We start from the raw sequence: 72,089 nt of genomic DNA on the forward strand, positions 1-72,089 counted from the left end.
GGTGATGGTAGCTCCTCCTTTCGTTCTCGAGTGCATTACACCAAATTGTCTAGCACACGGGAACGAAGGAGAAGCTACCCCCACGACAACAGTCGGGATTCTTCGTCCTCTCATATATGGTGGAGACTCGACAGACTTACAGTCAACCCGAAATATCGTTTAATTATCTTTCTAAAAGAGGATTTGGCTGGTCTCACCTCGATGTCGGAGGGGGCGGTGACGGGGACGACGGCGGGGATGATGGAGGGGCCGGGGGGGGGGGGGGGGCTCCTAGATTTCTGCGAAACAAAAACCCTATAGGCTATCAACTAATTAATCATAGTGCTCTCCAATTTTAGCATTCAAAGTAGGATCGGAGTAGTTTTCCACTTTGAGCATTCAATAAGCAAAATCAAATCACAAAATAAAGTAGTATTCAAATTAGGATGCATTCAATTATAAGCAAAACTACATCATCTCCATGCGTCCATACATCGCTGAATATTATCACTAATTAATACACCTCGAATACTATCATACATATAGCATCGCTAGTACAGCTAGAACAGTAGCGCCCGACGGGTATCGGCGCGGGCGGTGGACACCCAAAGGGATGGAACCATCACAGGATCATAGCTCCAGTGAGATCCCTGAAGAACCTGCCAGGTACTGTCGAACCTGCACTCCAACGCAACCATGTAGCGACGGACGTGCTGGTCCTCCTCGCTGACACGGTGACGTACCTCCTCCGCGGTGTCCGGAAGCCTCGGCACCGTCACTGGCCCACGCGAGCGCCACCAAACAAGGATCGGGTCAACGACGGGCTGGTTCCTCACCAACCTACGACCACCGGAAGGTAGCACCTCCCAAAACCAGCCCGGCGGAGCCCAGTCCCGGACATGGCCCCTCTGATCAAGCCGGCCTCCTCCGCTGAGTCGACGACGAGGATGCGGGATAGGCATCGTCGACGTCGATGCGGGAATAATTGCTTTAACTAAAAAAACAAACTAGTTCTATTAATTTCCTTACTATAAATAGAATAAAGTAGTACTTACTACAAATAAACTAGCTAGTTTAACTAGTTCTATTATTTTTCTAACTAATTCTATTAAACACTTTCTAAGTAGTACTTACTAAAAGTTATCGGGGAGGGGGGGTACATATATCGACAACGACATACCCGATAAAAAATAAGAAGAGGAAGAAGACGAAAAAAAGAGGAGAAGAAGAAAGGAATAGAGGAGGAGATCGAAGAAAAAAAAGAAAAAAAGAGGAGAAGAAGAAGGAATAGAGGAGAAGATGAAAAAATAGAATAATATATTATTCTATTTCTTCTTCTTCTCCTCTATTTCTTCTTCTATTATTCTATTTCTTCTTCTTCTCCTCTATTTCTTCTTCTTCTACTCTTTTTCTTCTTCTTTTTCATCTTCTTATTTATTTCTCCTCTACTTCCTCTCCTCTTCTTCTTATTCTTCTTCTTCTTCTCCTTCTTCCTCTTCTTATTTTCCTTTTTTCTCTCCTTCTTTTTCTTCTAAATATGAACATACAAAAATGACTTCTAAATATGAAAAATCTAAACTACACATCTAAATTAATACATCTAAATTAATACATCTAAATTACAACAACTAAATTACAAATTAATACAACTAAATTACAAATCTAACTACACATCCAAATTAATACAACTAAATTACAAATCTAACTACACATCTAAATTAATACATCTAAATTACAACAACTAAATTACAAATTAATACAACTAAATTACAAATCTAACTACTATAGCTAGGGGGCGCGGCGGCAGCGGCGGCGGCCATTACAGGGAGGAGGAGGAGGGGATCGGGGCGGCGCTCACAGGGTGGCGGAGGGCGACGGCGACCGCGGCGGGCCGGGGGCGGAGGGCGGCGACGGTGACGTATACGGGGCGACGGCTCGGGGGCGCGCAGCGGAGGCCGACGGCGACGACGGCGGGGGGCGGAGGACGACGGCGACGGGCGATGGCGTGGGCTCGGGGGCACGGGCGACGGCGACGACGACGGGGCAGCCTGGCGGCGTAGATCGAGCTCGCGGCGTCATCGGGCGGGGGGACTGGCGATGGAAATCAGAAAATTTCCAAAGTGCTACTTATATAGCAAAGGCTTTGGTCCCGGTTGGTGGCTCCAACCGGAACCAATACCCACCCTTTGGTCCCGGTTGGTGCCACCAACCGGGACCAAAGGCCTCTTTTCACCAGCGCAAAGGGCGGGAAGCAGAGGGCTTTGGTCCCGGTTGGTGGCACCAACCGGGACCAAAGGGGAGCATTGGTTCCGGTTGGAGCCACCAACCGGGACTAATGTGCTGGCGCGGTGCGGTGGGAAGTTTAGTCCCACCTCGCTAGCTGAGAGAGCTCAGCACCTGTTTATAAGCTGCGCTGCAGCTCAGGTGCTGAGCTCCTCTCTAATATGCAGGCATTATACATGCCTACCTTTGTCATTGCCATGTTGGGCCTATTGGGCCTGCGGGCCTGCATCCTGGCCCATGTGCAGATGGATTTCTAGTCGTATGTAGGCTGTGTGGCCCATTAGGCGGCATTTTTTTTTATTTTTTCCAGTATTTTTTTTGTTTTTTGAATTATTTATTTTCTTTTGATTTTTGCTTTATTTTTTTTATTCTTTTTGCTTTTAGCTCAGAATAATTATAAACTTTCTGTTAATCCATTAGTTTCCAAATTTGAATAGTTTAAATTTCATCCGGAAACTCGTGTGTTACAAAGGGATTTCATTTTTTAAACCTTATTTGAACTCCTGACTTTTTGTGTGTTCAAAATGCACCATTCAAAGCCACATCATCATTTTTCAATCCGGTCTGACTTCATTTGTTATTTTTCATGCATTTACTAATTATTTTGAGCTATAAGACCCTAAAATTGAAAAGCATTTCAAATGAAATCTGAAAAGGTTGAAAGTTGGCATGATATCATCATTTCATCCACATAGTATGTGCAAGAAAGTTGAGAGGGTTACGGCAAAAACTGGATGCACTTCGTGTACAAAACGGACAATCTCTTTCAAAGTATCAGGAGTTCATCCGGAAACTCGTCTGTTACAAAGGGATTTCATTTTTTAAACCTTATTTGAACTCCTGACTTTTTGTGTGTTCAAAATGCACCATTCAAAGCCACATCATCATTTTTCAATCCGGTCTGACTTCATTTGTTATTTTTCATGCATTTACTAATTATTTTGAGCTATAAGACCCTAAAATTGAAAAGCATTTCAAATGAACTCTGAAAAGGTTGAAAGTTGGCATGATATCATCATTTCATCCACATAGCATGTGCAAGAAAGTTGAGAGGGTTACGGCAAAAACTGGATGCACTTCGTGTACAAAACGGACAATCTCTTTCAAAGTATCAGGATTTCATCCGGAAACTCGTCTGTTACAAAGAGATTTCATTTTTTAAACCTTATTTGAACTCCTGACTTTTTGTGTGTTCAAAATGCACCATTCAAAGCCACATCATAATTTTTCAATGCTTTCTGACTTCATTTGTTATTTCTCATGCATTTACTAATTATTTTGAGCTATAAGACCCTAAAATTGAAAAGCATTTCAAATGAACTCTGAAAAGGTTGAAAGTTGGCATGATATCATCATTTCATCCACATAGCATGTGCAAGAAAGTTGAGAGGGTTACGGCAAAAACTGGATGCACTTCGTGTACAAAACGGACAATCTCTTTCAAAGTATCAGGATTTCATCCGGAAACTCGTCTGTTACAAAGGGATATCATTTTTTAAACCTTATTTGAACTCCTGACTTTTTGTGTGTTCAAAATGCACCATTCAAAGCCACATCATCATTTGTCAATCCTTTCTGACTTCATTTGTTATTTCTCATGCATTTACTAATTATTTTGAGCTATAAGACCCTAAAATTGAAAAGCATTTCAAATGAACTCTGAAAAGGTTGAAAGTTGGCATGATATCATCATTTCATCCACATAGCATGTGCAAGAAAGTTGAGAGGGTTACGGCAAAAAATGGATGCACTTCGTGTACAAAACGGACAATCTCTTTCAAAGTATCAGGATTTCATCCGGAAACTCGTCTGTTACAAAGGGATTTCATTTTTTAAACCTTATTTGAACTCCTGACTTTTTGTGTGTTCAAAATGCACCATTCAAAGCCACATCATCATTTTTCAATCCTTTCTGACTTCATTTGTTATTTCTCATGCATTTACTAATTATTTTGAGCTATAAGACCCTAAAATTGAAAAGCATTTCAAATGAACTCTGAAAAGGTTGAAAGTTGGCATGATATCATCATTTCATCCACATAGCATGTGCAAGAAAGTTGAGAGGGTTACGGCAAAAACTGGATGCACTTCGTGTACAAAACGGACAATCTCTTTCAAAGTATCAGGATTTCATCCGGAAACTCGTCTGTTACAAAGGGATTTCATTTTTTAAAACTTATTTGAACTCCTGACTTTTTGTGTGTTAAAAATGCACCATTCAAAGCCACATCATCATTTGTCAATCCTTTCTGACTTCATTTGTTATTTTTCGTGCATTTACTAATTATTTTGAGCTATAAGACCCTAAAATTGAAAAGCATTTCAAATGAACTCTGAAAAGGTTTTCTTTCTACTTACAACAAAAAACTTATTTATTTTATTTCTAATTACTTATGTCTTTTACTTTAATTATTTTATTTTTATTTATTTTACTGCTGCTATTTTTATTTATTTTACTTGCTGCTATTTTTACTTAATTAATTAAGGTTTATTTATCGTAGTTACTATAGTTTATTTTATTTTATTTTATTAAGGTTTATTTAGTTTTATTTATTTTATTAAGGTTTATTTATTTTATAAATATAAAAAAATGAAAATAGATGCGCTTATAGAGAAAATTCAACCTAAATTCATAATAAATTTCTATGAAATTTACTGTGAATTTAGGTCAAATTTCCTGTATAAGGGCATCTATTTTCACTTTAAAAGGCAGAGAGGGACGGGCTTATAAACTGGTGTGAGCGCCCTTCGTTTGGCGAGGTGGGACTAAACACTGGCCGCAACTAGCCCTTTAGTCCCGGTTTGTGGTATGAACCGGGACTAAGACCAGCCCTTTAGTCCCGGTTTGTGGTATGAACCGGGAATAAAGGGTGGTGGGCCAGGAGCGTGGCCCATTGGTCCCGGTTTGTACCACCAACCGGGACCAAAGGGTCCATACGAACCGGGACCAATGCCCACGAGGCCCTGGCCGGCCCCCTGGGCTCACGAACCGGGACCAATGCTCACATTAGTCCCGGTTCGTGACTGAACCGGGGCTAATGTGAAAACTGCCCTGCGACCTAAGCCCTGTTTTCTACTAGTGGTAGCGCGTGCCGCCGCATCCGCCACCTCTGCTGCTGCCATGTCAGCAGCGAGGCAGGCCTCGCCACCCTCATCGTCTCCTTCCCACGACGGGCACACCGGTCCCGGTAGCTCTCATACTCGCCCCCACCCCCAGAGACGGAAAAGCTAAGGGACCGTGATGATCTAGCCCCAGAGGATCCGAGCACCCGTTGCACCGATGCAATGGATTCACGCCAAGCAGATCCCGCCGCCGGTTGGACACAGTCCTCCTGGGAGTGGCAGAGGCCAATGCGGACGGCCATTGCCTCCTCCAACCGCATGGGGCGACACCCCGAGTTGACAGATCCGATGTTGTCGCAGTCAGATCCGCTTCCCGCCATGCCGGGGAAGGACGGAGATCGTTGGACGGGAGTTTAGGGGGGCAGAGTGGAGCGGAGTGAAGTGGCTAGAGTTTGGTTGGAGAGCGGACGGGGACAAATATATGTGGGTCGGGTGGGCCGTGCCCGGGCTACCCTGTAACCGCCTATATTTGAGCTGGATATGAGGGTGCTGGTTAGTCTGGCCGTTTGAGGTGTCTGTCTAGGTTGGGTTTATTTGATCAGTTAGTGATTAGGTAGTCCGTCCAGCCGTTTGAGGGAGTTTGAGGCGTCCGAATGTAAATGCTCTTAGATGAGAAAAGTACATCTTATAATTTGGAATGGAGGTAGCAGCTTTAATTTACTAATCGATGCCTACTCATTCTGGAGTAGACGAGTAGGACTATTTTTTTCAACACGGGGGGTATATATTTGGATGTGTCTAACTCTCATTTAGATGAAAAATAACTATGTCTTTTCTAGATAAAAAATAATTGTATCTCATCTAGATGTATAGTATCTTGTTGAATTTTATATTGAGATTTGTAGGATTTTTATTGTTTGGTTAAATAAATAGTGTAGGGGTTAGATGAGGCTTTGTCAATTATTATTTAGATGACAATTAGCAAATTCGCATATAGTTTTCCACATGCGTGACTTCTTTGCTTGGAACTTGCTAACGTAACTTTCTAAGGGCATCTTCGATGGTGATCTGTAAATTTTCTACCGCATTCGTCCGCGGACAGTGGACCAGTTTGCACACGGATGTGGGAGGTTGCCACTCAACGATGCCCATATACATCCGGTCTCTCTCATTTTTTTAAAGTCCACACCTTCAAATTGGCGCATACATAGAGTTCAGATGTTCAAATAGCCGCATACCTTGTGTACAGACGTTCAAATAGCCGCATACAACACTAGTTCAAATTTAAAAAAGTTCAAATATTACACCCCAACATTGTTATCCCCTTTAACCGCCCACTGATACTCAATCAGATCTCCCTTCAGCTGCTCATGAGTTGGTCGATGCCAGATTTGTTGATGCATTTGAATGAACTCTTGAAATGTGTTGGATTCTGGTCTAGAAGTTTGATAGGATCACCCATATTCTCAAATACTAGAGCCGCGACAGCATCCTAACCCTCATCCTCGAGGATCATGTTGTGCATGATCACACAACATGTCATCACCTCTCAGAAGGTCTCCGAGTCCCATTGTTTAGCAGACCCACAAACAACTGCAAAACGGGCCTGCAGAACTCCAAATGCCCTATCGACATCCTTTCTAGTTGCTTCTTGTCTTTGGGCAAAGTGAGACTTTTCTGGCCAACTGGGTTAGAGAGGGTGCTGACAAAGGTAGCCCTCTTGCTTCTGAGATTGCCAAGAGCCTCTCGGTGTCTGCCATAGTTGGTTCTCGCAGGTACTGTGGTCAAAACACCTCAACCACGACAGTTGCAAACCTGAGCATGCATGGCATCCTCGCATGTGCTCTTAGATATCCGTAGGTCCTCGTCCCACGAATTGGTGGCCGTGCCATACGCAAGCATCTGGAGTGCGGCCGTGCACTTCTAGTAACCAGAGAAGCCAATCGTTCCCACATCGTTCGTCTTCAAGACGAAGTAGTCATCATATAACAGGACGCTGTGGTAAAACGATCGAAGACAGTCTTGCACATCCGAAAACGCCGGCGAAAATGGTCAACGAAGAGTGCATCGGGGGCAAATTAGTCGGCCATCAGTATCAAATGGCCGCGCGCCCTGTTGCGGTTGAGCACTCGATTACCCTGAATCGATTCCTTGAAATCGGGAACATGCTCCTCCGCACGCTCCGTGTCTTCAAGGACCGTCTGCATCATCGCCGTCTCATCCGTGTAGTCCTCCTCTTCGGACGAGCCATCAGAGGACTCAACATAGTGCTTGTATATGTACTCCAATTCAGAATTCATTGCTTGAAAGAAGAAGGGAAAACATTTTTTATCTCCGGCAAATCACTGAGCACTTGTTGGGCATGGTGATTATAGCAGTAGCGGATGGTACTTGACGGAGCGGTCGGAGGAGAGGGGTTGAACGACGACAGAGGAGAAGCGGGGTGGAGCTCGGCTAAAACACTGGAGGTGACAAAGATGTAGAGTTCCGGCAGGGGTGTGGCGTGACGGCCGTATGGTGGAGCGGTGACGAAGGCAAGAGAAAAAGAAGGAATGAGAGAAAATAAGAAGGATAGAGGCGTGGGGTCCAGGAGGGGGTTTTGGGTGGGTTCGGGATGTCGAAGTTCTACGTGTCTGCTGTCTGGACTTCCGCAAAGCCCCCATAAGTTTGTTTCGGATTTGCTGAAAAAAGTACGTCTAGACAGCTCGATGGACCCAATACAATGCCGCGTTGGATGGCAAATCACGTATGAACCGCTCGATCCGGACGGTTTCAGGCTGGTCCGTCGATGCCCTAAATTTAGTTAGACGTACGTACTATACTGCTACGTGCCGTAGACCATAGTCCACCACGTAGCTCCTCGATCTCTAGCTAGCTAGGTCGACCCATGCGTGCACAGTCACGGTACGTGGCCCACGAGCAAACGCCGACGCACGCGCAATCTAGCCAGCCACCTCCCCAACCAACTCCCATTAATCACCCTCGATCCATCACGTTGCCACGACCGCCGTACGCACCACACCCTGATCTTCTCGATCGATCCGGGGTACATTTCACCACCTGACCAGTGAATGATCACTTGAGATTAGTAGGTACACATGCACACTTGGTTCTCTGGTGCGTAACATCTATATATAGCCAAGCCCAGCCACACCACGTCGTCACACGCAAACCACACGACCGACGACACGACTAAAGCGAAAGAGTCGCCACACGAGTGTGACAGCACCTCGCTCGCGATCAAGCCATGGCTTTCGCGGCTCGCCGTAGCGGTGGTGGTGCACTGTTGATGATGCTGGCCGTGGCGGCGGCGGTTGTGGGGCCGGCGGGCGCGGACTTCGCGGCGGACAAGGCGGAGTGCGCGGACAAGCTGATGGGGCTGGCGACGTGCCTGACGTACGTGCAGCTGACGGCGACGGCGCGGGCGCCCACGCCGGACTGCTGCTCCGGGTTCCGGCAGGTGCTGGGCACCAGCAAGCGGTGCATGTGCATCCTGGTCAAGGACCGCGACGAGCCGGCGCTCGGGATCAAGGTCAACATCACCCGCTCCATGAACCTCCCCTCCGTCTGCAACATCGCCGCCACCTTCTCGGACTGCCCCAGTACGTAACGCACTGCTACTCATAGTCCCATCCCATCGGCCGGTTTGCCGGCGCTGCTGCTGCGCCACCGTGCGTGCATGCATGCATGCTGAGTATTGGAGTGGTTTTGGATGTATGCAGAGATCCTCAACATGGCGCCGGACTCCAAGGAGACGGAGATCTTCAAACAGTATGCGCGTGAGCACGAGGGCAAGAACGCCGCCACCACTTCGCCCACCGCCGCCGCCGCCACCGCCACCGGTACTCCTCTAGCCAGTTAACCAGCACTACTCCTTAACCATGTCCATCATTTTGTTCGGAACATACATGCGCGTAACATACTGCTACATGAGACTGGAAGAACGTGCCGTACGACATGCATGATAGTACACTCTACGCAACGCACATGGGTTGGGGGCATGGGCTTCCTGGGTTCCCGCTGCTTGCTTGCACGAGCGCGACATGAACGGGTGACGGGCCGACGTGGACGAGCGTGACCGGGAGCGACCACACTTATTATGTCCAGAAAGATACGGGCAACAGTACGCATTCATTTCACAAGCCGTGCATTGCATGCATGTATGGCCCACCCAACTGTGCACGTGTCGTGTACCCGCCACCCGGTATTTGGACTGTCTTAACTGATAAACTGAACTTGTTGGCCTGGGTACGTAGTACTCCCTCCGTAAAGAAATATACGAGCGTTTAAATCACTATAAGAATGGAGGGAGTATGTACGTGTAGCTGCAACGACTTGCAGAGCACGTCGTCATATGCGCCTGCTAATTACTCCCTCTGTTTTTTAAGTATTAAAATGTGTTTAGATATATACAGATCAAGAAAAAACTAAAAAGGCCTTATATTAGGGAATGAAGGGAGTAAGTAACTTGGCACGCTGCAGATTGTTGTTGGGTTGCACCGGCAGTAACGACTTTACGCAATTGCACCGGCATCATGCATGATTCCGCACGGAAAAGCGTGTGCTCTTTTCTGGACACCTGATCAGTTCTGGTGCTTTAGTTTGCAATGAAACTTAGGCTTTATACAATGTAAGGTGCTTAAAAATATGTTTAGAAAAATAAATTAATTTTTTAAGCATTGGTGTTTATTTGTGTGAGATAGACGCTTAATTAAGTACTCCTTCTATAGAAATAAACACCGGTGTTAGAGAAGAATTCGGTTTATTTTACTAAGCATTTTCCTTAAGCACCTTGCATTGAATCACGTTTATATCCAGTTCAAAACTGTACATAAATCTTCCTTCTGCAGAATAAATTAGCATATCAGCCCACAACTGTGGAAGAATTTCTTTATAACTTTCTTGTCCGCCTTGGCCGTGGCTGGTTGCAGGTACTGCCGCCGGGAAGAGCGTGGACGCGACGTCCGGTGCAGGGAGGCACACGGTGGTCTTCGCCACCGTCGTCTCGGCGCTGCTCGCCTCCGCCTTTGTTCTCGCGTGATGATAGGCTTGTCTGCGGCTGTAGGAAAGAGACCAAGACACTTTCATGATTGTGCTGGGCTGGGCTGTGTAGTTTCCAGCCTTCGGCCTTCAGTTCGGCTTTGTGTTTGCTGTGTGTAGCGAGTGAATCCTCATCACAGAAAAAATAAATTGTTGTGTAGTGCGTGAGTTGCAAGTCTTTCTTTTCCCCCTCCCCAACCACTCCTCTCCCTCTCTTTCTCTCTTTGTTGCGAATAGTGAGTTGCCTCCCTGATTAATTAGTTCATGTTGCAACTTGCAACTACCCTACCAAAATTTCATGTCCCGGTTTGATTATGATATCAAGAGTTTCTCCCTTCGTTTTCTTTTCTAGAAAAAGATGGTGTGCAATTAATATGGGTGATTGATTTCTTAGATGATATGGGTATTGCCTTGATGTTCTTTTTAGAGTGCGCATAAGAATTGTGGGTCTTCTCATTAAGACTAGCCACAATGGGTAGTAACTTAGACTAGTAACATGCATATGTTACTAGTCTATGTTATGCATCACTTCATTTATTATATTGTAGACTCATCTTTTCTTGATATGTGTGATGTTACAGTAACTAGCTATGTTACCACATGCCTCTCTTTCTTCATTAATTACATGCCACATCATCTATTTTGCCTAGATAAGTGTGATGTTACCACCTATGTTACTCCCACTGTGGGTAGTCTAAACGGGAGAAAAAACCGGCACAAAAAAAAAGTGCCCCATTGAGCTCCGCATGCCTTTGTCATTCTCTAGAGAGCTAGCTCCGCCCAAATAGGGTCAATGACGACTCCAGGAGTGAAAGAATATTGCTAAGACTTTGGTAGTTGAGGTGTCAACTCAACTACACCTCCATCAAATACTTGCGCCAAAAAATAGTAGGGACGACAACTGAGTGATTTAGTTGTTGCGGGTTGCAAAAAAGTAAATAAGACTAGAAAATACCCAACGGTTCTCAAGTATCATCTATTAAAGGGTGTAAACCATTATGGAGAACATATGCATGGGGATGGACAATGCGACGTTACATGGATGACATGAATCATAACATAGTGCAAATAACAAGGGACATGATTCCTAGCTCATCTTCTCTTACTTTGTAGTAGCATGTAGTCCGTGCATAGTTAAACATGTTTATTGCCCATCACGTATTTCCCTACTATCCCATGTCAGGGGGGGGGGGGTCACAATTGAAACTAAAGGTAGTTAATATGACTTTTTCACAAGACAAATACCTCAACACATTTTTTTGGGTGTGAATACACCGAATTCTCAAATTAAAGCCCCTCTATGATATCATGACCAGTCACTCTCAGGGTCGCCAACTGAGACAATAATAGGTGCATACAACTTGCAACTAAAAACACATAGGTATTATAAAAAAAAGCATGGTTCAAATATGAGATCATACTAGTCAAACCCTAATAATAGGCATTAAGCTTAACAAGATCATAACACTAGTAGTTTAGTAACAATAATCATGACAAGGATCAAAACCCTAAAGATTCTAGCACTATTACATGATTGGCATCACACAATCCCCATCCATCATATGTGCCCACATTCGATTATTCACACATGGATGGGGAATACATGATGGGGATGTGGGAAGAATGAGTTGATGGAGTCGATGGCGAAGAATCCCACTCTCAGGAGGTGGAATCAGTCTCCAGATAGCCTTCTTGAACAAAGAGCATCAACAACAGCGTTCATCAGGGCTCGGGGGAATATGTGGGAAATCATCTATGGTTCAAGACGCCAATGGCCACTTATAGTCAGAAGGATATGCGTGGGGTGGGGGGTCCCACTCTAATGTGCCATCCACCCCAACCTGCATGGCAAGGGTGTGTGGCCCCCCCTTGGGAGGTGCCCTCCTCTAGCTGGTGGCCTTCTCCTTCTGATATCTTGCATGTAACTATCTTTGTTGGAATTTTCCTGGACTTTCGTACATGCACACTCACATATCATATTTGCATTTACATTGAAAACAACATTAGCCTTGAAAGTTTTCATTCACCTAAGTAATATTAGAGTGCAAAACCTAAGCAGAAGTGTTGGAAAAAGTAAAATACATTTAGGATGTTCCAAAGAAGAGATGATTTTTTGAGTTGGATTGTTGCCGCTTTATTCAATGACCACGGAAATATCCAAGTTCAGTACATGAAAAATGCAACCTAGAGGTAAACTAAATAAGTTCATGCCAGCAACCTTCCTTCTCTAGACCACGTGCCACCTTGTTGGTAGACCATCTAACCCATTTTACCTTGGTCTCCTCAATGGAGGGAGCAACGTCTTGATCTCCTCAACCAAAGGACCATATTAGGACATGTCCTTCTAACCCTTTTTTGGGGAAAACAAGAGATGATTATTTGTTTCTTCTTCTGCTGCACAAAACTGATAGGTGGTATTACACTCCCAATTCCACGTCTTCATGTTGTCTTTGGTAGCAATGATGTTGTGTTATATAACCAAGAGTCAAAATTAGATTTTAAGGCGTATTTTCACTTCCCATATATTTCTAAATGACCTATCAGGTTCTTTCTTGGTTAGCAGCTGATAAAGTGACTTGACTAACTGTGAGCCAAATTCATCCTGCTTCCACTTCAAGCTAACATGTTTATCATTTGAGGACAAGCTCACTAGCTTGCTTCTCTGGACACTCAACTATTGAAGATGATATCACCCAATCACTCCGCAAAAACTAGCTTTTAGCTCCACATTCAACTATTGAAGAGAATTGATGGTGATATTTCCATAGCTGTCGTGGAATTGTCACGGCAGATGTCCTCGTGTAAGGACTTAGTCGTGGAGCCATCGCAGCTAGGAAGCTTAAAGGGGTTAAACGGGACAAAGGACACGAGGATTATACTGGTTCGGCCCCTTACGTTGAAGGTAAAGCCTACTCCAGTTGAGGTGGTATTGCTTAGGGTTTCGATGACCAGGAGCTAAACCGCTCTGCTTGGCTATCGATCTGATCTTACTTGTCTTGAACCGCCGCCGGGTCGTCCCTTTATATAGAAAGGTTAACGCCCAGCGGCTCTCAGAGTTCCGGCCGGCTCATAAACTGTGTCCGGCTTGGACTCTTAACTATTCTTGCCTTACACTACAAGTCATGCCACAACGGCGGTTTACCACTACGGGCCCTAAGTCGCCTCTGGGCCTTAGGCCTATTACTAAACCGCCATCCTTAACCTGTCCTTGGGCTTCTGAACGAAGAGCCGTTGCAACGTAACCCGGCCCATCTTGGGCGGGTTACACCGGTAGCTATATCCTCAACATTAGGCCCCAGATTGATTTGAACCGGTTCATGTCAATCTTCAATATATTAAGAAAAAATCTTCCGGCTTCTGTTTGCGCGAAGGTTATAACCCGCCATGATGTCATCCTCTGGATTCTTGGTAACCCGCCGTGACGTCATCCGCCATTAATGCACGTTCTGCCCAACGTATCTCAACGGATCCTTATCTTTAATAATTATCCCGAAAATCGAGGCGCCTCAGCAGCTGGATAATCATGTCTTCATCCTCCTCGTTTCTCGCGCCTACTTAACAGCCATCCCTTATAAATAGGCCCGACCGGGTCCTCTCTCACTCTTCCCTTTCCATCGTCTTCCTCCTCTCAACGCCTCAGAGCCCGAGCTCCGCCGCCGCCGCCGCGCCTCTCGTCTTCCTCAGCCTCGGCCGCTGCATCAACCTGAGCTAGTCCAGAGAACGGCGGCGACTCTCCGCAGTGAACCTGCAACTGTAAGTCCTCTTCTTCTCAAACGTCATATCCGCATTAGGGTTCCGCGTTCCTCCCTGTTCTTCGTAGTTCATCTCAGTTCTTTTATAGTTCTTCCACCGCGACTTCTTTTGATTCGAAAAACAGTACAGGACTCCTGCGGTAGTGGTTTCGCACCCATTTCCAATACTAGCAGATCCCTTTTGCTTGCAAAAAGACCTCATTAGAACTTATGAACTTCTCTGTGCCAGTTTTTAGGTCTAGAAAATTTTCCTTTCTGGACGACCGTTTGATCCAAAATAATTACCGCAACCTGTGAAACTTGTTTGTGCAACACTTAGGCAAAAATTGCATCTGTTAGCTATGGCGGCTCATATCACCGGCTTAAAAAAGGCGATGCTTCATGAATATTCCGGGTCATCCATAACGGAGTCAAATGACTTAATTGCTCACGATATCCATAGCGGCTTAAATAACCTGACACAATTGGCCATATATCATTAGGCCCCTTCATAAGCCGCCACCTTAAATACTGAACCAAAATTTTCCTCCGGCTTAAATTTGAACCGGAAATTTTATTTTGTTATAGGCTTCCATCCTTCACAATGCCGCCCAAGGCTCCCAAGGCGCCCATTACATGCAACTGGGTTAGATCCAATGTTACTAATAGCACCTTAGCTGACTTCGTGAAAACGGGTTACCTGCCCAAGAAAGAGGTCATGTCCTATCGTGCTTCTGACCCGTCCAAAGAGAGACCTCAACCGAAGGACGGAGAGGTTGTCATATTTGCTGATCACATGAGCCGGGGCTTTGCTCCTCCCGGCTCAAAATTCTTCAGAGATGTTCTGCACTTTTTCAACCTGCGACCTCAAGACATTGGACCCAATTCCGTGTCAAACATTTGTAACTTCCAAGTGTTCTGTGAGGTGTACCTTGGAGAAGAGCCCAGCTTACTACTCTTTAGAGAGTTATTCTATCTGAACCGCCAAAATGAATGTGCCAATGGGCCCAGCCTGGAGCTCGGTGGAATCTCAATCCAACGACGGAGAGATTGTCTCTTTCCTTATGCTGAGCCGCCAAGCCACCCGAAGGACTGGAACCAGACATGGTTCTACTGCCAAGACACTTCTCCGGCTGATGAGAATCCACTGCCCGGTTTTCGCGCCCTGCGTCTGGAATCAAATCACCCCTTGCCAGATAAACTATCTCAAGCTGAACGTCAGCCACTTACTCCCACCATTAACAAGATCAGAGCTCTTCTGGGGAACGGCCTGAATGGCATTGATCTGGTCCGGGTCTGGATTGCCTGGCGGGTGATTCCTTTAAGCTGCCGCCCCGGCTTAATGTGCGGTTATACGGGCCGGAAGGATGATCCTCTTCGGCACAGTCCCAACGACTTACCTGAGGACGTCATTGATGACATGACCAAGTCTCTTCTGAACGAGAGCCTGGCAGATTGTGGGAGAACAGGCTTAAGTCCTTTCTGCAAGGCTAACCCGGCCCAGCGGTAAACTATTGACCTGAACACCTCACCTTCTATTTTAACGATTTCGTCTTAACTTCAAAAACCTTTGTTGTATTTTACAGGCTAATGATAAATTCTGGAAGGTCAAGTATGACCATGAAGCTGCTAAGAAAGCCAGAAAGGTTAAAAAAGCCGCCAGGAAAGCCGCTCCCCGCAAGAAGGGGAGTAAACCTAGCGCCTCTGACCTGCTTCACCTGGAAGACACCTCCGAGTCAGAGGTAGCCCTTGACTCTTTAGGCTCCTTTTTTAACCATTTTATTGACATGGATTATTAGCAGGAGGACACCGGAATGAGTCATGAAGTGATTGAAGAGGTAACTATAATTTCCTCCGACTCGGAGCCCTTGCCAAGACTGAAAGTCCGAAGAGTAACCCGGAAAGTAAGATTTTCACATCCTTTAGCTTATCAAGATCCTCAATTTCTTTTGAAGCGACAGATTTATGAGAGTCGGAGGCAGACCCGGACCAGCAAGGATGCAGACCTCTCCTCCGGCTTACCCGAAGCATCAAGGAAGCGCCGGACTGAGGTTATCTCCGACTTATATCCTTTTCATCCTTTGGCGGGCGTCACTCGTCAACCACTCAATTCTTCTGATTCAAACTATCAGGGAACTTCACCTTCCTCCGGCGACTCCATGCAGTCTAGCTTGCCGGCTTTCAAAACTGCACCCGGGTAATGATGATCAGCTTATTTTGTGCTTATCTTACTCATGTTTTTGCACTAACCCTTTGACTTTCAGTGTACAAGTAAAGCCCAGCAAGAGGGCGAAGAAAAATAAGCCGGCCGAAGAGCCGGTCCTGACTGAACCTGATGCTTTTGCTCATGAGCCGCCGTCTGCACCAGCTCCTAAAACCGCCACTGCTCCATTTGATGAACAAGTTATGGAAGGTTCTGATAACCCGGAGATCCCCAGCCCGGCTCATCCAGATGATCCGGACGTTGTAATTACCCGGACCGAGTTTGTTGAACCGGGAAGACCCACCGTGTTGGCTAGGTGCTCTGCTAAGGAAGAACTTCTGGAACACCGCAGGGCCAGGCTGGACATCACTGATTATGCTCATCTGAGCCTTGGAGATACTGTCTCTGGCTATATTAATCAAGTGCACAACAGCCGGGACCTGGAAATTGATATGGTGAAGCAAATACAGCAAAAGTCTGAGGTATAACTCTCTTGCTTACTCCATAATTATCCTTACCATGCCAGCCCCCAAGTCTATTACTTATGATGAAATATGTTGTAGACTTAATGCCGGCTTAGTAATCACTGCAAGAAAACCGGCTTACCTGGTAACACTCGAGGGCCGGTTTAAACAGCATACTTGAACCGGTCCTTACCTTGTTTTAATCAAGTATTTGAGCAGCTTTACGCATTAGCCCCCAAGTGCCAAGTACCTTTGCCTGCAAAGTGCTTGGGACTTATTTTCATGATCCGGCACTGTAAACAGAGCTCTTCAGCATACATTAGCCCCCAAGTGTCAAGTGTCTTTGCTTGCAAAGTGCTTGGGACTTAATGTTGCATTATAATCACCCTAACCGTAACCCTGAACTTGTACAGGCCGTCTGTAAGAAATTTGAATCGGAAATCTCTGATCTGAAGAACCGTCTGAAGACTAAGGAAAGTGAAACCCAAAAGGCCAACTCCAAATTTGAATTCAGTGTATCTGCACAAGAGAAACTGAAGAAAAAGTTTGAAGCAGAAAGAAAAGCCTGGGCAGATGAAAAAACTGCTTTGCTCAGTCGGGCCGAACAAGCGGAGGCCACTCTTACTGAAAGAACCGCCGAGTTATCCGGCTTAAAACGCCATGTATCTCAGATGGTCTCCGCAATCTTTGGTAAGTTACTCTATAAGTTTCTAACTAGTTTACATCGTTCATTTCCCATAAGTATCTCAATTGCCATCAGCTCACCTGACTTTGTAATGCAGGTCCCAGGAGTTCCAATCTCAACCAGAACGTGCTGACCAAGCTGAAGGCGGTTTATACCTTGGTAGAACAACTTTACACCGGGTCACAACGTGCCTTAGCCGTTGTGGCTCTGTCAAACGAAGTTCCCACTCATCTGGCAGATGTACTCAGGCGGCTTGCCGTGCTTCCTCAACGCTTCCAAGAGTTAAGACGAGCTTCTGCAAGAGCCGGAGCCATAGCCGCTCTAAGCCGGGCCAAGGCGTTTCTACCGGAGCTAGACCCGGCCGACATCGCCCTTGGGTATCCTAGCTTGAAGGAAGATGGCACTCCCTTTGACCAGAAAGACTTCGCCGCTTGTGTGAAGAGTGTACGCCCGGTGGCCACTTTGATTGGTAATGATACAGACCTTACCAAATATCAACCGGGCTATGACGCGGAGAATCAGAGGATCCCAACACCTCATTATGAAGCAGTCAGCCTGATTCCTCCGACTCGTAAGCATACCTTCGCCCCTGAAGTTGACCCGGCCGGGTTAATTGATGATGAAGCTCAATTTGAAGCCTTTAGTAGCATTGACTGGAAATCATCAACCTTCTAGGACATGGAAACAGCCGGAGGAGCGGAGAGGGATGAGCCGGAAGCTTCAACCCAACAAGCACCTTTGATTTCTTAGGCGACTCATGGTTATGTCTCAAAAACAATGCCTCACCTTTTGGACTCGGGGAGTCCTGTAATAGAGTAGGACGAACACTTAATTTTGTCGTGCCATCGTGCACGTGTGTAGCGCTTAACTCTATTTAAACTGCCCTTTTATATTCTTCAGGGTTATGTTTGATCCTCTGCTTTCCTTAAGTTTAAAGAGCTGTCTTTAATTGTCCTGCATAGAAAACAAATCACAAGTCTCTAGGCGGCTTACCGCATGGAGAGTCATATATTTTACATATAACCCGGAATATGAATCAAAGTCATAATAAACCGGCTCTCAATTATATCTTCGAGATAATCATAACGGCATACCTGCGAGCCTTCAAGTACACTTCCGGTTTATGTAACCCGAATAATGAGGTTGAGAACTCAACTCCGGTTCACCAGCACATATAATGCTTATTATGTGCTATCAACATCATTAATCAAGGTTAAGCCGGTGGAATAAGAACCACCCTTGAATACTTTTGATATCATCAAAAGAACTGGTTTGCAAACCAAGAGATCTCAAAAATTTAGGGCTTCTGATTTGAATACGACCAGAGAACCGTCCCAAAGGGGTTAAGCTAAGATTCGAATGCGATCATATAGCCCCCAGTGGATTTGGCGTTGCCGATCAAGAGGGTACCGACAACTATGTTCTCTTTGGTTCGAATACGACCTATGTTTGAACAGGAAGCCCCCAAATGACCTTGAGAGTTGTTTAACGACGCTGATTCGAATACGATCCACGTCGGCTCTCAAAGGGGGTTGAGCTATGATTCAAATATGATCAAGAAAAACTGCCCAATGAGCTCGGCAATATGCCAATCAAGTGGGTATCGACAGCCATGTTCTCTTTGGTTCGAATACGACCTATGTTTGAATAGGAAGCCCCCAAGTGATCATATTTTTAACGGCTAGATTCGAATACGAACATAAGCCGGACCAACCTCCAAGTGACCATGTAACATTACAATGAAAATAACAATGATACATTTACCTTTGGAGGAAAAAAGGACAGAGGTCCTGCTTTATTATTTATCACAATATATACATGGCTATAGAAATATGTACATTATGAGAGCCGGTGGCTCAAGTGTAATAAGGCCGAAGCTGAGCTATGTTCCACGGCCGGCGGGTCTCCTCCTCCGACTTACGTGAATCTTTGTGCTCCCGAACATCGATAAGGTAGTATGACCCGTTGTGCAAGTTCTTGCTGACCACAAAGGGCCCTTCCCAAGGTGGGGATAGCTTGTGTGCATCTGTTTGATCCTGGATGAGCCGGAGCACCAAATCACCTTCCTGAAAGACCCTGGACTTAACCCGGCGGCTGTGATAGCGGCGCAGGTCTTGTTGGTAAATCGCCGAGCGAGCTGCTGCTACATCACGTTGTTCGTCCAACAAGTCAAGAGCATCTTGATGCGCCTGCTCATTATCCGCCTCGACATAAGCCGCCACTCGAGGCGAGTCATGACGGATGTCGCTAGGGAGGACCGCCTCAGCTCCGTAAACCATGAAGAAAGGTGTGTAACCCGTAGACCTGTTAGGAGTAGTATTGACGCTCCATAATACAGAAGGTAATTCCTCCACACAACAACCCGGCGTCCGTTCCAAAGGGACCAAAAGCCGGGGCTTGATGCCCTTCAAGATTTCCTGATTGGCTCTCTCAGCTTGACCATTGGATTGAGGGTGAGCCACTGATGAAACATCAAGCCGAATATGCTCTCGTTGACAAAAATCCGCCATGGCGCCTTTAGATAGATTGGTACCATTGTCAGTTATAATGCTGTGTGGAAAACCAAAGCGAAATATCACCTTTTTCATGAACTGAACCGCCATGGCTGCGTCACACTTACTAACTGGCTCTGCCTCAACCCACTTCGTGAACTTGTCAACCGGCACCAAAAGGTGGGTCTTCTTATCTTTGGACCTTTTGAAAGGCCCAACCATATCAAGCCCCCAGACTGCAAACGGCCAAGTGATTGGAATCATCCTCAACTCTTGAGCCGGCACGTGAGCCCGTCTTGAGAACTTCTGACAACCGTCACATTTACTGACCAAGTCCTCTGCATCAGCATGAGCCGTCAGCCAATAAAAACCATGACGAAAAGCCTTGGCCACAAGGGATTTTGAGCCGGCATGATGGCCACAATCCCCCTTGTGAATCTCACGTAAAATTTCTTGACCTTCCTCAGAGGAAACACAACGCTGAAAAGCTCCAGTGACACTGCGATGATGCAGCTCGCCATTGACAATTATCATTGACTTAGACCGCCGGGTTATTTGTCAGGCCAAAGTTTCATCCTCAGGCAGTTCTCCCCGGGTCATGTAAGCCAAGTATGGCACTGTCCAATCTGGGATAACGTGGAGAGCCGCCACCAACTGTGCCTCTGGGTCAGGAACAGCCAAGTCTTCCTCTGTAGGTAACTTGACAGAAGGGTTATGCAGAGTATCCAAGAAAGTATTAGGCGGCACCGGCTTTCGCTGAGAGCCTAACCGGCTTAATGCATCAGCCGCCTCGTTCTTTCTGCGATCGATGTGCTCTACTTGGTAACCCTGAAAATGTCCAGCAATGGCATCAACTTCGCGACGATAAGCCGCCATGAGGGGGTCCTTGGAATCCCACTTGCCTGATACTTGTTGGGCCACCAAATCTGAGTCACCAAAGCACCTTACCCGGCTTAAGCTCATCTCCTTAGCCATCCAAAGACCATGGAGCAAGGCCTCGTACTCAGCTGCGTTGTTAGTACAGGGAAACATTAACCGTAGTACATAACAAAACTTGTCACCTCGAGGGGAAGCTAACACAACTCCAGCCCCCGAGCCCTCCAATTGCCTGGACCCGTCGAAGTCAATAGTCCAGTATGTATTATCCGGTTTCTCTTCAGGCACATGCAGCTCTGTCCAATCGTTGATGAAATCCACCAATGCTTGAGATTTGATAGCAGTGCGTGGCACGTACTTTAGACCATGAGGCCCAAGTTCTATAGCCCACTTAGCAACTCTTCCTGTGGCTTCTCTGTTTTGGATGATATCTCCTAGGGGAGCAGAACTAACCACAGTGATAGGGTGGCCCTGGAAATAATGCTTAAGCTTCCGGCTTGCCATGAACACCCCATAAACAAGCTTCTGCCAATGCGGATACCGTTGTTTGGACTCAATGAGTACTTCGCTGACGTAGTAAACCGGTCGCTGAACCGGGTGTTCCTTACCCGCTTCCTTACGCTCCACCACCACAGCCACACTGATGGCTCGTGTGTTAGCGGCTACATACAACAATAAAGGCTCCTTATCGACAAGAGCAGCAAGGACTGGCGGCTCAGCCAGCTATCTTTTCAAATCCTCAAAAGCAGCATTAGCAGCATCATTCCAGACAAAGTCATTTGTTTTCTTCATCATCTGATATAGTGGCATGGCCTTTTCACCTAACCAGCTTATAAACCGACTCAAAGCAGCGATGCGACCCGCCAGACGCTAGACGTCATTTATGCACGCCGGCTTAGCCAGAGAGGTGATTTCCTTGATCTTCTCCGGGTTAGCTTCAATGCCTCTGTGAGAAACTAGAAAACCCAAGAGCTTGCCTGCAGGAACACCAAAAACACACTTGACCGGGTTAAGCATCATCTTGTAGACCCGGAGATTATCAAAGGTCTCTCTCAGATCATCTATCAAGGTCTCCTTCTCTCTGGATTTGACCACGATATCATCCACATAGGCATGAACGTTGCGCCCAATCTGATTATGAAGACAATTCTGCACGCAACGCTGGTAAGTCGCCTGTGCACTCTTGAGCCCAAAAGGCATAGACACATAACAGAAGGCTCTAAAGGGAGTAATGAACGCCGTCTTCTCTTGGTCCTTAACAGCCATTTTGATCTGATGGTAACCAGAATACGCATCCAAAAAACTCAAACGCTCACAACCTTCCGTACCATCAATAATTTGATCAATACGGGGGAGAGCAAAAGGATCAGCCGGACAAGCCTTGTTTAAATCCGTATAGTCCACACACATACGCCAGGTGCCATTCTTCTTGAGCACGAGCACCGGGTTAGCTAACCATTCTGGATGAAAGACTTCAACGATAAACCCGGCCGCCAAGAGCCGGGCTACTTCCTCACCAATGGCTTTCCGCCTCTCCTCATTAAACCGCCGGAGGAATTGCCTGACTGGCTTAAATTTCGGATCAATATTGAGAGTGTGCTCAGCGAGTTCTCTTGGTACACCCGGCATGTCCGAAGGTTTCCATGCAAAGATGTCCCTGTTCTCACGGATAAACTCGATGAGCGCGCCTTCCTATTTCGGATCCAGATTGGCACTGATGCTGAACTGCTTAGATGAGTCACCTGGAACAAAGTCAACAAGTTTAGTCTCATCGGCCGACTTAAATTTCATTACCGGCTCATGCTCCGTGGTTGGCTTTTTCAAAGACGTCATATCTGCCGGGTCAACATTATCCTTGTAAAACTTCAACTCCTCTGTTGCACAAACAGATTCAGCGTAAGCAGCGTCACCTTCCTCGCACTCCAAAGCTATCTTTCGGCTGCCGTGAACCGTAATGGTCCCATTGTGACCCGGCATCTTGAGCTGCAAGTATACGTAACACGGCCGTGCCATGAACTTGGCGTAATCCGGCCGCCCAAATAGAGCATGGTACGGGCTTCTTATTTTAACCACCTCGAAAGTCAGTTTTTCCGCCCTGTAGTTGTACTCATCTCCAAAGGCCACTTCCAGTTCGATCTTACCAACTGGATACGCCGACTTACCGGGCACCACACCATGGAAAACAGTGTTGGACTGGTTGAGGTTTTTATCAGTCAACCCCATACGACGGAAGGTCTCATAATAGAGGATGTTGATGCTACTGCCTCCGTCCATGAGCACCTTAGTGAACTTATACCCCCCAACCTGAGGAGCCACCACCAAGGCCAGGTGACCCGGATTATCAACCTGGGGAGGGTGATTTTCCCTACTCCATACAATAGGCTGCTCAGACCATCTCAAATAATGTGGAACCGCCGGCTCAACAGCATTCGCAGCCCTCTTATGAAGCTTCTGGTCTCGCTTGCACAGACTAGTAGTAAACACATGATACTGTCCACTATTGAGCTGCTTTGGATTGGTCTGGTATCCCCCTGCTGCTGCTGTTGATTACCCTGGCCAGATTACTGATTAAAACCCCCTTGAAAATTCTGAGAATTGGAATTAGAGCCGCCACCCGGGCCATCAAAACCGTCGGCGCCTGAGCCGCCGCCCTGCCCATTGTTGCCATTAAAAGCGTTGGAATTTTTGAAGGCTTTCATGATTGCGCAGTCTTTCCATAGATGAGTGGCCGGCTTCTCCCTAGAGCCATGCCTTGGACAGGGCTCATTCAACAATTGCTCAAGCGTCAGGCCTGACCCGCCGGCTCGGGGAGGTGGTCTCCCCTTACGTCGGTGGTTGTTACCCTGCGCATTGGTGTTGGCCACAAACTCCATACTGCCATCAGCCTTACGTTTGTTACCTCCCTGGTTCACCGGGTTATGCTGAGGGCCCTTGCCGTTGCCATTCTTCTTTCCCTTCCCTGTCCTTTCATCATCAGACGCGGGATCCTTGGTACTATCAGAGTCGGCGTACTTGACCAGAGCCGCCATCAGCGTACCCATATCATTGCAATCGCGCTTGAGCCGCCCGAGCTTCATCTTCAGGGGCGCAAAACGACAATTTTGCTCCAACACTAAGACTGCAGAGCCGGCATCCATCTTATCAGACGAATGTATTATCTCTTTGACCCGGCGAACCCAATGGGTTGTAGACTCGCCCTCTTGCTGCTTGCAGTTAGTCAAATCCACAATTGACATAGATTGCCTACATGTATCTTTGAAGTTTTGGATTAACCGGGCTTTTAGCTCTGCCCATGACCCGATAGAATTAGGCGGCAGTCCTTTCAACCAAGTGCGGGCAGTCCCATCCAACATCATAGTGAAGTATTTGTCCATTGCCGCTTCGCTGACCTCCAGCAACTCCATAGCCATCTCGTAGCTCTCGATCCATGCTCCGGGTTGTAAATCAGCCGTGTAATTAGGTACCTTCCTAGGCCCTTTGAAATCCTTGGGCAGACGTTCATTACGGAGAGCCGACACCAGACAAGGGACACCTCCGGTCCTCGTAGGTACACCCGCCTCGATAGAAGCCGTCGGATAAACCGGGAGGGGCTGGTATGCTGTCAGCTGAGCCGCCTGCTCCGCCTCTGGTCGTGCTCTGTCTTGGTCTACCGCGTTAAAGGCTCCATTATGTGCCGGGCCATGGCCAGCTGGCAAGTCACGGCGCCGGACGTTGCTTGAGCCGGTCGCTGAAACCATGTGTCTGCTATAACTTGGGCTCCGGTTTGGACGAGGGGTTGAATGAATCCTGTCCCGGCTATATGAATATGCCTCCTGTTGCGCCAGAGCCGTCTGAAGAAGTTCTCTGACCCAGTGGGTTTCGACCGCCGTCGGAGAGTCGCCCTCGACTGGGAGAGCCGCCAGTCGCGCCGCTGCGGCGATCATGTTTTCCAACGGGTTGGCATAATGACCCGGTGGTATAGGCACGTATTGAGGCGGGGCAGTGTTCACACGGGGAGGCCCCATCACTTGCGGTTGAATCGGCGTTCCAGCCCCGGGTGCCGTGATTTCTGGCGGGTTACCGGGCCCTGCACCAGGCGTGTTGAAGAGGTTTCGAGGATCGTAAACCGGAGGGAGTCGAGATTGAGCCTTCTGATGCCTCCTTCTCATGATCTCATTGGATGCGTTCTGATACATTGTGAGCCGGAAAGACTGCGCCTGAATCAGCTGAGTCTGGGCGTCGAGAGCCGCCCGCTCTGCAGCCATCCTGATCCCTTCCGCTGCCAGATCTTCCTTGGCTCTTGCTACATCCAGCTTTAACTGTGCCACCTCCGCATCATGTTGAGCTTGATCCGCTGGGGCGACCGTAGCGGTTAACAGGGCCGTCATCTTGTCCGTGAGATCCATCAGCACCTGAGCCGGCGAGTGCACAGGGCCTCCTGCCCCAGCGGCGGAGTTTTGGACAGGTTGTGTGCCGGCCATGAAGATTCCAACCCGGCTCGGCGGCTCAAAGGGGTCCGGAATACTGTCGCCATCGGAACAACCCCTGAGCCTGCCATCTTGAAGTTGATATAACGAGCCGGTCTCACCTGTGGACGACTCACCATCAGAGCGGGTGGCCGTCTCCTCGCCAGATCCAGATCCTTCAGAGAGTTCTCCATGGACACATCCCACGAAAGCACGCTTCAAGGCCGGCAGAGTCCGGGCGGGTCTTGCACGCTGAGCCGTCTCGACGGGGTCGGTGCAGATGTCCGGCTCAGGGCCCGGCTCACCAATCTTGCCAATGAAAACGTGGATTCCGCCGAAGGGGACCCGGTACCCGTACTCAGTTGAGCCGGCGTCGGGGCCCCAGCCTGTGTCGTCGATGTAGAGCTTGCCGCGACGACTCTTGGTCATCCGGCCCACAACGTATCCCTTGAGCCCTTCGAAGCTGCCCTTCAAGAACTCAAATCCACCGTGCGCTGGCCCCACGGTGGGCGCCAACTGTCGTGGAATTGTCATGGCAGATGTCCTCGTGTAAGGACTTAGTCGTGGAGCCATCGCAGCTAGGAAGCTTAAAGGGGTTAAACGGGACAAAGGACACGAGGATTATACTGGTTCGGCCCCTTACGTTGAAGGTAAAGCCTACTCCAGTTGAGGTGGTATTGCTTATGGTTTCGATGACCAGGAGCTAAACCGCTCTGCTTGGCTATCGATCTGATCTTACTTGTCTTGAACCGCCGCCGGGTCGTCCCTTTATATAGAAAGGTTAACGCCCAGCGGCTCTCAGAGTTCCGGCCGGCTCATAAACTGTGTCCGGCTTGGACTCTTAACTATTCTTGCCTTACACTACAAGTCATGCCACAACGGCGGTTTACCACTACGGGCCCTAAGTCGCCTCCGGGCCTTAGACCTATTACTAAACCGCCATCCTTAACCTGTCCTTGGGCTTCTGAACGAAGAGCCGTTGCAACGTAAACCGGCCCATCTTGGGCGGGTTACACCGGTAGCTATATCCTCAACAATAGCTCTATTTTAATTCGTGTTCTTGTGTTGTGTCTCGCATGCTTAAGTTACTGTAATTTGTGTTTTCCCCATTGTAGGATGCCACCAAATCAATTACCACGGAAGACTAAGGGTGTTGTTCCAAGCTCAAGCATTCAACTCAACAAATCTTCTATGTTGTAATATGTCAGATTGCTATCTTACTTGCATGCATCAGTTGTTGATTTGTAATAAGAAACTTGTCCCACGTGAGACGTTTTATTTGTTTCACAAGTTTGCAATTTTGTATTGTGACCACTAAGTATTGGCTATATTGTGTTGTGTTGATTGCTTATGATACGTGCAAAACTAAATATTTCGTACTGCCTATTGTGTTATGTGACCTTGTGCTCGGCAAGTTCGAGACCGCCCACGAGGCCGCCCGCGCGTACGATGCAGCGGCATGGCTCCTGCAGAGGCCACGATCGCAGATGAACTTCTTCGACATGTGGACGCGCCAGCAGGCGCAGGACCTCGCGCCTCCCCCGCGACTAATAACCGCAGAGGACCGCCGCATCCAGCAGAGGCGGGAGAGCCGCCTCCTCATCGCCGAGGCGGATGAGCACGCCATGGCGGTGTGGCGCGAGCGCTTCCCGCAGGATGTCGCCCTTGAGAACGAGTTCTGGGCGCAGAGGAGGGCGGAGCGAGCCGCGGAACAGGCAGACAGGCGTGAGCGGAAGGCACTGGCGGAAGCCCAGTGCGAATTGGGACCTGTGTCGTCCTGGGACGACAATGATCCTCGGCGGGAGGACACGTTTCTGTCGTCGGACTACACCACCGAGAAGAACGACAACGAGGAGTAGTTTTATCTAGTTTATCGTCGACGCTTTTTATCTACTATATTTGCATTGTAGTATCGTTTTTATCTAGGTTTATTTGTATCCTATGGACTAGCTTGTGGTGTTGACCTTGAACTGTAATAAAAATCTATGTGTTGTTTCATATTTTTCGTATGTGTTGCATTGTGCGCGCGCTGGATTTTGCAGCGCCTGCTGGAGCTATAGTGCTGCGCCTTATTTTGCAGCGCCTGCTGGAGCAAGCGCCCACCTGCGCGCTAAAAAAGGCTATTTTGGTGTTGTAAAAATAATTTAGCACGCCGCGCGGTGGTGCGCCTATTGGAGATGCTTTTAGGCATGAATAACACACATCGGTAGTGGTGTACTCTTGCATTAGGCCTTGGTCGGTTCCGTGTGAATCCGAGTGGATTGAAGGGGTTTGAGAGGAATTTAAACCTCTTAAGTCAAAATACGAATCAATCCTTGCCAATTCCCTTCAATCCTCTTGAGGAGAGGATTAATCGAACAAGCCTTTACAGAGTTCACATACATACAGTTCGTTAATATAGAAAAGTACTCCTCGTTGCACGGAGTAGTGCTGAATTCCACTCTCTCCGTTCCAAAATATAAGTTTTTTTAGAGATTTCAATAAGTGACTACATACGAAGAAAAAATAAGCGAATGTACATTCTAAAATATGTCTATATACATCTGTATGTAGTCCATAGTGGAATCTCTAAAAAGACTTATATTTAGGAACGGAGGGAGTAAAAGTCATGCATGCTGCATGGATGACTTTTCAACATATCTGACCCGAAAAAAAGAAAAGACTTTTCAACATATCTGACCAGCAAAAAAGAAAAGACTTTTCAACATATCTGCTTATCGCTTGTCCTGTAAAGCATGCTTACAGTTAAGTTCCTGCAGAAACCGCTGGCTGGGCCTATGCTGTACTGTCCCATTACTGCAGGCTCGACAACCTTACAATTCCAGCTCCGGCGTGTACGCAGCGCAGGCATGGCGAGTTTAACCAAACGATAATTGAACAGGGCTCCGTTTGGAAGAAAAAGAAAAAAGAAGAGGGCTCCGTTTGGAAGAAAAAGAAAAAAGAAGAGGGCTCCGTTTTGCTTTAATTAATGCGTACCTGCACATGCTTTGTGTGCACTATGGTTATGCATGCTCACCCACGTCTACGTGCATATGAAACACTACAGCAGCTCCTGCTTAGCATACGCACGCACGCACATACGTACATCATGCATACTCTTGCATGTGTCAACCAGATGTGTACTAGCCAACGGCCACAGATGCTTATAGTATACATACAGAGGCACATACGTATATATCATGTTAACAAATACGCACCGGCCCACCACCCATGCATGTACAGCTCCATGGTGCGTACGTGCCCCATTATTTCATGGAGCTAGCAAACCAAAACGCGCACGCACGCAATCTCGCCAGCCAAGCCACCTCCCCAACCAACTCCATTATTCCAATCAATCACCCTAGCTCTACTAATCACGTTGCCACAGCATCGTACCACACACCACTCATCACTTCTCGATCGATCCACACTGATCCAACACACATTTCACCGGCGGACAGTAGCTCGACTTCTCCCTGCGTACGTATCTTCTTCTATATATACCCAAGAACCCAGCCACATCACACCACGTCGTCACACGCAAACCACACGATCGCTTAGCTCGAGTAGCCGCCGTCGGCGTCGCACGCACGCAAGTGAACCACACAAAATTCGGTCGCGATCGATCGGCAAGCTAGCTAGTAGTTAGCAGGTTGTGCCATGGCAGCTCGGCGTAGTGGTGCGGTGGTGGCAGCGTTGATGGTGGTGGCGGCGGCGCTGGTCGGGCTCGCTGGCGCCGACTTCGCGGCGGACAGGGCGGAGTGCGCGGACAAGCTGATGGGGCTGGCGACGTGCCTGACGTACGTGCAGCTGGCGGCGACGGCGCGGTCGCCCACGCCGGACTGCTGCTCCGGGTTCCGGCAGGTGCTGGCCGCAAGCAAGAAGTGCCTGTGCGTGCTGGTCAAGGACCGCGACGAGCCCACCCTGGGGATCAAGTTCAACGTCACCCGCGCCATGAACCTCCCCTCCGCCTGCAACATCCCCGCCACCTTCTCCGACTGCCCCAGTACGTAGAGTACCAGTCATATCCCGTCCGGTCGGCCGGTGCTGCCGTGCACACTAAACAAGTTGCTTTTTGGCGCAGAGATCCTCAACATGTCGCCGGACTCCAAGGAGGCCGAGATCTTCAAGCAGTACGGGATCGAGCACGAGGGCAAGAACGCCACCGCCGGCGGCGCCGCCACCGGTAAATTATACATGCTCCTCTGGCCACTTAACTAGCATATATATATATTCTCGGATCGATCGAGCTACATTCTTGGTCATCGTTTCTTCGGATGAAATACTAGCTAATTCATCATGTTAATTAGGGAACGCCTAATCTACCTCTCCCTTGTCAAATAAATAACCACATCCTTCCCCCTTTGTCTTCATCTCGCCACCGCTGTCGTCGTCATCTACCCACGCCTCCGACGCTGGCCTAATACTCATCTGCCACGGCGGCACCGCCGCCACCCCTCCCCGTCCGCCGTGTCGCCTCCTTGGCCGAGCTGCCGCTTAGACCACCCTGCACGCGTACCCGAACCTGTCAGTCTCTGCCTCGCCTCCGTCAACGACACGCGCCGCCGTCTCTGACTCGGGACTGTGCTTGCTCACTAAAATCGACTGAAGTGAACTTTTCCAGTCGCCTAAGAAATAGCAAACGCGTGTCAATTATACACGCGCATGCGTAGCATGAGGCCGGAAGAACGTACACCACACGGCACACTCTACACACTGCACACAGCACATGGCATGAGCAGGAGCAGGCGAGCAGCTAGCTTCCCGCTGCTCGGTTGCACGATTGCGACGTGAACGAGCGTGACCGCGAGCGACCACGCGACTCTGCAGTTATGCCGAGAAAGATACTGGCCACAGTGCGCATTCATTTCTAGCCGGAGGTTAGTGGTGGCGGGATCAGTCAATGCCCTGCATGGTATGCATGGCCCGCCTAACACCGGACGTGTCCTGACAGTCGTGTACCCTCCGGCCGGTGTTCGGTGCCTGGTCTTAACTGAACTTGGTGGGTAACCATAACTGTACCTAAATCTCCGTTTGAAAGAAAAAGGAAACTGTACCTAAATCTGTGGTGCTTTTGCAGTGCTAAAACTAGTATCCAGTTCAAAACTGCACCTAAATCTGTGGTGCTTTTGCATGGTTAGTTAAACAAACACTAATGGTGTATATCAGTTCAGCACTGTACAAAACAAGCACTTGTGAATAACTTAACATTGTCGTACGCCTTGGCCGTGGCTGGTTGCAGGTACCTCCGGCGCGAAGAGCGCCGACGCGGCGGCCGGTGCAGGGAGGCACGCGGTGGTCTTCGCCGTCGTCGTCTCGGCGCTGCTCGCCTCCCTCTTTGTTCTCGCGTGATGATAGGCTGCAGTGGCAGCAGGGAGGGAGATCAGAAGTCGGGACACCCGGCGGTGTCCGTATGATTGGGCTGGACTGGGCTGTGCAATTTTCAGCCTGGGCCTTAAGTTTGGTCAAGCAGAGGGCCCATTGATTGCTGTGTAGTGAGCGAGTGAGTGAGTGAATTCTAAGAGAAGGAAAAGTGTACTGTAGTGAGTGAGTTGCTTGCCTCTCCGGTTCCTGTTTAGTCCCTTTCTTGTTCTCTTTTATTTTTCCGAATAGTGAGTTGACCGTCGGATCAGTTGATGTTGGAAGCTTACAATTGTCCTACCGAAATTTCTCTTCCTTTTCCTTCCATTTTCTGGAGCAAGAGTGTGTGTAATTAATATGGGTACTTCATATATTTTTAAATGACATGTGTATTTTACAGTGATGTGCTGTTACATGCTCGAATCTGGAAGAATGTCAACTCTTTTATTTCTACACATTACAAGAAATACCCGTTAATGACTAAAATTTAATGACCGCAGTCAAATTGGTCGTGGATCTATGACCAAAGTTTGGAAAATGATCATTGAGTGTGTGTAGGGTCCAAACCATCGTTCCATCAAAGACTAAATTATGTCATCATAATAAGCTATAACTCATTAATAAGATCGTAGATTCTTATGGTGGAGGTAACTAGACGACACCTAATCATATTTGCCTACCCTCGTGTTTATATGACACTTTCCACTTTAGTTGTATGTAAGTTGTATGTTTTTTAAATTTTTGAAAGTCAATTTTGTGACCGTTGATTCATTTAGCAAGATTTGTATTGTCCTCTTTCCCCTTGTGTTCCTTAGTAAATTTTTGGGCTTAATTTTTCACTTGCCGCTGATCTTCTTATCGGGCTTGGAGCCTGTTACCCATTGCCTATTTTTTATGCATTTTTCTTCTGTATTTTCTTTTCTTTTTAGTCATTTTTTCATTTTCTTTATTGGTATTTTTGGGATGTTTGATGAGTGTAAATGTATACATGTTAGTACTATATAAAATATATGTGTAAAGTATGAGCGCGATAATTGCACTATTATACACTTATTCTTTGCATATTACAAAGAGTGAAATTTCAGTGCGAAGTTGCGTTCAACTTTATATATATATCTTCTAAAAGGGTAAATAACAATCCCACTAATTCATTATTTCTTAGATTTTTTATATTAATTTAGTTTTTATTTATTTTCCTTCCTTCTTTAAGGCTAATACTAATGCCACTAATTCTTTTATTTTCTTACTAAACTTTTTAGGCGAAAAGTACACTATTATATGTTTATTCTTGCATATAATTTAAAATTCAATTTATGTGTAAATTATGTGCAAATTCTTTATTTATTTTTAATATATTTTTGATTTTATTTTGTCTTTTTAAAGCATATACCAATGCCATTAATTCATTGTTCCTTTGGGAAAAAATATTTTCTATATTTTTGTCTCGAAGTATACATGCAAGTACTTGAAAAATATGTGTAAGTTATACTAGTGTGAAAATTGCACTATTATATGATTATACTTTGCATATTGGAAAGAGTGCAATTTCACTGCAAAGTTGTGTGCAAGTTTTTTTGTCCATTATTTTGCTTAAAGGATAATGCCAATGCCAGTAATTCATTATTCCTTGGAAAACTTTATTATTTTGATTTTATTTATTTTCTCTCATTTTAAAGGTAATACCAACATCACTAATTCATTCCTTCTTAGAGAATTTCGTTTTTTGCGAAAATTCCAATATTATATGCCTATTCTTTAATATTATACAAAAAACACAATTTCTGTATAAACTGTGTGGAAATTTGTCATTATTTGTTTTATTTTATTTCTTCTTGATGAGAAATACCAATTCCAGTAATTAATTCTTCTTTACAAAGCTTAATTTTTATTTATTTATTTATTTATCTTGAGTCTTACGAGGTCAGTTTTTGATACGTTCTGGACCAAGCAATGTGGGCATTTGGTGGGCTTTTGTTTTGTGTGCAAAGGGCTGAGTGGATGTGTAAAAGTATCTAATAAGACAGATTTTGGTGCAAGTAGATTCTAATTCTGCTCCACATTCGTTTGTCACAAATTCAACTTACATGAAATCAGAATTCAGGCGACTTACATATAGTCGATACCATATTTTGTCCTCATTCTTTTTTTGGGACATTCACATTTGTGCCCCTAACTCGAGCCCACTTCTCAAATTTACGCCTAACTTTTTGATGTGCTCAAATTTCCCCTAAAAAGCATTTTAGGTCGCAAGAATGCCCTTCCATGGACGGGGCCCAACTTTTCCAAACACGGGAGACCCTCCTCTCTCCCACGCCCTCGCCGCCAGCCCTCGGGCCACGGCGGATCCAACCACCGCTGCTGCGACGTGATCCACTCCGGACACGTCGGCCACCACATCCGTCGCCATGGCCCTCTCTGATCTGAACTTCGGCGTCGGCCAAGCTTTTGAACAAGAGGTTTGGAGGAAATGGGGTGTTCCCATTAACTTTGAAGAGGACAAGGATCTGCAAGAGTTCTTCCTAGTGGCCGAATTCACCCGATCACGCATTCGCCTCACTGAAGAGTCTGTGGCTACGATTCTTTTATCTTGCTTCGGTGGCAGAGCCTCTATGTTCAAGGTGAAACTACTTCAAAATTGGTCTTTTAAGTTCTCAGTATCTTCTAAAGAAGTGGGTTTCTCCATCATCAAAGGAGGTAACATTTCACTCCCAATCCTCAATATCAATTTTCTGCAATGGGGTTCGGGGGGCCCTAATTCATCCTGGGAACTAGACCAATATCTGCAAGAGAAAGAGGATGAGTGGACCCATATCTTTCGTAAACATCCTAGAATGTCGTACGTGCAAGCCCTTAGATCTCCTGCAAGATTCTCTGCTTCTCAGAATCAAGATGATAGATCATCTCAGAATCCTCCTCATCATTTGAACACACCGCATTCACTGTCTCGCGACAATTACGCTCCTGATGCAACAATTACTTCTGGTCGGGCGGGAAATCTGGGCATTCAAACCTCCAATCAAGACCACCAAGCCCGTACAGACCCATTCTATGTTCGTTGTTTACTACCGGGCCATTTTCGTCCGGCCTGCACTAACCGTATTAAGTGTCGGGCCTGCAAGCACTGGGGTCACATTGCGCGGGACTGTTTCAACAGGCCCAATCCTCAGAACCAGACAACCCATCCTCCGCGCGCTAGCCTCCCATCCTCGGCCCAACTCTCGGCCCAACCAGTCATTGCTAGGCAACCGACCACTACTCCGGTGATTGTGACTAATCAGCCCGTCGCAAGAATCCCTTCTTTTGGCATAGACGCCTCGATTCTGCCACCTTTGGTAGGTGCCTCTCATTACGCTGCCGCTCCAAATTCCATTGCACAATGCCTCCGCTCTGCTGTGATTCAGGGTAATCCACTACCCCTCCCCCATCTGCAGTCTCCTCCACCACCGCCTCCTGCCCACACACCATCCGCCGCCACCATGGCTGCTTTCCCTTTTGATCCGACGCCATTCCTCCCCCCAACCATCAACGCATTGACGTTCCAGGCAGACCAGCAAGGATCAAGGTGCTCTCCGGCACTGCGCCTCCCACTCATGAGGAGTGGGCCATTGCGACGATTGTTCCAATGCCCAATCTACCCGTGCAGTTCAACACAATTCGTGAGGTACTTTCTGAGTTCCTCACAGATAAGCAGCTGGGTTTCTCTGAGATTTCTCCCTGCCCTTTTGGACAAGCATACATCAAGCTCGCTAGTGTGTTTGGTAGAGATTCGCTGGTTAATAATAGTCCCCATCAGTTTACGGATGTTCACGTCATCTTTGAGAAACATAATAAAGGAATGAACTGGAGAAGGCTTACCTTAAACAGAGAGGTTTGGATTCTGCTGTGTGGTTTCCCCTTTGATAAACGCAGTATTGGAGAGGTTAATGAAGCCGTTTCTAAATTCGGCAAGTTCATTATGTGGGATCGAGTCCGGAGTACCAGAGCGAATTTGATGGTCCAAGTTAGAGTTGAGGAATTAAGTGACATTCCAGCTAGTATCGTGTTCGGAGAAGGGGATGATTTTCAGACTGGCTCACTGACGGTTCCTGTGGTTATCCTTCAGCAGGCCATCTTGGGGGTATTTCCACCCGACGAAGACCCCATTCCCCCTTATGGCAACCCACATCCTATCCCAAATCAGGCTAACCACCACCCGAATCAACATAATCATTTTCTCGGACCCCTCCAACAACATGAGCAGGAAGTGCATAATCAAGTGCACCATCATGAGCCCAACCACAACCAAAATCTGAACCTTCAGTTAGCTCTGCATAATGGTCAGGACTTCCAAGAGATGGAGATTGAGGAGGAGGAGGCTGAAATGCCTGGCTGGGGACACTGGGCTCTGCCTCAAGATAACATGCAGATTGATCAAGAATTGCACGATGGTGAGTTTCTGGCACATCAGGATATAGTGGCACCACTTGATGAGAATGCACAGCAAGTCGTTGAAAACCTGCAACTGGGAGATAACAATAGTAATATTACAACTTCTTCAGCACCTCCCCTCCAGAGTGCAGACACAGCTGCTTCTGCTAATGGGCCATTGGGGCCTCCGAATGAAATCCCAGATTTAAATCTGCTGGCTGGGCCTCAGGGAGAAGAACCACTTGCTCCCCCAGGCCCACTCATCAGGCCTACTGTTCCTGCCATAGGATGGGAAGACTTCCACCTCTCTGCTGTGATTATGGATTCTGTTGTAGCTGCTGAAAACAGTCTTGATCCCATGTTTCTGGAAGCTTCAGCAGTTTTTGTAGGACAGAACACTTCTGCCACTTTACCTCTGATGCTGGAAGAGCTGCAGGTTATCCCTTTACCTGAAAAAAGTGACAGAGGTGTTATCTTTCAGGCTACAGAGCAGAGCCCATCTCTGCTAGACAAACCTAGTGGTGCTCCTGAGACTGAATGCTGCAACTTCATTCAGCAGACTGCAATGTCAGAACATACAGACTCTGAGATAAAGAAAATAAACCCGGACACTCAGGATATCACTCCTATTGAGATTCAGCAGTCACTTAACCCTGTAGAGCAGAGAGAATCTGAAACACATGGTGAGTGTACATCAGACACCACTGCCCCACCTGGATTTCCTGATCCTGTTTATTTACCTCATGGTGAACCTCAATCTCATGCATACAAGGAGGTAGAGGATCTGCTGGGAAAAGAAGGAACCCTCATTTGGAAGAAACATTTTGCTCCAACCATGGACAGTACAAACATCATCCAGGTACCTTCAGATTGGGTTAATTTCTTATCTATCACATTATTCTCAGTTGATAAATATGATTGGCCAAGCAATTCTTGACATCTAAGGTTTGGGGGATCATTACTCAAGGAGCAGATAAAACAGTTTTCCTTCCTTTTGTGGTACCAGACTCATGTCCTTCATCTGACCTCAGTACAGTTAACTCTACCCAGCAGGACAAGTCTGAGCAGGAGAATACACCCTCAGATAAGGCAAGCTTGCATGAGGAAACTCTGCTTCATCAACCTCTGCCCTGCATCAAAACAGGAAAAGGAAGGAGAAAATGCCACTACTTGAGACAGAGGTAAGGAGGAGTTGTAGACTTCAAAAAGCCAATAAAGGATTTAAGAATGCAGTATGTAAAGATAAAAACTGCCTTGCCTGTAATGCCAAACCTCCTATTATTCCTCCCAAAGTGGTTAAAAATCTCAACTCTGCTCTTTGCAAGGTCAACATCCAAGACACTAATGAGGAGAAACTGAACAATAGAAACAAGAAGTCTAGAGGAACACAGGCTACATCCAAGGTGGGGACCCAGGCTGCGACCAAGGAGGGAACCACAACCACCATTTGACTAGTCTGCAGTCAGGATCCGTTTACTGTCAGCACAGCTGCTAGAGTTACAGTTTAGTGACTTTGTCTTCTTTTGGGTCTGTAATAAACCAGTTTGTACCACAGGCTGGCTTTATGTGCTGTCGTGCTTGTATGACTGTTTGTACCTCTGGGGAGTCTAGAGAGGACCAGGAAAGTATCTGTTTGAAAGTGTTTTGCAGTTTATGTACACTGGAATATGGCTAGAACCTGGAATATCCTGAACTAGAATGTGAGAGGATTGAATGATCCTAAGAAATGGACTGCTATTGCTAATAAAATTGAAGAATCTGCCTGCTCTATTATCTGTTTACAGGAAACCAAACGAGAAAACATTGACAGTCTATACCTCAAAAATTTCTGTCCTAGAAGGCTTTCCAAATTTGCCTATCTTCCATCTGTTGGGGCTGCAGGTGGTTTGTTAATTGCTTGGTCTGAGCACCTCTTCCAGGGTCAACTCTTCCATGAAAATGATTTCTCTATCACTATTCATTTCACATCTACTCACACAGGGGAATCATGGTATCTCACCAATGTTTATGGTCCTTGTCAACCTGATATCAGACCAGATTTCATTAATTGGTTCCATAATTTTCAAATGGTTGACAATGCAAACTGGATGATCCTTGGAGATTTTAATTATGTGAGATATCCTCATAACAGAAGTAGAGAAGGAGGTTGCATTAATGATATGCTACTGTTTAATGAGGCCATCAACCATCAAGCTCTCATTGAGATCCCTTTGAGAGGGAGGAATTTCACCTGGAGCAATATGCAGGATGCTCCACTTTTGGAAAAACTTGATTGGTGTTTTACATCAGAATCTTGGGCTCTCTCCTACCCTGCCACATCTGCTTCTCCACTTGCCAAAACTACCTCTGATCATATTCCCATTAGCATTAAAATTGGTACCTCCATCCCCATAGCACAAATATTCAGATTTGAGAATTTCTGGATGGAACACAGGCAATTTAAAGAAGTGGTCAAAAACATTTGGGAGCAGCATGTAGATGAAACTGATAGTGCTAAGATCATTGCTGCTAAGTTAAAGAGATTGAGAAAGGGACTCAAGATTTGGGCCAGATCTCTATCTGAACTGAAACAGATTATTGCAGACTCCAATTATTTGATCTTATTCTATGATACCATAGAGGAGTTCAGACCTCTTTCTGTTGCAGAACACAATGGCAGGGCAATTCTCAAAGATCATTTGTCTCAGACATTGAATAACCAAAGGATCTATTGGAAGCAAAGAGCCACTTTCAAGAAAATCAAAGTTGGGGAGGCTAATACTAAATTCTTCCAAGCTAGAGCAACCATCAAGCACAGGAACAACCAGATTGCTTTGTTAAGAGATGAGATGGGTCAGGAACACACTGATCACCAGACAAAAGCAGCCATTCTGCACAGAGCTTTTAAAGAGAGACTGGGTACTAGTGCTATTAATCAAAACCCCTTACTCTTGCATACCTTGATTCAGCCTATGGGGATCTCAGTGAACTGGAACTACCCTTCACCAAAGAGGAAATTGACAAAGTTGTTAAGCATATGCCTGTGAATAAGTCACCTGGTCCTGATGGTTTTAATGTAACATTTTTGAAAAGATGTTGGGACATAATAGCCCCAGATTTCTACAATCTAATTGAGGATTTCTACAAGGGCTCTGTAAACCTGCAGTGCATTAATTACTCTTTTATCACTCTGATCCCCAAGACTGATGCAGCTGCCACTCCAGGAGAGTTCAGGCCTATTTCCCTGCTTAACTGCACATTGAAGATTATTACTAAGCTTCTGGCCAATCGACTCCAAAAAGTGATTCTAAAGCTTCTTCATAAAAACCAATATGGTTTCCTCAGTAATAGATGCATTCAAGACTGTCTAGCTTGGACTTATGAGTACATCCACCAATGCAAGATATCTAAGAAGGAGATTATTCTGCTCAAACTAGATTTTGAGAAGGCTTTTGACATGTTAAACCATAAGGCTTTAATGGAAATTCTCAGAGCTAAAGGTTTTGGAGAAAGGTGGCTTCACTGGATAAACTTAATTTATAGCACTGGTTTCTCTTCGGTTCTTCTTAATGGGGTACCAGGAAAACAGTTTCTATGCAAGAAGGGTGTCAGGCAAGGTGACCCTTTCTCACCTTTGATCTTTGTCCTGGCAGCTGATCTCCTCCAGTCCATGATGAATGAAGCAATGAGAAACTCTATGATCTTCTCACCATTGACTCATCACTCCCAGAATTCCCCATTATCCAATATGCAGACGACACAATTTTGGTTACCCAAGCTGATGCTAGCCAACTCAACCATATTAAAAATCTGCTGCTACACTTTGAAGCTTACACGGGTCTGAAGGTCAATTACAACAAATCCACCATGATTCCTGTCAGCACCCCTGAACAGAAGATGCAAGAACTGTCCACCGTTTTTGGCTGCAAGATTGGATCTTTTCCTCATACTTACTTGGGTTTACCACTTAGCCTAAGCAAGCCCGGGATTGAAGATTTCATGCCACTTATCCAAAGAATTGCAAAGAGGCTTGAAGGATGCTCTACTCTACTCTCCTTTGGAGATAAATTGACACTGATCAAATTTGTTTTCACTAGCATGCCCACCTTTGTCATGAGCACTTTAGCCCTACCTACCACTGTGATCCAACAGATTAATACCTATCTTAAAAACTGTTTCTGGAGAAAATATGGTTCTCAGGATTCTGGGGTAGCACTCATTGCTTGGGAGCAGATTAGTAAGCCCAAAAAACAGGGAGGTTTAGGAGTCTTGAATATCGAAGCTCATAACAAGGCCTTGCTCATGAAATTTCTATTCAAATTCCTCAACAAGCATGATCTTCCATGGGTCCAAATGATTTGGCAGACTCATTATTCACATTCTCTTCCTGGCACTCGGATGGTGGGCTCTTTTTGGTGGAAAGCAATTCTCAGGCTGTTGCCTTGTTTCAAGCAGTGGATCATTTGCCAAGCTGGAGTTGGAAACACTATTCTCTTCTGGTCTGATGGATGGTGGAACCAAGGATTATGTAACCAGTTTCCTGAATTATATTCATTTGCCATCAACAAAGATATCACATTGAGTCAGGTCCTATCAACTCCGGACATAAGCAACTTATTCCACCAACCTCTCTCCATTCAAGCACATCAACAATTCCTCACTCTACAACAACATCTCCAACAACGCGCCTCAGTGGATACAAGGGACTGTTGGAAGATAACAGCAAACAGCTCAGCATACGCTTCTATGAAGATGTATAGACACATTATGGACAAAGGATCAGCACACAACATCTTCATTGCCCTCTGGTCTACGACATGCAGGCTCAGACATAAGATTTTCTTTTGGCTTTTGCTACATGACAGAAACAACACTAGAAACATGCTCCAACGACGTTCGATGCAACTCCCCAGTTTTGAATGTGCCCTCTGTCTAGATCACATAGATGAAACCTCCGAACATCTTTTCTGGAACTGTCCCTTCACACTTTCCTGTTGGGATAGCATAATTCCAAACAGGCAGAGAGGTATCTCAAGTTATGATGAAATCCTTCTTGCTATGTCTCAGCTTCCTCCAACCTTTGCATTAGAGATTATTGTCATGGGATGCTGGGCTACTTGGAGTATCAGGAATGACAAAATCTTCAGGATGGCAGCCATCAGCATTGATAACTGGAAATTCTACCTACAAGAAGGGTTATGGGCATGCCAGCTGAGGGCCAAGCAAGGGAAAGCGGACAGGATTCGAGCTTGGACTGAATTAAATTTGTAAACTCTTATGATGATGTTTCCTAGAGCTGGTATTGGTTGAAGGACTGTATGGCTATGTTTTGTAATCTGTAAATATTTATTAATGAAAACAAATACCGTAGAACAATTGTTCTACGGTCTCAGGGTAAAAAAAAAGAATGCCCTTCCATCTGGTTAAAGTTGGTTGACCAAACTTTAAAAATTCATAACAAATTCATATAAACTCAGAATAATCCAGAATAAGATATCAAAATGTTCATAAAAAACATCGCCTATATGCACATGTCATTTACATTCATGACAAAAGCACTCTTTAAAGCTTTTTAAGGTTTATAACATTAAAAAACTATTTAGGTGAATTCAAATAAATGCACGTGTAGGTGATGAACGTAAATGGCATGCGCGTATAGGTGATATTTTATGAACATTTTGATATCTTATTTGCATTCGTCCGAGTTCATATGAATTTGTTATGAATTTTCAAAGTTTTGGTCAAACAACTTTGACCAGCTGGAAGGGCATTCTCGTGACCTAAAATGCTTTTTAGGGGAAAATTTGAGCACATCAAAAAGTTAGGAGTAAATATGAGAGTGTGCGCAAATTAGGGGCATAAATGTAAATGCCCCTTCTTTTTTCTATTACGCAACAATATTTTTAGAATTATTTCCTCCATCTTTTCTTTCAGAGAGTTTATAGAAATAAAATTTTCATCACTAGCAATTGGTTTAGCATAATTAGGATATTCCAAAAGTCCAGCTAGTGGAGAAGGATCCATGTATCTTTTATTTTTATTTCTGTTTTAGTGAGTCAAAGATAAGGATATCATATATAACTAGGCAAGAAATAAAACAAACAAATAAGAATTTTGTGTGCAGGCACCTGATTTGGTAGTTGTTGACTCTCTGGCAATGACGTCAAAAATTCTTGTGCTACTCACGTAGGAGTTGTTAGATTCCCCGAAGAGGAATGGTGATGTAGCACAACAGCAGAAAGTATTTCTCTCAGTTAAGAATCAAGGTTTATTGAACCAGTAGGAGTCACGAAGCTAACAATGTAAACAACACCTGCACACAAACACAAACAAATTATTGCACCCAGCTTGGCAAGTGGGTTGTCAGTCCCCTTGTGTTGCCAATTACAAGATTAAAAGCAAATTTACAGTGATAATGGTGAACAACAAAAAGGAAAATAAAAGAGTAAATTGCAAGGGCTTTGTATTAATGGAGAATGGACATGGGAGCCATAGGTTCACTAGTGGTATCTCTCTCAAAAGCAGTTAGTGGCTTGGTAGACAAATTACTGTTGGGCAATTTATTGAATAGCGCATATTATAACTATGATCATTGATGGCATAATATCCTATATGCATTACGTCCGTGATAAGTAGACCATTCAACTTACTGATGTCTACTAGTATTTATCCATCCCAAGAACGCTATCCATCATGCATCTCAAAGTATTAATTTTACAAGAAATAGAGTAATGTAATAAGCAAGATGACATAATGTAGACAAGATAAAATCTATTAATAAGATTGAACCCCATCATTTTATCCTTAGTGGAAATAATACAAAGACGTGTCTTGTCCCTTTTTGTCACCGGGACATAGAAATCACCGCCACATTGAACCCACTACAAAGCACCTCTCCCACTAAAGATAAATAAATCATACCTGGCCAAAGTAGACGGATAGATCAGAGAGAAATACAAAGCTATTTAATTATGCAGCAAAGAAACTTCAAGGGATTCAGTATAAATCAATGAAAAATGTGATCATAAATCCTCAATTCATTGGATCCTAACAAACACACCACATGAACTACATCAGATTGATTTCAAACGAGAAAAGATACTGAAGATCCAGAAAAGATAGAGAAAGCCATTTAACTACTACTATGGTCCCGTAGGTCCTGAAGGAACTACTCAAACATCATCATGGGGTTAGCAAGGTTGTTGAAGATGGCCACCCTAATGGCTTCCCCTCCGCAGAGCTCCAAAACAGGGCTCTAGATGGGATCACTTTAGAATAGAGGCTTGCGGCAGTGATAAAATTGTTACTGGTCTCACTCTGAGGGCTTGGGAATATATGTGAATTTATAGGCTAGGAATTAGGGAAAACAGAGGAGCCAAGGCCCCACAAGCCTGTAGGGTATGACCTACTGACGGTGTCCTGGACTAGGTGGTACTCACCACGTCGTCTCCCGACCTGTGGGTCGGGCCGAGGACCCCCATGGCGGTTCACTATTGGGCCAGTTCGGATAGCCCATACCGCATACAAGGGATATTCCACAAGATTTGGTGCCCAAGACAAGGACTCTCCTAAACCCTAGGCCTCTGGTGTGTTATATAAACCGGGGCCAGGCTAGTCAATAGATCATCTAATATTCATTAGAACAATCTCGTGGTAGACATGTACTCTATACTACACCCATATGAATACAATCAAAAGCAGGATGTAGGGTATTATCTCTTCGAGAGAGCCCGAACTTGGGTAAAACCATGTGTCCATGTTACCATCGCTCCAAGATGCCTAGCTTAGGACCCCTACTACGAGATACGCCGGATATAGAACCGACATTGGTGCTTTCATTGAGAGCCTGCTGGCAGTCGCCACGGTGCGATGGGAATTTGGATCGTCTCCGGCGTGATCTACGCATCGGAGCCGAGCTTTATTGTCGATGCCGGCTTCTTCGTCGCCGGCTCGACTGGTCAGCTCGGCTGGACCAAGGACCGCTCTCCAAGTCAAATCATCAAGATTGGACGGATACTTTCATCATCATCAACTCAAATCTCGACCGAGACCATGGAAAAGTCGTCCATGGAGCTCGGGGGCTCAACGTCAACATTGCCCTCGTGCGATCGCACAATTTTTTCTGTATAGCGGACTTGTTTTCGCTGCCACCGCCTCCTCGGAAGTCGATCTGACGGACCCTTTGGTGGAATTGTGCGGAACCGAGTATACAACAACCCTATAAAATTTCTCCGCCTTCCGATGGAGGGTCTCCGGCGATCTATGATATACTGGAGACCTGTCGAGTCTGGACGGGAATCTGAACGAGTTTAGGGCGTGGCCTCCAGAGCCTAGCTCGGAGGTCATTTGGAAGATCCAACCGTTCATCTTCTGCATAATTTCCATATCTACCACCTCTCAAAATTTCCGCTCGATCCGACCGTTCAAACTCCGGGAACCTTCCGATTAGTGCATCACTTTTCGGATATGTTTTCTGCGCGAATACAAATCCGACCCGAGTTCATCTTTCTTCATGAATGGGATATTGGACAACCTTTTTCGAAAATTCTCTTTGTAGGGTATTGTGTTTTGTTTCCGAAAACATGCTCACAAATTTTCTCCTTTTCGGAGGTAATCTTCACCGTCGCGCCGGTGTCAAACCAGCCCTTGCTCCACGTCTGCCAACCTGCACTAGACAGATCGTCGCTTCATCGAGCCGAGCCCAACCTTATCGGATCATCATCTCGGCAAGCTGAACAAGAGTTCGGCATCGCGACGACTAAATTATCACCAACACCATCGCCCCACGGATTGCACGGATCAGGTGCGCCGATATCGCCGCTCGGTCACTTCATCAATCCGGCATTGACCGCGTCACAAGTTATGACCAGTGTCGGCATGGCCGAGCCGTAGCTTCTTCAAACCGATGTCTGCCACACCGAACCGCTTCAACACCTCGGCTGGCACGACGGCTGCAACGTCACCTTACCGACCTGTTCCATCACCTCGTCTGGATCGGGGGCTTCACCATCTCTTCGTCAACCTACTCCGGAGACTTTAGCGTTAACAGCCGGCCAGCTTTGTCACGTTAGCTGGACCAGGGGGCTTTGCCTCGGTGAGCCAACCTTTTCCAGCATCGCCATGCCATCGCTTCATCGCCCATCAGGCAATGGGTGTGCAGATCGAGTCCCAATTTTGGGAGTAACCTTTCTTCAGATTGCTACAACAGATAAACCAGGTGCTATTAATCCTAGTATTTTTTTCTTGCTTGGGTTTATTTTTTCCAAGGAATTATTACTCTGGTTTGTTCCATCATCTATACACAGGTCTGTCAAATGATGGCCGCATTAACGATGGTTGCGTGATGGTTCGGTCAGTTTCCCGTCCGCAGTTCGGCGAACGCCTCATCGTGGACTTGGACCGCCCTGTGAATACAGGCTTTGTCACGGCGGCGCCCTGCACCGACATTGGCTTCGACGCCAGGCCACATCTCTTTAAAAAAATTGCGTAATCGACTTCGACTATGTCACGCGGTCACTTCGGCAAGCCGACGTCGTCGTCCCAATCGACGTAAATCGGCTCGCGGGATCACCTTGTTGGTCGAATTGCCATACCGACATGTTCGGTTGCCTCGGGGACTTCAGCATCGCTGAGAGAGCTCTACCTCATCAAGCGTTCGACACACGGGCCATATTTCTTTTATTGCTCACTTTGCATAAATTATTTATTATGCTATGAATTTGTTTTTTATTTTATTATTACTATTATCTGCGGCTTGCACTATTTTCTGTGCACAGGTAAATGATCCGGGTTGGGTAGCGCTGTCACCTCGGCGTACCGACATACCACGTCACCTCGGCTGGACCGAGGGCTTCGTCGTCACTTCTTTAACCCAAGCCAGGAACTTCGGCGTCATACTGCTGGCCTGCTCCGTCACCTTGGACGGACTGGGGGTTCCACCTCGCGATATTGGCCGTGCTATGTCGCTACTTCGGAGTGCCGAGCTGTTTGCTCTGCCACCTCGGGACCGGCTTGGGGGCTGGGACCTCGTCCCGCCGTAAGCTCGGGCCGCGCATCGACACCGAGCACATTAACCAGCTAAGTCGCTTCCATGCTCAGTTTTTTTAATTCTTGTTCGGTTCGACCAAACATTATATTTGTGTTGAAAACTTAGTTTGTCAACAAACGTTGTTTGTCAAAAACACTTCCTTTACCCAAGTTAACTGGGGGGCTCTTAAATTTGTATGAGCCATTCTATATAATTGTTTTCTTCCTAGTCGTTGCAAAATCTTTTTCTATCACTCCTTTTTCGACGCGAGTGTGTGGTCAATAGCCGGGGAGCCTAGTTTCTCTCTCAAAGCCGCTCGAGTTTAGTTTGCTAAACTGGCCTAACGAGCAGTATTCCGCCTTCGGGATAGGAGGTTGCAGCCGTAGGCTGACCCGCTTGAAGTCTTGAAATCAGATGTGTCATATTAATGCACGACAGAAGCACAAAAATTTTAAGACCAATTTTCGGATTGGCACCAAATGACTTGATTTAGTTCGGACGTCAAGCTTTTACATATTTTTTTTGCCTTTTCGAGCTTATGGCATTTTAAACCTATTTGTGTGTCTCTAGCATAAGTCTCGCAGTACAACGCCGGACACCTTTAAAGCTTCGGCAATATCAAAGAGGGGCTGCGGCTAGAGCCGAACCCACCAAAGGCCAAGGTATTCCATGGACTCCTCAGCAAAACATTCTCGGATACTGCTTTGTATGCATTGGTTTCAAATTGTGTCTTCGGTCAATAGTTGGGTTGCCCGACTTCCGTGCTTACCCTTATGTTCCCGATTATTCGGCTAAGGGTAAATGGAGAACCACTGCGATTGTGCTTCTGGTTCAACTGGTCAAGTGCCTCAATGGAGAAAGCCGAAAACTGACTGTCACAATAAGCGTAAACTGGTCAGCGATCCGATGACTGTGTTAAACTATAGATCAATGGAGGTCACCCCATGTTAAACGACAGGCCGTTCATAACATTGGCCGAAGTGTTTACGGCTTGACCTCGACTGTCGCCGAACACTAACCGGGGGCTAGTAACTGGCCTCCAAACTTTAAGCTCCTATGACTAAGTGAAAGTTATAAAGCTTGCATATCTGATTGCCTCGTTTCCGCTAACACAACCGCCTTCGGGCACCGAGACGTCGGCTAAGGGTTGTTTTGTTAATGCGGAAACACCCTGCGTAGTATCTACAAGGGGGTGGAAGCCGACGATGGGCCACTTTCAACTGATAAACGGTCGCAACGGAGTCAAAATAAACATATCATCAGCGTTTGTATTTAATATACGAGGGCTGCCTTCCGTAATCATCGTTATAAAGCCATAAATATGCATCAATTTGACTTAAGATTTTGGCCAAGCTGGGTTGCCTGGCTCTTGTGTTTACACCCTATGTTCCCGATTGTTCGGCTAGGGGGTAAAGGGAGCACCTCTGTGATTGTTACTTCCGGGTCATCCGGGTTAGTACCTCAGACTGGGTGAAGCCGAAAGCTAGCTATCTTAAAGAATATAATTGGTTGGGAACGACGGAAGTGAAAATTTTGGTTCATTAAGACCATAGAGTTCGGGAACTTCCCCTGAACTAAATCCTCAATATTTTTCTCCCGCATTGATCGGGGGTGAGGTTTCATGATCATGGTCGACATGACAACCCAAAGAAAGGAACCGATAGCGGGTCTATTTTATTTGGAAGATGTTTCTTACATTAAATAGTAATATAACATTCTCTTCGCATACCTTTGTTTATAAAACCGTATGGCCGGATTGCCTTGTTTGTCATAAAACTTTGCCCTCATAAAGGCTTTATACAGTGGGACAAACACTCCCCGTCTACTGGCTGAGGAGGTTGAAGCCGATGGTCGGTCCACAAAGTTTTATACAATGCGGATCCGAACATTAATGATGTGAAGTACTTGGATACATAAAGTCATTTGATACGTCTCCAACGTATCTAAATTTTTTGATTGTTCCATGCTATTATATTATCTGTTTTGGATGTTTAATGGGCTTTAATATGCTCTTTAATATTACTTTTGGGACTAACCTATTAACCGAAGGCCCAGTGCCCGTTTCTGTTTTTTTTGCCTATTTCAGTGTTTTGCAGAAAAGGAATACCAAACAGAAACCAAATGGAATGAAACCTTCGCGATGATCTTTCTTGGAACAAACGCAATCTAGAAGACTTGGAGTTGAAGTCGGGAACTCCGCGAGGCAGCCACGAGGCAGGAGGGCGCGCCCAGGGGGGTAGGCGCGCCACCCACCCTCATGGGCCCCATGGAGCTCCACCGACGTACTTCTTTCGCCTATATATACTCTTATACCCTAGAAACATCAGGGGGAGCCACGAAACCACTTTTCCACCACCGCAACCTTCTGTACCTGTCAGATCCCATCTTGGGGCCTTTTCCGGCGACCTGTCAGAGGGGGAATCAATCACGGAGGGCTTCTACATCAACACCATAGCCTCTCCGATGAAGCGTGAGTAGTTTACCACACACCTTCGGGTCCATAGTTATTAGCTAGACAGCTTCTTCTCTGTCTTTGATTCTTCATACAAAGTTCTCCTTGATGTTCTTGGAGATCTATTCGATGTAATACTTTTTGCGTTGTGTTTGTCAAGATCCGATGAATTGTGGATTTATGATCAAGATTATCTATGAATATTATTTGGTTCTTCTCTGAATTCTTATATGCATGATTTGATATCTTTGCAAGTCCGTTCGAATTATCGGTTTAGTTTGGCCTACTAGATTGATCTTTCTTGCAATGGGAGAAGTGCTTAGCTTTGGGTTCAATCTTGTGGTGTCCTTTCCCAGTGACAGTAGGGGTAGCAAGGCACGTATTGTATTGTTTCCATCGAGGATAAAAAGATGGGGTTTATATCATATTGCTTGAGTTTATCCCTCTACATTGATACGTCTCCAACGTATCTATAATTTTTGATTGCTCCATGCTATATTATCTTCTGTTTTGGACATTATTGGGCTTTATTATTCACTTTTATATTATTTTTGGGACTAACCTATTAACCGGAGGCCCAGCCCAGAATTGCTGTTTTTTTGCCTATTTCAGAGTTTCGCAGAAAAAGAATATCAAACGGAGTCCAAACGGAATGAAACCTTCGGGAACGTGATTTTTGGAACGAACATGATCCAGGAGACTTGGAACCTACGTCAAGGAAGCTTCCAGGAAGCCACGAGGTAGGGGGCGCGCCTACCCCCCCAGCCACGCCCTCCACCCTCGTGAGCCCCACGTTGCTCCACCGACATACTCCTTCGTCCTATATATACCTACGTACCCCCAAACGATCAGATACGGAGCCAAAAACCTAATTCCACCGCCCCAACCTTCTGTACCCATGAGATCCCATCTTGGGGCCTGTTCCGAAGCTCCGCCGGAGGGGGTACCCATCACGGAGGGCTTCTACATCAACACGATAGCCTCTCCGATGAAGTGTGAGTAGTTTACCTCAGACCTTCGGGTCCATAGTTATTAGCTAGATGGCTTCCTCTCTCTTTTTGGATCTCAACACAATGTCCCCCCCTCTCTCGTGGAGATCTATTCGATGTAATCTTCTTTTGCGGTGCGTTTGTTGAGACCGATGGATTGTGGGTTTATGATCAAGTTTATCTATGAACAATATTTGAATCTTCTGAATTCTTTTATGTATGATTGGTTATCTTTGCAAGTCTCTTCGAATTATTAGTTTGGTTTGGCTTTCTTGCAATGGGAGAAGTGCTTAGCTTTGGGTTCAATCTTGCAGTGTCCTTCCCCAGTGACAGTAGGGGCAGCAAGGCATGTATTGTATTGTTGCCATCGAGGATAACAAGATGGTTTTTTAATATCATATTGCATGAATTTATCCCTCTACATCATGTCATCTTGCTTAAGGCGTTACTCTGTTCTTATGAACTTAATACTCTAGATGCATGCTGGATAGCGGTCGATGTGTGGAGTAATAGTAGTAGATGCAGGCAGGAGTCGGTCTACTTGTCTCAGACGTGATGCCTATATACATGATCATACCTAGATATTCTCATAACTATACTCAATTCTGTCAATTGCTCAACAGTAATTTGTTCACCCATCGTAAAATACTTATGCTCTTGAGAGAAGCCACCAGTGAAACCTATGGCCCCCAGGTCTATCTTCATCATATTAATCTTCCAACACTTAGTTATTTCCGTTGCTTTTATTTTACTTTTCATCTTTATCATAAAAATACCAAAAATATTATCCTATCATATCTATCAGATCTCACTCTCGTAAGTGACCGTGTAGGGATTGACAACCCCTTATCGCGTTGGTTGCGAGGATTTATTTGTTTGTGTAGGTGCGAGGGACTCGCGCGTAGCCTCCTACTGGATTGATACCTTGGTTCTCAAAAACTGAGGGAAATACTTACGCTACTTTGCTGCATCACCCTTTCCTCTTCAAGGGAAAACCAACGCAGTGCTCAAGAGGTAGCAAGAAGGATTTCTGGCGCCGTTGCCGGGGAGGTCTACGCAAAAGTCAACATACCAAGTACCCATCACAAACCCTTATCTCCCGCATTACATTATTTGCCATTTGCCTCTCGTTTTCCTCTCCCCCACTTCACCCTTGCCGTTTTATTCGCCCTCTCTTTTTCGTTCGTCTTTTCGTTTGCCTTGATGTCTTACTTGGCTCGTTTGTACGTTTGGTTGAAATAGTTGAGTATTTATTCCTAAACAGAGAAGCTAAGATCTATGGATCCTCATCCGCTTGCTAATCTTTTTAAGAGATCCAATTATGATGAACCAATTGCTAGTGAGTTTTGTGCACTAGATTATCTTTATGAAGTTTTGCTTGAAATTTGTGAATCTGAAAATTGTGATGAAGAAATTTATGAAGAGATTCACGATAGCTCCTTGAATAAAAAGCATGATTGCAATAATTTTATTATAAATTCTCTTGATGTCAATTGTGCTAATATTATGCAAAACCGTAAGCTTGGGGATGCTAGTTTTGCTATGTCTACTACTTGTTGCAATGATCATGATTGGGGTGATAGTTCTTCTTATAATCTTGAAAATTTATTTAAGCCCCATGATGAATATGAGATTGATATAATGTTCGCAATAATATTGAAAGTGGGTTTGGAAGAGTGTCGACTTTAGATCCCACATATTTGGAGAATGTTCAATCTTATGATATTTTTGATAAAAGTGGGTTTGGAGAGGTCATGACTTTAGTTAATGTTAATCCCACTATTTTGGAAGAGTGTCAACTTTGCATGCATGTGGATCATGTTGAGAATATTGTATGTGATAGTTATATGATTGAGTTTGATAACGATCCTACATGTAATTATTATGAGAGAGGAAAATATTGTTATAGAAATTTTCATGTTACTAAATTACCTCTCGTTATGTTGAGATTGCTATTGTTCCTTTCTGCTTCCTTGCATATGCTAGTTTTTGCTTGCTATGATAATTTGTTTTTCTATAAGATGCCTATGCATAGGAAGTATGTTAGACTTAGATGTGTCTGTCATGTATTTCATTATGCTCTCTTCGCGCTTCAATTCTTGTCTTTTATGCGAGCATCATTAAAATTATCAATGCCTAGCTAAAAGGCTTTAAAGAAAAGCGCTTGTTGGGAGACAACCCAATATATTTCCTTTCTGTCGTTGAATAAATATTTGATCTAGCCTCTGGTTAGATGTGTTTTTATGTTTTAATTAGTGTTTGTGCCAAGTTAAACCTATAGGATCTTCTTGGATGATAGTTATTTGATCTTGCAGAAAATTCCAGAAACTTTCTGTTCACGAAAACAATTGTTAAAAATCACCAGAACGTGATAAAATATTGATTCCAATTGCTGCTGATCAATAAACAAATTTTCTAAGTCTTCCTATTTTGGCTGATTTTTTGGAGTTCCAGAAGTTTGCGTTAGTTACAGATTACTACAGACTGTTCTGTTTTTGACAGATTCTGTTTTTCGTGTGTTGTTTGCTTATTTTGATGAATCTATGGCTAGTAAAAAAGTTTATAAACCATAGAGAAGTTGGGATACAGTAGGTTTAACACCAATATAAATAAATAATGAGTTCATTACAGTACCTTGAAGTGGTCTTTTGGTTTCTTTCGCTAACGGAGCTCACGAGATTTTCTGTTAAGTTTTGTGTTGTGAAGTTTTCAAGTTTTGGGTGAAAGATTTGATGGATTATGGAACAAGGAGTGGCAAGAGCCTAAGCTTGGGGATGCCCATGGAACCGCCAAGATAATCTAAGGACACCAAAAAGCCAAAGCTTGGGGATGCCCCGGAAGGCATCCCCTCTTTCGTCTACTTCCATCGGTAACTTTACTTGGAGCTATATTTTTATTCACCACATGATATGTGTTTTGCTTGGAGCGTCTTGTATGATTTGAGTCTTTGCTTTTTAGTTTACCACAATCATCCTTTCTGTACACACCTTTTGAGAGAGACACACATGATTCGGAAATTATTAGAATACTCTATGTGCTTCACTTATATCTTTTGAGTTATATAGTTTTTGCTCTAGTACTTCACTTATATCTTTTAGAGCACGGTGGTGGATTTGTTTTATAGAAACTATTGATCTCTCATGCTTCACTTAGATTATTTTGAGAGTCTTAAATAGCTTGGTATTTTGCTTAAAAAATCCTAATATGCTAGGTATTCAAGATTAGTAAAAACTTTCTTATGAGTGTTTTGAATACTAAGAGAAGTTTGATGCTTGATGATTGTTTTGAGATATGGAGGTAGTGATATTAAAGTTGTGCTAGTTGAGTAGTTGTGAATTTGAGAAATACTTGTGTTGAAGTTTGCAAGTCCCGTAGCATGCACGTATGGTAAACGTTATGTAACAAATTTGAAACATGAGGTGTTCTTTGATTGTCCTCCTTATGAGTGGCGGTCGGGGACGAGCGATGGTCTTTTCCTACCAATCTATCCCCCTAGGAGCATGCACGCAGTGCTTGGTTTTTGATTACTTGTAGATTTTTGCAATAAGTATGTGAGTTCTTTATGACTAATGTTGAGTCCATGGATTATACGCACTCTCACCTTTCCATCATTGCTAGCCTCTTCGGTACCGTGCTTTGCCCTTTCTCACATTGAGAGTTGGTGCAAACTTCGCCGGTGCATCCAAACCCCGTGATATGATACTCTCTTTCACACATAAACCTCCTTATATCTTCCTCAAAACAGCCACCATACCTACCTATTATGGCATTTCCATAGCCATTCCGAGATATATTGCCATGCAACTTTCCACCATTCCGTTTATCATGACACGTTCATCATTTTCATATTGCTTTGCATGATCATGTAGTTGACATAGTATTTGTGGCAAAGCCACCGTTCATAATTCTTTCATACATGTCACTCTTGGTTCATTGCATATCCCAGTACACCGCCGGAGGCATTCATATAGAGTCATACTTTGTTCTAGTATCGAGTTGTAATCATTGAGTTGTAAATAAATCGAAATGTGATGATCATCATTTTCTAGAGCATTGTCCCAAGTGAGGAATAAAAAAAAAGAGAGAGAAAGGCCATAAAAAAAGGAGAAGGCCCAAAAAAATGAGAGAAAATGAGAGAAGTGACAATGTTACTATCCTTTACCACACTTGTGCTTCAAAGTAGCACCATAATCTTCATGATAGAGAGTCTCTTGTTTTGTCACTTTCATATACTAGTGGGAATTTTTCATTATAGAACTTGGCTTGTATATTCCAACAATGGGCCTCCTCAAGTGCCCTAGGTCTCCGTGAGCAAGCAAGTTGGATGCACACCCACTTAGTTTCTTTTGTTGAGCTTTCATATATTTATAGCTCTAGTGCATCCGTTGCATGGCAATCCCTACTCCTTCCATTAACATCAATCGATGGGCATCTCCATAGCTCATTGATTAGCCTCGTTGATGTGAGACTTTCTCCTTTTTTTTCTTCTCCACATAACCCCCATCATCATATTCTATTCCACCCATAGTGCTATATCCATGGCTCACGCTCATGTATTGCGTGAAGGTTGAAAAGTTTGAGGTTACTAAAGTATGAAACAATTGCTTGGCTTGTCATCGGGGTTGTGCATGATGAGAGCATTCTTGTGTGACGAAAATGGAGCATGGCTAAACTATATGATTTTGTAGGGATGAACTTTTTTGGCCATGTTATTTTGAGAGGACATAATTTCTTAGTTAGTATGCTTGAAGTATTATTATTTTTACGTCAATATGAACTTTTATCTTGAATCTTTCGGATCTGAATATTCATACCACAATTAAGAAGAATTACATTGAAATTATGCCAAGTAGCATTCCACATCAAAAATTCTGTTTTTATCATTTACCTACTCGAGGACGAGCAGGAATTAAGCTTGGGGATGCTTGATACGTCTCCAACGTATCTATAATTTTCGATTGCTCCATGCTATATTATCTTCTGTTTTGGACATTATTGGGCTTTATTATTCACTTTTATATTATTTTTTGGACTAACCTATTAACCGGAGGCCCAGCCCAGAATTGCTGTTTTTTTGCCTATTTCAGAGTTTCGCAGAAAAAGAATATCAAACGGAGTCCATACCAAGGGAAAGCCAACGCATGCTTAAGAGGTAGCAAGAAGGATTTCTGGCGCCATTGCCGGGGAGATCTACGCTCAAGTCAAGACATACCAAGTACCCATCATAAACTGTTCTCCCTCGCATTACATTATTTGCCATTCGCCTCTCGTTTTCCTCTCCCCCACTTCTAAAACGATTTTCAAAAAGATTTGCCTTTTCTTCGCCTTCTTTCCTTATGTCTTTTTGTTTGTGTTTCCATGTGCCTTCTATTTGCTTGCATCTTTGCTTGCTAAAAATCTGTTGATATGGATCCACTTAAAGTGTTCTACTTGGATCATCTTCGATCTATATGTGCTCGTGCTGAAACCCCAATTAGTTTAGTTGAGGGAAAATCTTTAGATGAGCATGCTCATTTTGTGCATCACCGTTTGTCTGAAAAAGGGAGACTCTTATGGTATCAAATAAACTATTTGCTGTGTTATGCTTGGAATCTTTGTGAAATTTATGATTTTACTTGTTGCTCTAAGAACCCTAAAAAACACCTTCCCTACCTATGTGAGTTTAATGATAATGAAATCTTATCTTCTTATGAAAAGGGTGTTTATAGTTACTATGATATCGAACAAATTGAAGAATTTGTCATTTTTAAGGGTGCTCATGAAGTTGCTTCTTTGATTGAAAAGTATGATATTACTCTCTACAAATCTGAAAATTCCGACATACTTAAATATTGCTATGAAAACTATGCTCACAATGCCTATGTTAAGGAATTTATTGAGAGAATTACCGCTGCTTTGGAAGAAAATAACGATATGCATGAATCTATAGATGATTATGATTCCGATGATTTGATTGAAATATCCCTTGATGAACATGATGCTTGCTATTCTTATGGCGATGCCAATATTTATGGAGATGAATTTTCTATAGTTCCTTATGTTAAACATGAGATTATTGCTATTGCACCCATACTTGATAGTCCCTTAAATCAAGAGCATGATTGCAATGATTTTATTATAAATTCTATTAATGTCAATTGTGTTAATGATATGCAAAACCCTAAGCTTGGGGATGCTAGTTTTGCTATGTCCACTACTTGTTGCAATGATCATGATTGGGGTGATTCTTCTTATGATCTTGAAAATTTATTTAAGCCCCATGATGAATATGAGATTGATAATAGTGTTTGCAATAATATTGAAAGTGGGTTTGGAAGAGTTTCAACTTTAGATCCCACATATTCGGAGAATGTTCAATCTTATGAATTTTTTGATAAAATTGGGTTTGGAGAGGTCATGATTTTAGTTAATGTTAATCCCACTATTTTGGAAGAGTGTCAACTTTGCATGCATGTGGATTGTGTTGAAAATATTTTATGTGATAACTATTTTGTTGAATTTGCTTATGATCCCACATGTAATTATTATGACAGAGGAAAATATGGTTGTAGAAATTTTCATGATAATAAATTACCTCTCGTTATGTTGAGATTGCTATCGTTTCTTTCCGCTTCCTTGCATATGCTAGTTTTTGCTTGCTATGATAACTTGTTTGCCTATAAGATGCCTATGCATAGGAAGTATGTTAGACTTAGATGCGTTTGTCACATGTTTCATGATGCTCTCTTTGCGCTTCAATTTTTGTCTTTCATGTGAGCATCATCGAAATCTCAATGCCTAGCTAGGGGCGTTAAACAATAGCCTTATTGGGAGGCAACCCAATTTTATTTTTGTTCTTTGCTTTTTTCTCCTGTTTAGTAATAAACAATTCATCGAGCCTCTGGTTAGATGTGGTTTTGTGTTTTAATTAGTGTTTGTGCCAAGTAATACCTTTAGGATAGCCTACGGTGATAGTTAATTTGATCTTGCTGAAAAAACATAAACTTTTGCACGCACGAAAATAATTTTCATAAATCACAGGAACGCGCTTTTTAGTTGATTCTTTTTGTAGGAGATTAATAAACCAATTGCTTAGGACTTCCTAATTTCTCAGGATTTTTGGAGTTACAGAAGTATTCGAAAGTTACAGATTGTTATAGACTGTTCTGTTTTTGACAGATTCTGTTTATCGTGTGTTGTTTGCTTATTTTGATGAATCTATGAGTAGTATCGGGGGGTATGAACCATAGAGAAGTTGGAATACAGTAGGTTTAACACCAATATAAATAAATAATGAGTTCATTACAGTACCTTAAAGTGGTGGTTTATTTTCTTATACTAATGGAACTCATGAGATTTTCTGTTAAGTTTTGTGTTGTGAAGTATTCAAGTTTTTGGGTAAAGATTTGATGGATTTTGGAATAAGGAGTGGCAAGAGCCTAAGCTTGGGGATGCCCAAGGCACCCAAAGGTAAAATTCAAGGACAACCAAAAGCCTAAGCTTGGGGATGCCCCGGAAGGCATCCCCTCTTTCGTCTTCATCTATCGGTAACTTTACTTGAGGCTATATTTTTATTCACCACATGATATGTGTTTTGCTTGGAGCGTCTTGTATGATTTGAGTCTTTGATTTTTAGTTTACCACAATCATACTTGCTGTACACACCTTTGGGGAGAGACACGCATGAATCGGAATTTATTAGAATACTCTATGTGCTTCACTTATATCTTTTGAGCTAGATAATTTTGCTCTAGTGCTTCACTTATATATTTTTAGAGCACGGTGGTGGTTTTATTTTATAGAAATTATTGATCTCTCATGTTCACTTATATTATTTTGAGAGTCCTTTAACAAGCATGGTAATTTGCTTTGGTTATAAAACTAGTCCTAATATGATGGGCATCCAAGATGGGTATAATAAAAACTTTCATATAAAGTGCATTGAATACTATGAGAAGTTTGATGCTTGATGATTGTTTTAAGATATGAGGATGGTGATATTAGAGTCATGCTAGTAGAATAATTGTGAATTTGAGAAATACCTGTGTTGAGGTTTGCAAGTCCCGTAGCATGCACGTATGGTAACTGTTGTGTAACAAATTTGAAGCATGATTTATTCTTTGATTGTCTTCCTTATGTGTGGAGGTCGGGATCGCGCGATGGTTAACTCCTACCAACCCTTACCCTAGGAGAATGCGTGCAGTAATTTGTTTTGATGACTTGTATATTTTTGCAATAAGTATGTGAGTTCTTTATGACTAATGTTGAGTCCATGGATTATACGCACTCTCACCCTTCCACCATTGCTAGCCTCTCTAGTACCGCGCAACTTTCGCCGATACCATACACCCACCATATACCTTCCTCAAAACAGCCACCATACCTACCTATTATGGCATTTCCATAGCCATTCCGAGATATATTGCCATGCAACTTTCCACCATTCCGTTTATTATGACACGTTCCATCATTGTCATATTGCTTTGCATGATCATGTAGTTGACATCGTATTTGTGGCAAAGCCACCATTCATAATTTATTCATACATGTCACTCTTGATTCATTGCACATCCCGGTACACCGCCGGAGGCATTCATATAGAGTCATATTTTGTTCTAAGTATTGAGTTGTAATTCTTGAGTTGTAAATAAATAGAAGTGTGATGATCTTCATTATTAGAGCATTGTCCCGTGTGAGGAAATTAAAAAAAAGAGAGGCCAAAAGAGTCTAAAAAAAAAGAGAAATAGTCTCCAAAAAAGGGGAGTCTCTAAAAAAAGAGAGAAAAAGAGAGAAGGGACAATGCTACTATCCTTTTTTCCACACTTGTGTTTCAAAGTAGCACCATGATCTTCATGATAGAGAGTCTCTTATTTTGTCACTTTCATATACTAGTGGGAATTTTCGTTCTTGAACTTGGCTTGTATATTCCAACGATGGGTTCCTCAAATGCCCTAGGTCTTCATGAGCAAGCAAGTTGGATGCACACCCACTTAGTTTCTTTTGTTGAGCTTTCATACATTTATAGCTCTAGTGCATCCGTTGCATGGCAATCCCTACTCACTCACATTGATATCTATTGATGGGCATCTCCATAGCCCATTAATATGCCTAGTTTATGTGAGACCACCTTCCTCTTTTTTGTCTTCTCCACAACCACCATTCTATTCCACATATAGTGCTATGTCCATGGCTCACGCCAATGTATTGCGTGAAAGTTGAAAAAGTTTGAAAATACTGAAGTATGAAACAATTGCCTTGCTGAAACCGGGGTTGTGCATGATTTGAATATTTTGTGTGACGAAGATGGAGCATAGCCAAACTATATGATTTTGTAGGGATGAACTTTCTTCGACCATGTTATTTTGAGAAGACATGATTACTATGTTAGTATGCTTGAAGTATTATTATTCTTCTGTCAATATTAAACTTTTGTCTTGAATCTTTCAGATCTGAACATTCATGCCACAATAAAGAAAATTACATTGATAATTATGTTAGGTAGCATTCCACATAAAAAATTCCGTTTTTATCATTTACCTACTCGAGGATGAGCAGGAATTAAGCTTGGGGAAACTTGATACGTCTCTAACGTATCTATAATTTTTGATTATTCCATGCTATTATATTATATGTTTTGGATGTTTAATGGGCTTTAATATGCTCTTTTATATTATTTTTGGGACTAACCTATTAACCGAAGGCCCAGCGCCAGTTTCTGTTTTTTTGCCTATTTCAGTGTTTTGCAGAAAAGGAATACCAAACGGAAGGAAACCTTCGCGATGATCTTTCTTGGAACAAACGCAATCTAGAAGACTTGGAGTTGAAGTCTGGAACTCCGCGAGGCGGCCACAAGGCAAGAGGGCGCGCCCCCGGGGGGGGGGGGAGGCACGCGCCCACCCTCGTGGGCCCCACGGAGCTCCACCGACGTACCTCTTTCGCCTCTATATACTCTTATACCCTAGAAACATCAGGGGGAGTCATGAAACCACTTTTCCACCGCCGCAACGTTCTGTACCCGTGAGATCCCATCTTGGGGCCTTTTCCGGTGATCTGCCGGAGGGGGAATCGATCACGGAGGGCTTCTACATCAACACCATAGCCTCTCTGATGAAGCGTGAGTAGTTTACCACAGACCTTCGGGCCCATAGTTATTAGCTAGATGGATTCTTCTCTCTCTTTGATTCTCAATACAAAGTTCTCCTCGATGTTCTTGGAGATCTATTCGATGTAATACTTTTTGCGGTGTGTTTGCCGAGATCCGATGAATTGTGGATTTATGATCAAGATTATCTATGAATATTATTTGGTTCTTCTCTGAATTCTTATATGCATGATTTGATATCTTTGCAAGTCTCTTCGAATTATCGGTTTAGTTTGGCCTACTAGATTGATCTTTTGTGACGCCCCCGATTTGACCGTACACTAATCATGCACGCAAATGTGTACGATCAAGATCAGGGACTCACGGGAAGATATCACAACACAACTCTACAACATAAATAAGTCATACAAGCATCATAATACAAGCCAGGGGCCTCGAGGGCTCGAATACAATTGCTCGATCATAGACGAGTCAGCGGAAGCAACAATATCTGAGTACAGACATAAGTTAAACAAGTTTGCCTTAAGAAGGCTAGCACAAAAGTAGCAACGATCGAAAAGGCAAGGCCTCCTGCCTGGGACCTCCTAACTACTCCTCGAAGCCGAACTCCATGTAGAATCATCCTCGGGATCTCTAGCTCCTGGACTCCAGCATCTGGTTGCGACAATCAGGTATAGGAAGGGGAAAAGAGGGAGAAAAGCAACCGTGAGTACTCATCCAAAGTACTCGCAAGCAAGGAGCTACACTACATATGCATGGTATATGTGTAAAGGGCCATATCAGTGAACTGAACTGCAGAATGCCAGAATAAGGGGGGACAGCTAGTCCTGTCGAAGACTACGCTTCTGGCCACCTCCATCTTGCAGCATGTAGAAGAGAGTAGATGGTAAGTTCACCAAGTAGCATCGCATAGCATAATCCTACCCGGCAATCCCCTCCTCGTCGCCCTGTTAGAGAGCGATCACCGGGTTGTATCTGGCACTTGGAAGGGTGTGTTTTATTAAGTATCCAGTTCTAATTGTCATAAGGTCAAGGTACAACTCCGGGTCGTCCTTTTACCGAGGGACACAGCTATTCGAATAGATAAACTTCCCTGCAGGGGTGCACCACATAACCCAACACGCTCGATCCCATTTGGCCGGACACACTTTTCTGGGTCATGCCCGGCCTTGTAAGATCAACACGTCGCAGCCCCACCTAGGCACAACAGAGAGGTCAGCACGCCGGTCTAAATCCTATGCGCGCAGGGGTCTGGGCCCATCGCCCATTGCACACCTGCACATTGCGTATGCAGCCGGAAGCAGACCTAGCCTAGTGGCGTTCCAGTCCAATCCGGCGCGCGCCGCGCGGTCGCTGACGTCACGAAGGCTTCGGCTGATACCACGACGCCGGGATACCCATAACTACTCCCGCGTAGATGGTTAGTGCGTATAGACCAAATGGCCAGACTCAGATCAAATACCAAGATCTCGTTAAGCGTGTTAAGTATCTGCGAACGCCGACCAGGGCCAGGCCCACCTCTCTCCTAGGTGGTCTCAACCTGCCCTGTCGCTCTGCCACAAAGTAACAGGCGGGGGCCGTCAGGAACCCAGGCCCACCTCTACTGGGGTGGAGCCACCTGTCCTTTCAGCCCCCTCATCAGAATCACTTGCGGGTACTCAACGAGCCGACCGGACTTTAGTCACCACATGTGTCATGTATATAAAGTATATAGTATATACCCGTGATCACCTCCCGGAGTGATCACGGCCCAGTAGTATAGCATGGCAGACGGACAAGAGTGTAGGGCCACAGATGGAACACTAGCATCCTATACTAAGCAGTAGGATAGCAGGTAAGGGTAACAACTGTAGCAACAATGACAGGCTATGCATCAGGATAGGATTAACGGAAAGCAGTAACATGCTACACTACTCTAATGCAAGCAGTATAGAGAAGAATAGGCGATATCTGGTGATCAAGGGGGGGGGGCTTGCCTGGTTGCTCTGGCAAGTAGGAGGGGTCGTCAACTCCGTAGTCGAACTGGGCAGCAGCAGTGTCGGTCTCGTAGTCTACCGGAGAGAAGAGGGGGGAAGAAACAGTAAATACAATGCAAACATAAGCATGACGATGCGTGACATGACAATGGGCGGTGCTAGGTGTGTCCTAACGCGACAGTAGGTGGTACCGGCGAAGGGGGGGGACATCCGGGAAAGTATTCCCGCTGTTTCGCGTTTTCGGACAGATGAAACGGAGGGGGAAAGTTGCGAGTTCGATATGTTAGGGATGTGTGGCGGACGAACGGGCTGCGTATCCGGATTCGTCTCGTTGTTCTGAGCAACTTTATGTAGAAAGTATTTTCATCCGAGTTACGGATTATTTTATATGATTTTCTAAAGATTTAATCATTTTCTGAATTTTAATTAATTATTTAATTCAACATTATCCAAAACAGTGTTTGGTGACGTCAGCATGACGTAGGGGTGACGTCAGCGGTCAACGGTCCGCTGACCAGAGTCAAACCTGACCGGTGGGTCCAGTGGGACCCACCTGTCATAGTCTGAGACTAACTAATCAGGTTTTAATTAGTTTATTTAATTGATTAGGTTAATTACTGATTAGATTAATCTAAATATGATTAATTAACTTAATTAATTCCTTAATTAATTAATTAATTAATGAATTTATTTATTTATTAATTCCTTTTTTCTTTAAACATTCTGGGGCCGGGCCCCTCTGGTCATAGGCACGGGGGCCTAACGGGCGAAACGGGCGCACTGGCGTTGTCAGGTGCGGGCGCCGCGCACCCGCGCGGAGGCGACGGAGGGCGCCGGCGGGGTCGTGCCCACGACGCGTCCAGGGGAGGGCGTGTGGGCGTGCGGGAAGGGGAACCACGGCAGCGGCTCGCCGGAGTTGCGTTCCGGTGACCATTTGGTCACCCACGAGCATCAGTAGGACGAGCGCGTTGGCGCGCATCGAGTTGGGCTAGGGGTTGGTGCTGGAGGTGTCGGGATGGACGCCGACGACGAGGTCTAGCGGCAGCGAAAACATCCTGGGCATCCATGAACAAGACGGCAGCAGTGTTTCATCCAGGGGTCAACGCAACGACGACAACAAGCTTGGCCGCGGCGGCATGGCCACCACCGGCTCTCGGCTTCGGTCACGGCTAGCTGGCGACGCGTGCGAGGCAGGGAAGAGAGGGGAAATATGGCGGCGCTCACATCGATGATGAGGAGCAGCTCGGGGCAGCCGGAGGGAGACGGCGGCGCGAAGTAGGCCGGCAAGAGGAGGCGCGGTTGGCGACGGCGGGCGTCGGGGCGCCGGCATCGGGTGGCGGGGACGTCGGTGCTGCCTCCCCTCGATCCAAATGGGATCGATCAGAGTTGGGGCGGGGGAGAGGTGGTCGGCGAGGAGGAGGTCGAGGACGGCCGGCGAGGAGGGAAGGTCCGGCGAGGGGCGGCGTTGTCGTGCCCGATCCAGATTGGATCGGGGGAGGAGACGAGGGAGCGAGAGGGGGAGAGATCGGGGGGAGAGTGGGGAGTGGGCAGGTTAGGTTTTCGGTCGGGGTGGGGTGGCCTATAGGCCAAGGGGTGAAGGGGTCGCGTGGGCCAGCCTAGTGGGCGGCCTGGTCGGCCAACTGGGCCGTTTGGCCCGGGCGGGCTCTTTTCCTTTTATTAGTTTTCTGTTTTTATTTTTCCTTTTTATTTATCTTATATCTTTTCTTTTATTTATTTTCCTTTACTATTTTATTTTATTTCTTTAATAGTTATAGTTTTATAATAAGTTAAAGCCCACACCTAAATTGGAGTAGTAAAAAGTTTTTAGTGACTAAATAAACTAGTTTAATATTTGTTTATATTTAATAACACTTATATAATTGTTTTTGCTACTGTTTTATTCATCTCATAGTATTTAAACATTTTATAATGGTGTGGTTTCTCCACCATAATTATCTGTGCAATATTTGGCTCACTCCGAACATTTTTGTTTCAATATTTGAAAAATCTTTACCGTTTGACTTTATTTTAAGTTTGAATGTTGAATCGATTTTGAACTATCACGAGATTAACAACAGTAACCGTGGTGACGTGGCATCATTAACGTGGGATTACTGTAGCCTAATTATCCGGGCGTCACATCTTTCTTCCAATGGGAGAAGTGCTTAGCTTTGGGTTCAATCTTGCGGTGTCCTTTCCCAGTGACAGTAGGGGTAGCAAGGCACGTATTGTATTGTTGCCATCGAGGATAAAAAGATGGGGTTTATATCATATTGCTTGAGTTTATCCCTCTACATCATGTCATCTTGCTTAATGTGTTACTCTGTTCTTATGAACTTAATACTCTAGATGCATGCTGGATAGCGCTCGATGTGTGGAGTAATAGTAGTAGATGCAGAATCGTTTCGGTCTACTTGACACGGACATGATGCCTATATTCATGATCATTGCCTAGATATTCACATAACTATGCGCTTTTCTATCAATTGCTCGGCAGTAATTTGTTCACCCACCGTAATACATGCTATCTTGAGAGAAGCCACTAGTGAAACCTATGGCCCCCGGGTCTATTTTACATCATATTAGTTTCCCGTCAACTTGCTAATTTCTGTCGCCGTTCTTTTATCTTTACCTTCCAATCTATACAACAAAAATACCAATTTTTTTTACTTTATTATCTTTATTAGATCTCACTTTTGCGAGTGACCGTGAAGGGATTGACAACCCCTTTATCACGTTGGTTGCAAGACTCTTGATTATTTGTGCAGGTACTAGGTGACTTGCGTGTTATCTCCTACTGGATCGATACCTTGGTTCTCAAAAACTGAGGGAAATACTTACACTACTTTGCTGCATCACCCTTTCCTCTTCAAGGGAAAACCAACGCATGCTCAAGAGGTAGCATCATTACACTTAAATTGTGATTTTAATCCGGATATCAATCCTTAATTCAGCCACTCATGCCCACATTAAGGCTCGAGGGCTACTGGGCTTCGGGCTTATCATTTACTAATATTAAAGGGGCACATCGATCCCCTGATCTGGTGTTGCCACCCGACCAGTTTCTCGGGGGCTACTGCATTGCCTATTCAATGCAGAAAATTCAATGTGATCAGTGTTCGGCTTGACCGGACTATGGGCAAACGCGTCTTTGGACAACAATAGGTACCATCTGGGACTTATCCGGCATCAAGCTAATATATTACGGCGACTTCTCAAAACCCTCTCTCAAGGGCCCGTCCGCAGATCACTATCTTCTCCAATGTGCATCTCGGATTTTAGGCCGACACACACCTTGAGGGCTACTGGCTATATATCTCGTCAGTAAATAAATTGCATCAATCGGAAATAAAATCCGCAAACAATCAGCCCAAGCCCGAGGTGGTGCATCACCTCGGAAGCAGTCTGGAATAAAGCTCGGATGCAAGTGGCTGGCTCTATAGAGGGCATTCCCGGCATTAAGATCGGCTAAACTCCTTCGACTTTTTCAAACCAAGGTGATCTATGACACCTTGGATACAGTCCGGCGTTGGAGCTCGGATACAGTCCGGCTTTGGAGCTCAGATACAGCCCGACTTTGGAGCTTGGATGCAGTCCGGCATTGGAGCTCGGACGTAAGAGGGCACCGTCGCACTTGAACAATTTCAAACCTGAGGTGTGGCATAAAAATAACAAGGCATTGATAAATGCCACAAACTTAAAGGGGCTCCTCGGATACCCGACGTGTAAACTCTTCGGATCCACTTCGGCGATCCTCAAGATCGAAGATGAGAAGATATGTTGAACCAGTTTTCAAGACCGATGACCGAAGATGAAGAACAATTCGGAAGAATCGAGGAGCGTCCCCAACTTGAAGACCGGTTCAGGGGGCTACCGATGGTGTCCTGGACTAGGGGGTACTCACCATGTCGTCTCCCAACCTGTGGGTCGGGCCGAGGACCCCCATGGAGGTTCACTATTGGGCCAGTTCGGTCAGCCCATACCGCATACAAGGGATATTCCACTAGACTTGGCGCCCAAGACAAGGACTCTCCTAAACCCTAGGCCTCCGGTGTGTTATATAAACCGAGGCCAGACTAGTCAATAGATCATCTAGTATTCATTAGAACAATCTCGTGGTAGATACATGTACTCTGTACTACACCCATATGAATACAATCAAAAGCAGGATGTAGGGTATTATCTCTTCGAGAGAGCCCACACATGGGTAAAACCCTGTGTCCATGTTACCATCGCTCCAAGACGCCTAGCTTAGGACCCCTACTACGAGATACGCCGGATATAGAACCGACACCTACCCCCAGGCAGCGCCCCTTGGGCTTGTGGGCACCCAGTCCATCTTCTGGTCTCCCTCTGAAGATTCTAGGGTTTATTATCATCAAAATTTCACTGTGTTAGGACTTCGTAGGTATACCAAAAACAAGTAGAAAACAACAAGTAGCACTGGGCAGTGGATTAATATGTTAGTCCAGAAAAATAATATAAAATGATGCAAAATGATGTCCAAAGTATGTAAGATTGATAATATAATAGCATGAAACAATCAAAGATTATAGATATATCAAAGACGTATGACCGCTTGTCAATTCCTTTTGTTTCTCATTGGTTTCGGAACTCTTACTTATGAAAATGACTACGATTGATCCCCTATACTTGTGGGTCATCAGTTGGTCAGTGATGCATAAATCTAGCTACAAGTCATGGCTATATTGCTAGCAGTCTAGTAGTACGGTAGGACTACTGCTAGCAGTGCAACCCCAACTGCACAACAATAAAAACACAACAGAACATCACATACAAATATTTTCAATACTCCATTTCGTATGCACATATACAAAATGTTTTACGTTGCATTTCATAGGATACCCATGCATTTAAACTGGGTAGCCTCACATACAGAAGTGTGAATTGGTACCTTGTGACGCTTCAGTGGTTTGTGCTCCTTCAATAGCTTGTGTGTTGTCTTCTTCCATTATTGCAATTGGTCTCTTTATCATTGGTTGAGCTCCCGATTCTTGGTTGAGCTCAAGGTCAACCATTTCGTTTTACTAGACTATTGAAGGAATCAAAGCATGTTGCATTTCAAAGCCAAACAACTATTTGATGCGAAGACTTAATGTTTTGTACGGTGTGGCAAAAATCGAGAGGCGTCACTATTGTGAAATTCCCGTCGCACTACACAAAACAATCTTCTAAAAGAAATGTGATTTTACAGTGCATAGAAATGTCACAATATCAAGGTGAATAATGTCCCCATGTAAGCAAAAAAGAGCAAATGACATTATAGCATAGCAATTCACAAACCAATAGAAACATTCTTCTTTTTTAACTACCACCACAATGACATTATTATATAACAACTGATAAACTAGTGGAAGTGTTTTCCTTTTTTAACTCACACCACAATGACAAATAGACATAACTAAGGAAACATTCTTATTTATTTTAACTCAAGCCACAATGACATTATGACATAACAATGAGAACATTCTTCTTTTTAACTCAAACGACAATGACATTATGATATACCAATTGCAAGATTCACTTTTTAGTAATAACTCTTGTCACAATAACATCTTAACATATCTATCAATTTAGTATTTGCAACATAAATATTTATAGTCTCCATAGTCAATTTCTAAACTAGGTTACAAAATCATCTGCAACTTTTGCTACTAATCCAAGATATTTCCATAAAATGAAGTATAGGTTAGCCAAGTATTCCCTTTGGACAAATGATACTAAGTTCACACATTAACATGAAAAGATATGAGTGTACAATACACATGGTCATGGTCATTGTTGTGGCTGAAGAAGTTGACACTGTTGCTGGGGTCAACAACCGTGCACGATAGTGCGGAAGAACCGGCACCACCGCACATGCTCCAACACAAACGGGGACCATGACCACACACACACGCGCGTACCAGCCAAGCATCTGAAAGAATGGGTATGAACAATCCACGAGCACGCATGCACGAGCACCAAAGACATGCTGCGTCGATGAGGACGCACCATTGATGCATAGGGAGCGAGCACAACAAGCTGTTGTAAATCCGACGATGATGTGCACCAAAGACGATGCAACCTGGAGGATGCGGTCAGCTCTATGGGCTAGAGTTAAGTATTCTAGTTGGGGCAACTGTTATAATAGCATGGGATATCATCACTGACTGACTACCCAAAAGTGTTTTGGTTTGTGAAGCTATTGCAGAAAACTACCTAGGGTATATTTTTGTTGTTCCAAACTGACCTTTTGGCGAGGGAGTCGACTCCGTTGTGTTCTCAATGCACATGGTTGAACTCAAGACCTGTGTCATGGGGTTAGCAGGTCAGATGCCCTAGTGAAAGGTCTTAAGTGTGAGGCCATCGCTACGGTGACTAGCTTGAAGGGGTTGAGTAGACGAAGGACACGAGTTTACCCAGGTTCGGCCCCTCTCGATCGAGGTAAAAGCCTACGTCCTACTTTGTGTTGTATTGCTTGAGTATCGATTACAAAGGAGTGGATTCGCTTGACCCCGCTATCGATTGATTGTAACTTAAGTTTACCCGCCGCAGGGACTTGCCTTTATATACACAGGTCGAGGCCCTGGGCTGACAAGAGTCTGGGTCGGGTTATACTTCCTAACAAATCCTGACTCTAAGTTGCCTTGTCTTCTTAGCCAAGTCTCCATCGTGCGGCTTACGTACGCTTCCGGGTCACGCACCGTCTTCTGGCCTTGGGCCTCCATCCGGCCCAGTTCATAAGTCGCCTCCCTGGCTCCACATCTTGGTCTCTTGGGCCTGTCTAAGGCTTCACTGTTAAGTCGCCACCAGCCTAACCCGACCCTTCTAGGGCGGGTTACACCGTGGGCTCATATCCCCAACATTAAGCTCCAAATTGATTTGAAGTTGTTCATGTCAATCTTCAATGCCTCTAGTTGGCGAGTCTTCTTTGATCCTTACAAAGGTCTAACCTTGAACAGATCATCATAACCCGCCATACGAAAGGCATCATCTTCATAAATTCAGAAAAACTCTTATGATGTCACAACGGATCTCTTGCATTAATTAATCGACCATTCCAAAAATCGAGGCACCATTTTTGTTGTAGTAGTTATTACACCTCCTCGATTTTCTCATATGTTTGTTACTGTTGCATATTTTTTTGTATAAATAGGCACGGGGGGCCTGCCTTTTTCACTTTTCACCCCGCCGGCTCCACTTCTTCTTCTTCCTCGCGACGCTCGCCGCGACCGGAGCTCCGTCGTCCCTGTCGAGCTGCGCCAGCTAGTCCCAGCCGAGGTTGCTGCATCATTTCGGCGCTGTCAAGACTCAGCGGCACACCTCTGCTTTCCTCTACCGCCATCAGGTTCCACCTTCCTCCTTTCATAAGAGTTCATCGGCGTTCATCGTAGTTCTTCATACCATTGAACAAAACCTGTATCCAATCCAAAATGCCATAGAAATACTACGGTAGGTAGTTTAGCATTCATCTTGTATCTTGAATAGTTTGCTTCTTCTTCAGAATCAGTACATAGCCAGCTAGCTCTTCTGTCACTGTCTTTTAGGTTTAGCAATTATTTTTCTTTTTGAACTGCTCGTAGATCCATGAATATAGCTGTAGATTGTAAAACCTGTTTGTCCACACTTAGCAATAGCTTCAATAAGTCTCTGCTTAGACAACCCACCAGCATGCTGCCAGCTTATACTTTCATAATTTAACCCGCCGTATCTTAACGGCCTGATAGTCACCTTACTCCCATAGTTAGGGTGGCTCATAATTTCTCAATGGTTCACCGTAACACATTTGTTGTCTTATAGTCATAACTGGCCTATTATTGCTGAGATAGCATATAATCACTTAGGTGGCTTACCATTGCAGTTTTAACCCGCCATACTCTTATTCCTTGTCCGCAACTTTTAACCCGGCCAATCATGTCTAAAGCTCCCACTTATTGTGACTGGGTAGCCTCCCAAGTCTCAGAGCTCATGCTCAATGAATATGTGGACATGGGTGTTTTACCGGCTAAAGAAGTTATCCACTGGAGGGTTCCCGGTCCTGAAACTATTCCTCAACCCGGAGAGGGTGAGGTTGTAATTTTTACGGATCACCTCCTCCATGGCTTTTCACCACCTGGGTCAAAAAAATTCTAGGACGCTCTGCATTTTACAAGCTTCATCCTCAAGATATCGGTCCCAACTCCATCTCCAATCTATGCCAATTTCAAGTATTCTGTGAAGTGTATCTGCAAGAAGAGCCCACTGTTGATCTCTTTAAAGATTTCTTTTATATCAACCATCAAACTGAAATGACAGACGTGCCCAGTCTAGAGCTTCGAGGTGTTTCCATCCAGAGGCGGAGAGATGTAAACTTCCCCTCAGCCGTACTGCCCAGCCATCCCAAGGGATGGAACTGCACTTGGTTTTATTTCAAAAACACTGCTCCGGCTGAAGAAAACCCCCTGCCGGGTTACCGCCCATACCGGCTGAGTACTATCAGCGAGCTTCCTGGTCGATTAACCGCCACAGATCGCGCTCAGTATGCGCACATATTTTCAAAGATAAGGGCTTTAATAGCCAACGGCTTAACCGAATTCGACTTGACCCGCTGCTGGGTCTCATGGAGGATTTTACCGCTGAGCTGGCGCAGCGGCTTAATGTGCCAATACACTGGTGATGTGAAGGACCCGCAACACTATAGTCAAAAACCTCTGACTGATAGGGAGATTAATGAAATGGTTAAAGCACTGCTTGGGGAGCCTCAAGAAGCCTGCAATAAGATGGGGCTGAAATCTTTCTGCATTTGTAATCCAGCTCCTGCAGTAAGTTCTTTGAGTAAATCTTCATCTTGCTTATCTATCTCTTATGCTGCATATCCTTTTAAATTACTACTGATATATATATATGTATATAGGCCAGTTCTACTTTTTGGAAGAAGAAAATAATAGCAGCCATGCCAGCTAAGAAGAGTAAAGCAGTGAAGCCTCGTGGTCCGGCTCGCCAGAAGAAACAGACCGTAGAAGAGTTACTCTAGCTAGATGAGTCAGAGGTAGAACTTGACTCCCTTGGTCTTCTTTTCATGCAACTTATTGATGCTGATTCCTCTCAGGACGAAGTGGCGACAAGCCAGGTGGACGAAGTAGAGGTAATTCTTATCTCCTCCAACTTAGAACTCTTGCCAAGAAAGAAAACACGGTGGGTCATCCAGAAAGTAAGATTTTCTCACCCTCATGCTTATTTGGACCCCAACTTTCTTTTCAAGAAGCAGCAACATGAGTCCAGGCGTCAGACCCGAAGTGGCGGCTCTGAAGATCTCGTGGCCGGTTTGTCCAACATGCCGGCTCCTCGGAAACTTCGCAATGAGGTGCCTCATTGCCCGACTCTATATCTTTCGCGAGTCGGTCTCGTGCGGCAACCTCTTAACACTCGTAACTCCAAAAATCAGGAAACACCTGTATCATCTGGCGACTCAACTGGAACATAGCTTCCTGCCTTCATTGTTAACCCAGGATAAGTATTTGCATTTATTAACAAAAACTTGTTATCATATATACTCCTAAGCTTTTATATCCTTGTCACAGGGCCAAAGCAAAAATTGGTAAGAAGCAAAAGGTGGGCGGCTCTTCCAAGGCCCCCGAGGTCTCTGAGCCGGAGAAAGAGGTGCTGAAAACCCTGATGTCCCAATCCAGAATCCTGAAGAACCTATCAATCCACAAAATAATCCGCCACCATCAACTGATGCAGCAGCTTCTCAGTCCATGGACACTGACGCTAACCCGGTAGATAGCCATGACCCGCCAAGTCATATACCATCTTCAACTCCTATCAAACCAGTTGAAGAAATCCCTTCTCAGAAGAACACCGATGATGTTACTATCACTGGGACGGGTTATAAAACGCCAGGAGCCTCCACTGTGCTAGCTAAGCATACTGCTAAAGAAGAAGCGCCTTTATTGGAGAAAGGCAAGACAAAGCTGGATCTGCAAAGCTATGCATAATTTAGTGCGAGCGAGTTGCACGCGCACTGGTAAGCGTCGGTCCTATACAAACGGTTTTTAATCCCTTTCCACGACGACATTTGGAACCATCGCCTAGTGAGTGTGGGTGATAGGGGGGTCCTTCCCACACGACCAAGAAACCGTCGGGGATATTCCCTCCTGGCACACACGCTCGACAAAATGAGGTCGTGTGCGACCGGCGAGCGCTCAAATATGGAAATACATACAGTAGAGCTAAAAAAATACAATTATACGACAAAATTGTTTCCGGTCGCAAGTACATCCCACATAGTCAGTCCCCGCTAAACATTTCGGCTCGTATGTACATCCCACACAGTCACTCCAAGGAAAACATTTTCGTTCACAGGTACATCACACACAATTTTTCCCGTTAAATCGTTTGCGTTATTGAATGTATCACACACGGTCCGTAGAAGAAAATGTGTGGCAAAGGCTATCCATCACACAAAGTTTTTATGTGGTAAACGTTTGCGCAAGGTGGCCTAATGCAAACAGTTTTCAAGAGAAAGTCGTGTGTGATTGTTCATTGATCCAACACGGTTTATTCGTAGAAACTCTGTGCGTTGCCTGAGGTCATCGCCCACGGTATTTTTTCAACAACCGTTTGCAATAGCAAAACCCAATTAGCAGGCTAATTGCCCTATTATTAATAATCCATTTATTAATCTAATTGACATTCATATTAAGCACATAATATATTTCATTTCCATATTAAGGAAGCAGAATTTCATAATTGAAATACATCAGAGTACAACATGATATAGCTTCAGCACTCAGCTACCCCATTACATAACTGCACCAGCACCAAGTTTCACATGCAACATGTAGAACCTTTCTAAATTAGCATCATAGACGGTATATAGACAGATGCATCTCATTTGGAAAACTGCTGAAGCGGAAGGCGAATATTGAGCCTTCATTCATGTTGAAGGTCTTTGCAACTTTAGGCCAGTGCCTGTGGGTGATTGACCGTCCGTCCTTCGTCCTCTTCAGGAACACTTCAATATTGAACCGTGGGTGTTTATGAAAACCTTCCTCGCCTCCTGACCATATAGGTGGTTTTAGAGGTAATCATCGGTGAACTGCTTTGGAAAGGCCTGAAAACAAGGATGTGCATAAATATCTTCTCTATACTGGAAATGGGGCAAAGGAATAAAAAAAAGGCAAGGTATAATAGTTAGTACCATCTTGTAGTGAACTGATGTCTTCTTCATTGTGCAGACAAAGATATTATTGTTTTTTGTCGCTAATTTCTTTATCCTAACAATCTTTCTGACTTTCTTGATTTTATTGATATTCATGGACAACTCATTTCCCCATATGCAAAAAGGGTCGAACAGTGGGTCAAAACCTATGACAGCAGGACCTACGTGTGCAAGACCAAATTGTTAAAAACCAAAATATTAGAATGGTTCCTGCAATTGCACAATAATGTGCTATTAGACAACGGACCATGCACGTGCTAACCTCGATTGTAAACCTCGGTGCTTCCCATTGTTTCCCTACAACACATATAAGGTAGTTAATCATCAGGTTAAGTAAGGGTTCGCATGCTATCGTTAAAATATGTTGATGA

The 72,089-nt window shown here is 44.8% G+C and overlaps 4 protein-coding genes across 4 annotated transcripts; all 4 read left to right on the forward strand.

Annotated features, from left to right (window-relative positions):
• The first annotated feature begins 8,475 nt into the window (after positions 1 to 8,475).
• Positions 8,476 to 10,722, forward strand: LOC109735970 (non-specific lipid transfer protein GPI-anchored 14). Its single transcript, XM_020295171.4, has 3 exons — positions 8,476 to 8,927; positions 9,048 to 9,167; positions 10,257 to 10,722. Exons 1-3 carry the CDS (start codon positions 8,573 to 8,575, stop codon positions 10,364 to 10,366), a joined length of 585 nt encoding a protein of 194 aa, XP_020150760.1. The 5' UTR covers positions 8,476 to 8,572; the 3' UTR covers positions 10,367 to 10,722.
• A 16,026-nt stretch (positions 10,723 to 26,748) lies between these two features.
• Positions 26,749 to 27,120, forward strand: LOC109735967 (uncharacterized). Its single transcript, XM_020295168.1, has one exon. It carries the CDS (start codon positions 26,749 to 26,751, stop codon positions 27,118 to 27,120), a length of 372 nt encoding a protein of 123 aa, XP_020150757.1.
• Positions 27,121 to 28,641: 1,521 nt separating this feature from the next.
• LOC109735959 (non-specific lipid transfer protein GPI-anchored 14) lies at positions 28,642 to 31,004 on the forward strand. Its single transcript, XM_020295161.4, has 3 exons — positions 28,642 to 29,246; positions 29,325 to 29,426; positions 30,483 to 31,004. Exons 1-3 carry the CDS (start codon positions 28,901 to 28,903, stop codon positions 30,590 to 30,592), a joined length of 558 nt encoding a protein of 185 aa, XP_020150750.1. The 5' UTR covers positions 28,642 to 28,900; the 3' UTR covers positions 30,593 to 31,004.
• A 3,219-nt stretch (positions 31,005 to 34,223) lies between these two features.
• Positions 34,224 to 38,034, forward strand: LOC141023105 (uncharacterized). Its single transcript, XM_073499425.1, has 3 exons — positions 34,224 to 35,867; positions 36,793 to 36,892; positions 36,989 to 38,034. Exons 1-3 carry the CDS (start codon positions 34,224 to 34,226, stop codon positions 38,032 to 38,034), a joined length of 2,790 nt encoding a protein of 929 aa, XP_073355526.1.
• The last annotated feature ends 34,055 nt before the right edge of the window (positions 38,035 to 72,089 follow it).

This window comes from Aegilops tauschii, chromosome 5, assembly GCF_002575655.3.
Source record: "Aegilops tauschii subsp. strangulata cultivar AL8/78 chromosome 5, Aet v6.0, whole genome shotgun sequence".
NCBI lineage: Eukaryota > Viridiplantae > Streptophyta > Magnoliopsida > Poales > Poaceae > Aegilops > Aegilops tauschii.

Excerpts from the sequence above, each read along its gene's own strand:
- LOC109735970 (XM_020295171.4), top strand. The coding sequence starts at position 8,573 with ATGGCTTTCGCGGCTCGCCGTAGCGGTGGTGGTGCACTGTTGATGATG. Across the intron at positions 8,928-9,047 it reads CACCTTCTCGGACTGCCCCA|AGATCCTCAACATGGCGCCG; the intron begins GTACGTAACGCA and ends GGATGTATGCAG. Across the intron at positions 9,168-10,256 it reads CGCCGCCGCCACCGCCACCG|GTACTGCCGCCGGGAAGAGC; the intron begins GTACTCCTCTAG and ends GGCTGGTTGCAG.
- LOC109735967 (XM_020295168.1), top strand. The coding sequence starts at position 26,749 with ATGAACTTCTTCGACATGTGGACGCGCCAGCAGGCGCAGGACCTCGCG.
- LOC109735959 (XM_020295161.4), top strand. The coding sequence starts at position 28,901 with ATGGCAGCTCGGCGTAGTGGTGCGGTGGTGGCAGCGTTGATGGTGGTG. Across the intron at positions 29,247-29,324 it reads CACCTTCTCCGACTGCCCCA|AGATCCTCAACATGTCGCCG; the intron begins GTACGTAGAGTA and ends TTTTTGGCGCAG. Across the intron at positions 29,427-30,482 it reads CGCCGGCGGCGCCGCCACCG|GTACCTCCGGCGCGAAGAGC; the intron begins GTAAATTATACA and ends GGCTGGTTGCAG.
- LOC141023105 (XM_073499425.1), top strand. The coding sequence starts at position 34,224 with ATGCCCAATCTACCCGTGCAGTTCAACACAATTCGTGAGGTACTTTCT. Across the intron at positions 35,868-36,792 it reads ACAGTACAAACATCATCCAG|GAAACCAAACGAGAAAACAT; the intron begins GTACCTTCAGAT and ends ATCTGTTTACAG. Across the intron at positions 36,893-36,988 it reads ATCTGTTGGGGCTGCAGGTG|GGGAATCATGGTATCTCACC; the intron begins GTTTGTTAATTG and ends CTACTCACACAG.